Source organism: Phyllobates terribilis, unplaced genomic scaffold (genome assembly GCF_046119375.1).
Source record: "Phyllobates terribilis strain yellow unplaced genomic scaffold, ASM4611937v1 Scaffold_4__5_contigs__length_816908805, whole genome shotgun sequence".
Lineage (NCBI taxonomy): Eukaryota > Metazoa > Chordata > Amphibia > Anura > Dendrobatidae > Phyllobates > Phyllobates terribilis.
In genome coordinates, this window is record NW_027362764.1 from 80,682,873 (window position 1) to 80,743,820 (window position 60,948).

The 60,948-nt window shown below is 45.6% G+C and overlaps 1 protein-coding gene across 3 annotated transcripts; it reads left to right on the forward strand.

Moving 5' to 3' along the window:
- The first annotated feature begins 14,281 nt into the window (after window positions 1-14,281).
- Window positions 14,282-60,462, forward strand: ACBD5 (acyl-CoA binding domain containing 5). Of its 3 annotated transcripts, none has more exons than XM_073677556.1 (14): window positions 14,282-14,419; window positions 18,552-18,674; window positions 19,931-20,051; window positions 22,624-22,696; window positions 28,178-28,292; window positions 28,402-28,434; window positions 42,642-42,791; window positions 43,910-44,119; window positions 52,194-52,294; window positions 54,803-54,977; window positions 56,379-56,578; window positions 56,775-56,822; window positions 58,154-58,263; window positions 60,047-60,462. In XM_073677556.1, the coding sequence occupies exons 2-14, from the start codon at window positions 18,599-18,601 to the stop codon at window positions 60,057-60,059; spliced, it is 1,425 nt and encodes a 474-aa protein (XP_073533657.1). In that variant the 5' UTR covers window positions 14,282-14,419; window positions 18,552-18,598; the 3' UTR covers window positions 60,060-60,462. The 3 variants fall into 3 exon arrangements, with proteins under 3 accessions (XP_073533657.1, XP_073533658.1, XP_073533659.1); XM_073677557.1 differs by having other exon boundaries at window positions 52,197-52,294; XM_073677558.1 differs by lacking the exon at window positions 28,402-28,434.
- The last annotated feature ends 486 nt before the right edge of the window (window positions 60,463-60,948 follow it).

A 60,948-nucleotide genomic window follows, 5' to 3' on the forward strand; every position in this document is an offset into this window, starting at 1 on the left:
ATCCTCAGCGGAAACCGGAGCAGGGGGAGTACCTGGATTGTTGGAAAAAGAATTAAACACAACTGGTTTGAGGAGAGATACGTGGAAGGAATTGGGAATACGCAAGGTGGCCAGGAGTTTTAACTTGTAGGCCACTGGGTTGATTTGTTTGAGGACTTCAAATGGACCGATGAACCGAGGACCCAACTTATAGGAGGGTATTTTGAACCGAACATGTTTGGAGGAGAGCCAAACTTTGTCTCCCGGACGGAATTGAGGTGGATCCAGACATCTCTTGTCAGCACGTCTCTTCATCCGCTCGGAGGACTGAAGAAGTGCGGACCTAGTATTTTCCCAAATGGTGGAAAATTCGCTGACCAGAGACTCCGCGGCAGGGTTGTCCACAGAAGCGGAGACGGGAAACGGAATCCGGGGATGTTGACCATAGACTACAAAGAACGGGGACTTGGAAGTCGATTCGCTCTCATGGTTGTTGTAGGAGAACTCGGCCCATGGTAGGAGCTCCACCCAATCGGTATGGTGAGCGTTAACAAAGTGCCGGAGGGAGCTGGTAAGGATCTGGTTGATATGCTCCACTTGGCCATTGGACTGTGGATGGTAAGCGGAGGAGAAATCCAGGGTGACATTCAGCAGCTTACACGTAGCTCTCCAGATGCGTGAGGTGAACTGAACTCCTCGATCTGACACAATGTGGAGGGGTTGGCCATGGAGCCGGTAGATGTGAAGGAAGAAGTCCTTAGCCAGCTCTGTTGCAGACCAGGCAGGGGGATGAAGTGGGCCATTTTAGAAAAGCGGTCGGTGATCACCCAAATGACTGTACAACCGGCAGAAACCGGGAGATCTGTAATAAAGTCCATAGCAATGTGCTGCCATGGGGCAGCAGGTACGGGAAGGGGCAAGAGGTGACCTGCTGGAAGATGTCTGGGAACTTTGTTGCGGGCACAAGACTAACAGGCCGAGACGAAGTCTGCCACATCCTTGCGCAGTGTAGTAATGCCGGGTAATGAGCAGGAAGGTCTTCTTCTGACCGGCGTGGCCGGATAGTTTAGATGAATGACCCCAGTGAAGAATCATCTCCCGATCTGGAACCGCTACAAACGTTTTACCGGTGTGTACAACAGGAGAAACAGAGTCTGGATGGCATAAAACAGATTTCTTTATTTAATACATAGTAAAATCTAGTCTACAAAAATAGTATTATAGTATAAGTTATTAGTCACAATACATGGTGTAATATAATATACATATAGGTGGTAGTACCCCAAAGGGCTAACACAAAGTGTAAACCCTGATAGAGATATGGCATGTCCAGCGGACCACTAATATATATTGTCCACAACTGTGTGTGATTATAGTAACATAGCATTCAAACAGCGGTTCCGCTTACCAGCCAATTTCACAGGGGAGCCAGAAGAGGGGAGGAAAAAACAAGCAGGAGGAATACAGGATCAGATCGCCATCTGGCCAGGAAGGAGCCCCAACGTGTGGGAGACGAGTCAGAGCCAAGGGGGCCATAATCATCACTTTGGAGGGGTCGATGATGTGCATAGGCTCCTCCTCAAGATCAGAGGACAGGAAGGATCGGGACAAGGTGTCAGCTTTAACATTCTTGTCCGCCGGGCGGTAATGTAGGATAAAGTCGAAGCGAGCGAAGAACAAAGACCACCGGGCCTGACGCGGATTGAGTCTTTGGGCATTCTGGAGATATGCTAGGTTTTTGTGATCAGTATAGATGATCACCGGGTATAGAGCCTCTTCAAGCAGGTAACGTCACTCCTCCAGCGCCAATTTGATGGCTAGTAGTTCTCGGTCTCCTATGGAGTAGTTGCGCTCAGACGAGGAGAAGAGTTTGGAGAAGAAGCCACAGGTTACCATTCTCCTGGATGAAGAATTTTGGGTGAGCACCGCTCCGGCTCCGGAGGAGGAAGCATCCACCTCCAGGAAGAACTGTTTGCTGCAGTCCGGACGGTGCAGCACTGGGGCAGAGGAGAAAGGAAGGCCTCCTCGGCTTCGGGTGGCCATTCCTTGGGATTTGCTTCCTTACTGGTGAGCGCAGAGATGGGAGCAGTCCGGGAAGAGAAGTGCGGGATGAAGAGACGGTAGTAGTTGGCGAAGCCCAGGAATCGCTGAATCGCCTTCAACCCCTCCGGACGGGGCCACTTTAGGACAGCAGAGAGCTTCTCGGGGTACATTTGTAGACCAGTCTGGGAGATAATATAGCCCAGGAACGGAAGGGAGGTCTGCTCGAAGAGGCACTTCTCAAATTTGGCATAGAGGTGATTCTGCCAAAGCCTAAGCAGGACCTGACGAACATCCCTCCGGTTTGTGGGAAGGTCCGGAGAGAAGACCAAGATGTTGTCCAGGTACACCACCACGCAGGAATATAGAAGGTCACGGAAGATGTTATTGACTAATTCTTGGAAGACGGCGGGAGCATTGCAGAGACCGAAGGGCATCACACGGTATTCATAGTGACCGTTCCGAGTATTGAATGCCGTCTTCCACTCGTCTCCTTGACGGATCCGGACCAGGTTATACGCCCCACATAGATCCAGCTTGGAAAAGATCCTAGCGCCCTTAAAGCGGTCAAACAAATTGGAGATGAGCGGCAGGGGGTATTTGTTTTTGACTGTGATTTGGTTGAGTCCTCTATAGTCTATACAGGGGCGTAGTGAACCATCCTTCTTCTTGCTGAAGAAGAATCCGGCTCCAGCCGGGGAGGTAGATTTCTGGATGAATCCCCTAACCAGATTCTCCTTAATGTATTCCGACATGGCCCGGGTTTCGGCCGACGACAACGGGTAAATACGCCCACGGGGTGGAGTGGCACCAGGTACCAGGTCGATCAGGCAATCATATGGCCTATGAGGTGGCAGTGTCTCTGCTTCCTATTTGTCTAAGACATCTGCATAGGCCAAGTAAGGTGCCGGTAAACCGGGTAGATTAGCCGGGGTGGGTGGCGGACAAACCGGGCGGACAGGGACCAGGCAGGTCTTATGGCAATCCTGCCCCCAAAGGAGAACTTCACCGGATTGCCAGTTCAGCACGGGTTCATGTCTCTGAAGTCAGGGTAGACCTAGCAATAGGGAGTGAGAGAGACTGGAAAGCACATGGAAGGAGATCCTCTCAGAGTGCAGCATTCCCACCTGAAGGGTTATAGGTTCTGTGACGAGCAGGATGGTCACCGGAAGGAGTCTTCCATCCACGGAGGCGACTGCCAATGGTTCAGCCAGAGGTCTGGTTGGAATATGATATTTCTCTACCAGGGACTGGGAAATGGGGTTCCCAGCAGCTCCGGAATCCAGGTGTGCAATTTCAAAGTAGTGGTTCTCTCCCCAGGAGATAGAGACGGATAAAGTCAAGGACGGAGAGGATTTACTTTTGCCTAGGACGACCTCTCCGAGCAGTCCTAGACTCTGGAGTTTCCCGGCTTCACCGGGCAGGAACGGATCAGGTGCTCCTTACTACCACAGTAGAAACAGCTCCCCTCGGTTCGGCGAATTTCTAGGCGAGACTTGACCATCTTGGTCTGGTCAATCTGCATAGGTTCGGGCGAGCGTGCCCGGGGAATTGCTGGTTGAGAATCCGGTTTCTGAAAAACAGGAGCAAGACGAGGAAATCTTCTTTCCCGGGCTACATCTTGGTGCGTTCTTGGAAACGGATGTCAATCCGGGTAGGCTAGTGACACCAGGTCATCCAGTGTGGTAGGAATGTCCCGACCGGCTAACTCGTCCTTAATCCGACCGGAAAGACCCTCCCAGAAGACGGACACCAGAGCCTCGTTGTCCCAGGCAAGCTCAGAAGCGAGGGTACGGAACCGTATGGCATATTGGCCCGCGGTGAGACTCCCTTGGCGGAGACGTAGCAGAGAGGAGGCAGAAGAGGATTTTCATCCTGGTTCATCGAAGACTCTCCGGAAAGCAGCGAGGAAAGACGATAGATCGGACTCCAGGGGATCCCGTCTCTCCCACAGGGGATTTAGCCATGCCAGTGCTTCTCCGGTGAGGTGAGACATGATGAACGCCACCTTGGCCCGGTCGGAGGGAAACTGTTGTGCCAAAAGTTCAAAGTGCAGTGTGCACTGGTTCAGAAAGCCCCGACATGAGACGGGGTCACCTCCAAAACGAGGAGGTGCAGAAAGCTGGGGATCTGGATTGGATGCCGTGGTATTGGTGGGCAGCGGCGCTGCCGGAGCGGGAGTTGCACGACTCGGGGCGGACACAGATGGGACAGACAGCATGTCCAGGCAGGAGTTGACATTCCGCAGGAAGTTCAGGATGGTTTCCTGTTGGGATCTCTGACGGGAAACCTCCTGATACAGGTCAGAGAGCGAAGGAGCTTGGGGGCCACCGGGTTCCATGGCCCGAGCAAACTGTTACGGATCCGGATGGTGGAAACTCTGTGCTGTGGTGCAAGGAGGGACCCAGAGGCGCGTAACTAGGTATCAATTCGGAGCGACCTAGGTCGTACGGCGGCTCAATCGACTCCGTGACCACGGAGGCTGCGAGCAGAGGGACCAGGTGCTACTCTGGGGGCGACCTTGTAAGGGAGCAGGTGACTCCCACGGTACAGATGGCAGGGACTGACCAGTATAGCAGATGGGCACAGCAGGCAGGCTGACGAGTACACTGTGCATCAACTATTGCTCGGGCACCTCCATTTTGGAGGAGGTGCCTTATATATGGGAGGACCTCCGGCAATTGGCCGGGGACTCCTTAGGGCGGCGCGCGCGGCCTCTTTAAGAGGGAGGGAGCTCGCGCGCGCCCTAAGCACAGTGCCCGGGAAGCTGCACGCGCCGGCAGCAGCAGGAAGAGGAGCGCTGGAGAACGCACGGCGGGGAGCACGGCGGGGAGCGCGGCGGTGGGAGGGATGGTGTCTCTGCCTGGCAGGGGTCACATAAAGGATTTAATGGGCTTTCAGGGTTGAGTGGTATTTTCCAACTACGCCACCTACGGTTTCCGGTGATAGACACCAGCGCTGCTTCAGTCCACTGAGGCCGGTGTTAAAGGCAGCTTAGATGGGACGGCTCCCCGCAGGCGGAGCAGGCCTCAGGGCAGTGTGATGAGGAATGGTAGGTGCAGTGCCGCGCAGGAAATAACAGGTTGAAGCGGGGTGTGAAGTCATCCAGGGTTTTTACTCACATTCAGATGAACTTTAGCCGCAAATCTTCCCTCTGCTCCTCGCGGCGTACTGCGGCCACCGGGAAGGGGGTCCAGCACTTTCCAGGTAGATCAGGAGCACCTGTGGAGACCCCTCTGGTGTGTGTTCCTCTCCTTGGTGAGTTCTCCCACTAAGTCTTCTCCTGACTGTATGTGTGGTTACAACTAAGTGTAGGGCCGGGTCCCACTGGATAAACGCAGGTAGAGAGGTACAGGTGGCGTATGCCGCTCCGTCCTTATCCCTCCTGGGATCCACTAAGCCTCTGGGCTCCCCGTGGTGGCGGGTGTAGGACACCAAGTCGCCCGGGTAGAGGTTCCGGTCAGGGTGGCCTTGCTCCAGCCGCGGCTCGACGTCCCGCCGGTTCACAAAGACATCTCGGTGGAACTGTTGACTGCGAATGAAGCCCCATCCGGCCTCCTGGTGGAACTGCACAATTAGGCCTTCCTCCCGGGGGCTTGGACGGGTGGCCTCTGCCTGACGGGCCCGCGACTTTGCGGCCTTGGTACGCACGTCCAGGCGCTCGCAGCGGACCTCCTTCTGGCGTCGCTCCTTGTCAAATTGGAGGAGTTGCTCACGGCACGTCCCCTCCCTCCTCCGCGCTTCAGCCCGGGTCTCCTGGGGGAAGCCCATCAGGTCGCCCCCCTGGTTGTACCAGACATACTCATCTGACGGCGGGCAGGTGACTAGAGGTGCAGGGAGCGGCAAAAGCGGAAGCTGCTGCGGACCCCCTACTAATGCGGACCAGTCCGGGTTGGGGCAGGTGGATTCCCCATGAAACGCAGGACTTTCTGGGCCAGGAGCCGGGAGGCATAACAGGTCTCCTGTGACAGCGGTGGCTTGGGCCTCGGCCTCCAGAGCCGATAGCTGCTCCCATATGATGGCGCCCGTGACAGGGGTGCCGGCAGGATACTTAGGAGCGGTACAGTGAGTCCCGCGACCGGGATAAGGGTTTCTGCCTTACCCGCTCCTGGGTTGTGCACGGCCTCCTGGGCTTCCTCCGCCTGGGCTGCGGCCTCCATGGACCGACATGACGAGCTCTGGCGGCGGGCCTGGATCCTCTGCAGCACCGCCTCTCTCCACTCCGCAGCGACCAATCGCTGGGCCTCTTCGACCCTCCGAGTCAGGTCCTGGGTTTCTCCTCGGAGGAACTCGGCCTCCTCCGGGGTCAGGTGTATTCCCTTCATGCCTAGGAAGGTGGCAGCTCGTGGAACAGTGTTGGAGGCCTCAGAGGACTTCTCTTCTGCTGCGTCCATCTTGGCTGCAAGGTGTGTTCTCTTTCTCCTCCTTCTTTTAGGGCGGCTCCAGGGCGGCGGGCTGACGGGCACTCCCAGGGACGTCCCATGCGTTTTGATGGACACCACTACGCGGACTGTCTCTGCTAGAGGGGGCGGTCTGCACTTTTGGCGCCATTGGGGAGCCAGGCCCACGATGGGAGGACTTTGGTCGCTGTTGTTTTGGCACATAATGGTGTCCGTTCTTCTTGGGCGGCGCCACACTAAGTGTAAAACGACAGTCTTTTAGTGGAAAGGAGCATAGTACCCGGCACCAATGGGGATTTTCTTTTCCGTTGCTGCGGGCACGCAATCCTGCCAACTACGCCAAGTTTTTTGACGCTCACAGCCCTCCCTGGGAAATGGGGTTACTCGGAGCCGGGTCAGTGTAGGTGTCTCGGGGTTGCAGTCGTGGCCCGGACCCGGTCCGTGCCCAGGGCGGTCACATAAAAGATTTAATGGGCTTTCAGGGTTGAGTGGTATTTTCCGACTATGCCACCTACGGTTTCCGGTGATAGACACCAGCGCTGCTTCAGTGCACTGAGGCTGGTGATAAAGGCAGCTTAGATGGGACGGCTCCCCGCAGGCGGAGCAGGCCTCAGGGCAGTGTGATGAGGAATGGTGGGTGCAGTGCCACGCAGGAAATAACAGGCTGAAGCGGGGTGTGAAGTCATCCAGGGTTTTTACTCACATTCAGATGAACTTTAGCCGCAAATCTTCCCTCTGCTCCTCGCGGCGTACTGCGGCCACCGGGAAGGGGGTCCAGCACTTTCCAGGTAGATCAGGAGCACCTGTCGAGACCCCTCTGGTGTGTGTTCCTCTCCTTGGTGAGTTCTCCCACTAAGTATTCTCCTGACTGTATGTGTGGTTAGAACTAGGTGTAAGGCCGGGTCCCACTGGATAAACGCAGGTAGAGAGGTACAGGTGGCGTAGGCCGCTCCATCCGTATCCCTCCTGGGATCCACTAAGCCTCCGGGCTTTTCTGACTGACACGTGAAGTAACAGAGTCAGATATCGGGGGCCGGTCACCCCTCTTGCAGCAGGAGTCCCTCTGACTAGGCCAGAGTAAGAAATACAGGTGGCGAATGCCGCTCCATCCGTATCCCCCTGGGATCCTTTTGCCTGAGGAGCTTGTCTCCTCTGCTCCCCTCCAGGCCTTCTTAGGTAGGGACCTTGACCTGGTAGAGGCAGTGGTTAACTCTGACCCGCTCCTCGCCTCAAGGCCAGAGAACGAGGATCATGTATCTTCAGTCGGATGAGGCCTATTACTGAACTCTGGTGGGGTGACCACAATCAGAGACGGAGACCACAATCACTGAAGAAGAAAACAATCAAAGACTTTGAACCTAAGATGGCCGTAGATTAAATATGAATTAGTAAGTGTACCCTAAAAGTGTGTCCTCCACCCTCACCCACTACATGGTTCCCCCTATGTTTGTTTCCCCCCATCTCCTATATCCCAGAACGGGGCAGCACCCTGGTGCATTTAGGACACCTGCAGGACAGGAGTGGTGTAGTGTTGAGTGATGAAGTAGGGTCCTGAGAGATGCTCCATCCTTACCTGGAAGAGGAGATACCACACCTCAGGCTGAGTTGCAGTACCCCTGTGGCGACTGAACCCTCAGGGGCGCCACACCAACACTGCTCCCAGACCATGCAAACTTCTGTCAGTGTACAATACGAAGGGCTGTGAAAAATCGGTGTAGGCCAGAATTGGAGCATCCGTTAGTGCCATCTTTAATGCTCGGAAGGCTTCCTCTTGTCGTGGGCCCCATTTAATAGGGTGTCGCTTGGCTCCCCCTGCTGTTACTCTCAGCAGCTCATTGAGCAGTATCGCAATCTTAGTGAAGTCTTTGACGAATCGGTGGTAGTATCCGTCGAGCCCCAGAAATGCCCCCAGTTCCCTCAGGTTGGTGTGTGTGGGCCACCTCTGTACTGCAGCTACTTTCTCTGTGGTGGAGTGCACTCCTGTACTGGACACAGTGTGTTCCAGATATTCAATCTCCCGCTTGAAAAAATTACACTTGCGAGGCTTGATCTTCAATCCATGTCTCTGAAGTTGCTCTAACACTTGTTCCAGTCGGCGGAGATGGTCTTCAAACGTTGCAGAATAATTATGTCATCTAAGTATATAAAAGTGGCTTCAAAGTTAAGATCCCCCAGGCATCTTTCCATCAGTCTTTGGAAGGTCCCTGGCACATTTGTCAACCCAAACGGCATCCGGTTAAACTCAAACAAGCCCATACGGAGAACAAAAGCTGTTTTCGGGCGGTCCTTTTCAGCTACCGGGACTTGCCAATAGCCACTAGCCAGGTCAAGGGAAGAGTAGAATTTGGCGCTTCCCAGTGCTGATAGAGATTCTTCGATCCTGGGTAAGGGATAAGAGTCCCGCACAATGCATGCATTAAGTTTCCGGTGGTCTACACAAAATCTTAATGTGAGTCCTTCTTCTGGACCAACACGATAGGGGCTGCCCAGGGGCTCTGACTCTCACGTATCACGCCATTTCGCAACATGTGAGCCAACAGTTCTTTCACCTCCTGATACATCGGAGGTGGAATCTGTTGATACCTCTCTCGAATGGGAGCAGAAGTCCCTGTAGGTATTTCGTGCTGAATGTCCTGGGTACACCCAAAGTCTTCATGCTGCGCAAACACTCCCTGACCCCGCTCTGACCTCCGTCCACGTGGGGCTGTGTGGTCTGTCAAGGAGAGGGCAGTGACAGTCCCCTTAATATCGTGCAGCTCACCTCGGATATCCCGGATCTCTTGACGTATCTCCCGTACCCAGTCGGGCTCTTTGTGGGTTAATTCAGGAGTAGTTACTTCAGAGCTCCAGACTGCGGCCTCGAGAACAGGAACCTCTTTCTCCAGGACCCTGGCTTGGGCCCCGACCTCCAGGAAACCCAGATCAGGACTCAGACGCAGTCGCTCCTTTAGAAGTAATCTCAGGGAGGGGTCCTTCAGGCCAGAAATCAGTTGGTCCTGTAACACTTCGTCTAATGGCCCTAGTCCTCTCATCTCGAGCCTTCTTGACGAAATGGGCCATAACTTCCTGCAATGCATTAACATATTGGTTTATGGTCTCATTTTCCCCTTGGACCCGCTGAAACAGCCGCAGACGTAAGTGTCCCAGGTCTGTGGTGTCACCGTGCATGTCCTCTAATATTTTTATCACTTTTTCCACGGCATTGCGGTCCCCAGGTGGGCGGTACATCACAATTTGCCGGGCCTCTCCATCAAGGGTTAGGAGAGCCATCTCAGCCTGTGCGAGAGGGGTCAGGGGATACATGCGTAGAATACTTCTCAGTCTTTCTACCCAGTCCCACAGTGACACGCTGCTCCCTGTAAACTTATGTAGGTGGCTGAGCATCGCCCCCAAGGGTATATGTCCCCTGCTGGACTCGGTCGCCATCTCTGTATCTGAATGTTGCATCCTGCCGACTACGCCAAATGTAATGCAGGTGCCAGGATGCAACGCACAGAGACACAAGGTGGGAACAGTCAGGGCTTGCTAAAACCACTTTATCTGTATATAACAAGTATTATGCAAGGGGGTTAGTAACAGGGATAATAAACAACAACTTGGAATAACAATGAGAAACAGTTTCAGTAAATAAGGGTAAAGCTCTCTGCAAAAATGTGATGCACCCAGTCATGGGAGTCACCACGTGAGTTCTCTTTGTATGGCCTTAGCGGTGGTCAACGTTTATTCCTGCTTGGCCACAAGTGTCTTCCGGATAAAGTCTATCAGCTCCCGTTTAGCCTCCCAACCACCAAACGGCCCTCTCCCAAACTGAAATCCTAATCCCAGCTGTCCTCGGCACCGTGAGTGGAAATTGGAAGTGACGACCCTGTTCACTTGCGTGATTCCTCTGCTATTGCTGACGCATCTCTCCTGTCGCAGTCCTCTCTCAGCTCTTCTCAGCTTGACCGTCGACGGTAGTCTCTCACGCTTGGGGTAAGGAGATCCAGCCCTAGGCTCGTGACAGGCGGTGTCGGGTCCCAGGAACTTACTCTGTGTGGGGCACAGGTAATGACTCTGGGCCACACGTGCAGGGCTCAGGGCGCTTCTGTGAGGAGTCTAGAACTTCTCAGGCGGCGTCTGACTCTGATGCAACGCAGGCCTCTGGCTGGGCCCTGCAGTGCTGGGATCTGCAGTCCCTCTGGAACACGTCCATCTGCTCCACTCTGCAGCCTGGCACCAAATTTCTCTGTGTCTTGGCGCACTGGGATCTGCGGTCCCTCTGGAGCACGTCTGCTCCACTCTGCAGTCTGGCACCAAATTTCTCTGTATCTTGGCGCACTGGGCTTTTATATCCAGGAAATCCTTCCTGGAGGTCACCTGATCAGGTGCAGCATCTGAATCTCTTCCCCCTCCAGCTCTTCTGGCATAACTTGGTTCTGCTTTATTTCGTCTGGCCAACCTTTCCTCATCTCTGGCACATCCTGCAAGAATCCTCCTTTATTGCACTCTACTACACTTGCACAGGTGCCCTTTTCTCTCTTTGTCCGCCAGTGCCCCAACCTATCAGTAAGTTATCACCTATCCTGCAGAAAGGCGATAACCTGATTTCAACGGACAACCCCTTTAAGTAAAAAAGTGCCTGTATTCATAAATGGAGTTGTCTCTCCAACATAGCACCTTACAAAAGTGAAGCTACATCTGATCCTACATGCTGGAGGTGTGGTGAGGAAGTACGGTCATTCATTCACATCTTCTGGACTTGTAAAATTCTTCTCTCCTTTTGATCAGGAGTTAAGGATATCATGCAAAAAGTCACAGGATTTGCCGGAGAGTTGGATCAGGCCCTGATCTTACTTCATCACTGCGAGATTCCTGTTGCTTCGTAGGAACGTTCTTCATTAAAACTCCTTATCATGGCTGTACGTGTCTGCATTCCATTACTGTGGGAAAAACAAAGCACTCGTCCTCCTGTATCACTCTGGCTGGCGAAGGTCAACGATATTATGTATATGGGAGATTTAACCTCTTCCATCCATGATACGTTCACAAACTTTAGAAACATCTGGTTTTCCTGGATGGAATTTGCACAGACTACTAAGTACCTTGACATGTTGTGAATAAATCTTCCTATAATATATTACATGTATCCTCTTCCTCTGAGCCTTTGACTTTATCGTTTTATTCCATCTCCCTCCATTTTTTCCCTCTACCTCCTCCTTTCCCTTCCCTCCTTCTTCTTCCCTCTCTTCCTGACTTTCCATCTTTCTGCTCCCTTAACTCCCCTCCCTTCCTCTACCTCCCCTCGAAAAATTTAAAAAAAACTTAGGCTGGACATCCAGTTACATAGTTGATAATGAGTATGTTACATGTATTCTGCCTAAGTTCAGATAGGGGCGAGACGGGTTACATGAATTTGTTGGAATCCTGAGGGAACCATTACTCAGGGCGACCATAGGCTGCAGCTTCTCTCAGGCACAGGATAGATTCAATTGCTGACCAGACACATTTGACAAGAGTCCTCAGCAACAATAGAACAGTAACATTTCATGAGGCACGGCCAGTGCAATTTAAGTGTCTCTTTGAGCAACAGGCTCCAGTAACAACAGTACAATCTCCTTCGCAGCACAGTAGTACAGTCTATCCAGTAGCACAGTACAGCACAGTTTTAATGCATACATAACCACAATCTTTTCCTTCACAAGGACTCAATAGTACACAGCATTCTTTATGCTGCATGGAGATGGAGGGGGTAGGGTTTGATGAGGAAGATGATCCCTATGACAGTATTCCTTCCAGTCCTTATCTTCCTGCCTGATAATACTCCACACTGTTAACTCAGGAAGTCTATCTGACCGGTGTTTAGCTTCCCTCCTGACCTGAATTCTGTTCCCTTGCCTTCTGTGAGATGCAGATCATACACCACCTTTCTCTTGGGCTTTAGCCAGACAGTAAACAACTTCCCCCCACTCCCCCTGGGGCTCTGCTAAGACACTCCCTGTCTCCTGTGACTGTATTAACACTTCTAGTTGCTGGATGCTTCTGTAGCACAACACTTCCTGTCTCCTGTGCTTGTGTTACTTCTAATAGTTGCTGGATTATTTTGAAACAACAGCACTACTTCAGCATTTCACAAATACCTTTTTCTTTTGTTTTATTTCTTTTTTTTCACAATTACAATTTTGTATTCTGTTTCTCTGTATTATATTGTATTGCCATATTTGGATGTTTCATTTCTGATGTCGATGTATCGCTCCCATGCCTTTTACTTTTAAAGAATTATAAAAACAAAAACAAAGCCATTGGAGCCATAAATGAGGAATACGGTGGCTCAGAGTCCGCGCTGCCCAAAGTTCAAAGATACGATCACCCACGAAGGTGAGCCATGAATGTGGTTTATGTCAATGCGTTTCAAGGTTTTCAAACCTGTTCATCAGGACCAACCCACAACAAGCATCGTGGCAATCATCTGAAGACCATGAGTACAGCTTGATGATCAGTTGTTATCATTGGAACGATACTTCCACCCAAAAATATAGGTAAGGAAAAGAAAACATTTTTGGGCAGCCCTATAGAAAATGAATGGAGCAGCAGTTAGGCATGTGCAAAGTCGCTTCATTAGTGTTCGGACCCCAACATATCAGTAAGTTATCACCTATCCTGCAGAGAGGAGATAACCTGTTTTCAACGGACAACCCCTTTATGTAGAGAATTGCCTGTATTCATAAATGGAGTTGTTTCTTCGACATAGCGCCTTAGAAAAACAAAGTCAATGTGGCAATCATTGATCACCATGGGAGCAGCTTGATAATCAGTTGTTATTGCTGGAAGGGCACCTCCACCGAAGAAACTAGGTAAGAGATGAACCCTATGTAAAAACCTCAAACACATCATGCTATGAGCATATTTATCAGTTCTCCGTAAGGCTCTCGGAGAAGGGGCAGATTTTCCTGATTCTTGGAAGAGCTGGAAAACTTCTTGGCACCGTCAAAACTCCACAAAAAGAACCATTTCTGGGTTTCTTGTGGTACATGTGATGCCAAAATTCTCCTTAGGCCATATTCCCATTATTCCCATGTTCAGTTTAGTCGGTATTTTACATCAGTATTTGTAAGTCAAATCCAGGAGAGGAACAATCAGAGGAAAAGTATAATAGAAACACGTCACCACTTCTGTATTTATCACCCACTCCTGGTTTTGGCTTACAAATACTGATGTAAAATACTGGCCATATACTGAAGGTGTGAACGTGGCCTTAGGGCCGGCATTCAAATGAATCCAGGGAGATGGGAAACCTAATGTGGGTCATAGTTACCAACTCTGATGTTGGCAAATTAGGGACACTTTAGTACTGCCCTCCAGGTAGGTCGCCTCAAGCACACCCGTAAATTTATGGGCAAGCTTTGAGTAAACCTCGCCGTTTTTTATCCGGGGTCACACCGCAAATTTGCCTGAACGGTTTCCAATTCCGAATAGTGGGGACAGTCCTGAAAAATTTGGGATAATTCCATATATGATGGTTATAGGGAATAAATGCATCACGCTCATCTTTCTCTCGGCCTGACATTACCAAAAGATGGCAAGCATGGCTAGGATAAAATAACAAAAAACATTTTGGATTTTTTTCTTTAATCCATGACCACCACGCTGGAACAGGTTTACGTAAACAGTTGTAGATTATACAGTCACTATATAAAAAATAATAAACTACAACTGAGCAGCAACCAAGTCATGAAGTAACCAGTACAGTAAAAAAAATAACAATAGGCCGAAAATTGTGTTTTATTTTCTATTCTCTTCCTCAAACCTCACTACAACAAAATGGCAGACCTAATGTTTACTATTTTTTTGTCCTTTGTCATGTCGATCTTAATAAAGTTGATTGAAAAAAAAACGTCCTTAGTGATCACGCGTTGCTGTGTTCGGGAATGTCCCGCAGGACTACAGTTCCCGAGACGCTTTGCGGCTGGTTATGACAGATGGGGACAGTATGACGGCTCCGGGCTCTGCAGGTGTCTTCACAGGTGATGGCTTCTTTCTTGTGTGCCGTAGTCCGGCTTCAGCTGTCGCAGCAGTGTAGTGTTATTAGTCTGTGCTTTGTTTGCTGCGCCCGGCCGCACGTCTCCCCGACCTTTGTATCCAGGGATGAAGCTACGGGGTCCTACTGCTCTCTGCTTTATAATCGCTCACTTTGCTGCTCTGTCTGTCCTGTATCTGAACTGAGAGTGCTGTTGTATTAACTACACAGCCAGGGTATATGGGGGAGCAAGGGGCATAAGATGCAGGAGGGATGCATAGGAGGCTGTGGGTGCATAGGAGGCTGTGATTGCCCAGAAAGCAGGGAATGCATAGGAGGAAGAGGTGCATAAGATTTTGGGAGGAGCATAAGAGGAAGGGGTGCATAGGACGCTGGGGGGCATGGGAGGTTAGGGGTGCATAAGATGCTGGGAGGAGCATAGGAGACAGGGCATGGGAAGTGGGGGGCATAGTATGCTGAGGCTGCATAGGAGGCTGGGGGTGCATAATATGCTGGGAAGAGCATAGGAGGCAGGGTGAGGGGGTTCATAAAATGCTGGAGGGTGCATAAGATGCTGGGAGGACCATAGAAGACACGACATTGGAAGTGGAGGGCATAGTATGCTGATGATGCATAGGAGGCTGGGGTTGCCCTGTAAGCAGGGGGTGCATAAGATGCTGGAATGAGCATAGGAGGCAGGGGATGCATAAGAGGCTTGGGGTAGATAAGAGATTGGGGTTGCGTGGCGACTTTGGTTGCGGGACATGGTGATTGCAAAAATCGCATTGTGTCTTTTATAATGCTTACCAGCATGGTCAATGCGACTGTGACGATCTCAAAAAATCTAGATCTGTTGGATTTTTGTTTCCAAAACGCAATCATAAACCATAATGTAGGCTACGTGCGGTGCGATATTACAATAGTTGCCACACGGCAGGCTGCAGTGGTCTCGTGACCTGACCTCTGAAGGATCAGTGCAGCCCCAGCCAGGAGGTGAGAGCCGCTGCTGACGCCAGGTATTGACAGGTACCCTGCACACATCCTGGCAAGCCGCGGACATATGCCATGCCTGTTGGCCCACTGATGTGAAAGTGAGAAATGCAGGATAAACCCTTTAAATCCGATTTCCAGGATATTTAAGAACTGGCCAAGAAGCAGGTTCACCACCATTCTGGTCTGCAAAAAATCACTGACCAAGCGTGTCCATGGGGTAACATTAGCTCAAAGGAGGCCACTGAAATGTGCCTTTTTGGCCTTCACCTGGCCTCTATACTTCAGAGCAGTGGAGCCCTATGGGTGTCAGATGCCTCTGTTCCCGGATGTGATAAACAGAGGTCACAAGCATGATATGCGCACAGTCAGAGACGTGCATGATCATGTTAGAGTAACATGAGTCTAATAGGGAATTCATAACATGTAATGACGGCCACAAGCAGATCCCAAGATATTCATCCTCCCGGCACCGGCTCTGTGTGTATATATTCATGAGGAATTCTTATTATTCACAAGGTCTTCTGAGGACAGGACCTCCACAATGAGCAGTGGTGAGGAACCTAGGTGTTACATTTTCCAGGATAAGCTGCCTATACATCTGCAGTGGACTGCCCCTTAGAGAAAACCAGCACTTACTGTGCTTTTAAAGGGTTATTCTTGTGTTTTTTTAATGCTTAAAATTGCAAAGTGCTTGTAAAAACGAGTAACTTTGCAATATACTTGTTATTAAAAATCCGCGCCGTTCTCAGATTTCAGTCTGGCAGTGGTGGCTGAACGTGCACAGAGCTCGCAAGACATTTCCAGTAGAGCTTATAAGCGCTGCTCTGACGCTGGCCAGGATCTGCTTCTTATCCTGACCACTTTCAGTGCCTTTATGCTCCTTGATATTGGTGCATATAGCGGCATCGGAAAGCACACAGTTTGGACTAGGAGTGCGATGATGATGATGGTCCAAACTGTGCACTTTCTCATGTTGCTGTATGTGGCAGCTTTGCCTCTGCAGCGTCTGAGGTGCGTGGGGGCAGTAAAGTAAGCTCCTACCCCATGCTTAGGAAACTGGCTACTTCCGATACACTGATGAGGTGGCAGGTAACCTAGGCAACAAGTCTTGTTATCCAAGTGGGTGTGGTCTTCAGTTCTTCAATATGGGAGTCTTCATGAGGACCACACATAGTTGACTTAAAAGACTATCTCATATTTTTAGTCTGTGTGTGGTCCTCATGAAGATTCCCATAGTGAAGAACTGAGGACTACACCCACTAACAAGACTAGGTTTATATATCATGAAGATGGGGCCATATCTCAGGATTGGGGAAGCACAGGAACAAAAGAACAACAGATCCAGATACAGAAGAACAGCGACATATTATGCCTGACAAAATAAAATACCTATTATTAACAAATGACAGGTCCTTTTAAAGTAAATCTGTCAGTAGGATTTCACCCCCCAAACTATTTATATGCACATGAAGCTTTCTCTAAAACAGGTGCAGCCATACCTTTACATGGTCAGTCCGTTCCTCCTTTACTGAGAAATCAGCATTTGAATTGATATGTAAACGAGGTTGAAGAGCTATGGTAGATCTGAAGCCTGTGTCACTCCAGCTCTATTCCCGCCCAGCACCGCCTCCTCCTGCTTGACTTGACAGCCTCCTCTATGTTATGTGACTTCACCTTCAGGCAAAGGAGCCATTAGTCAAGTAGTAGGAGGAGTCGGTGCTGGCTGGGGAATAGAGCTGGAGTGACAGAGGCTTCGGATCTACCATAGCTCTTCAGCCTCATTTGCATATCAATTCAAATAATGATTACTCAATAAGGGAGGAACGGACTGCTCATGCAAAGGTATTGCTGGACTTATCTATGAAAGAGCTACATGCGCATATAAATAGTTTGGGGGGGTGAAATCAGGCTGACAGATTCCCTTTAAATATAGGCCATTGTAGCCATCTACATTGTAGTCCGGAAAACACTTCTCAATTCACCATAGTTGAAAAATAAAACAAAAGTTTTGGTGTCCTTCATCAACACCCCAGAAATCACACCCTCCAGACATTCCTTGTAGTCCAGCACTCAGACAGCCTTGAGGATAGGATCTGCTTCAAAATCTATGCAAAAAACCTGTGTGTGAACATAGCCTTAGAGTATGTTACCCCAGGTCCAGAATGAGAGTTGTAGTGTTTCATCATCTGGAGAGTCACTGGTAGACATCACTGACATAACGGCAGTAAGACCTACAGAAACTTCTGTCCTGAACTGTTTGCTTTAGAGACCTCCATAAATGACTATACCCCTATAAATGGAGATTATTCCTGCCCCTGTGGAATATTCAGCCGGTCTACAAGTATTAGTGTAACACCTCCAAGACGCGATAATGGGTTCTTAGATCGCACCTAATAATTACTTGATATTATTAGTAATGGAAAGTCTCCAATGGTTCTCCTAGTGTTATAGGTTTACTTGTGAGCTATGACTACTGGATGCAATTCTACGACGTGCACACAACGGAAATGTATAAATTACATAGAGGCATTCCCATAATGGAGCGCTATGGCAGCTATCTCTCCTGACCCCTGCACACATGCACGCTCAGCTTGGTCATGCACTCATCTGCTGTCAAGTCACTGCTAGATTTCCTGAAAGCAGTAGGATTGGGCATATTGAAATCCAACTGCCTGATCCTTATTTCCAGGGGGAGAGTCGAGTGGTCCTCTTGAGATGGGCCGGTCTGGACGATATAATGATTAAAGAAGCACTCCTCCTCCTTCCATCAATGTTTTTATACTCCTAATATATTGCAGCCATCATATTAAGCACTGTGTACTTACAATTGCTAATTTTGTCTTTCTACCCAGATAATTCTTCTCTTTTCCATTAGGTCTATGACATTACGTGATTAGAAACCTTCTGTGTAGAAACAGGAGGTCAATTTTCCCTGCATTAGTCAGGAGTCACTGCAAAAGTCTCTGAGAGGAGGGAGGAGGGAGCAGCTGGATCAGGAGGTGAAGAGGGGAATGATACATGTAGGGACAAGAGACTTCCTGTTTCTACATAGAGCAGAGAAAATATAATGTATTAATATAATGTAATATAATATGCCCCTATAATAATGGCTGTATAATTACAACTTCTTCCTTTTCTTCTTTCAGCATTTTGATCTCTCAGGATCTGTGTCTCCAATCTCATCATCCACAATATGGCGGACACAAAACCTCTTCACCAAACTCGATTTGAAGCGGCTGTGAATGTGATCCAGAGTTTGCCCAAGAATGGTGAGAACTGATCCCACAAGTTACTGGGCTGTTTGCACAGATGAGCGATGATGTGAAGATATCGATTGCTAATACGATTGTCTCCAGCGTAGCAGCGTTTTGTAACATGAGTCTGAGACACGAAACCTGTCTCCTTTTATCAGTCAAACAGACTGCTTTTTTGTTTCTCCATCATGCTTTACACTGCAGGACTTTAGTTGCCTGCTGTAAGCTCATCTTAAGATCATTACTCATTTACATAATTATCATTATAGAAAATTAGCTCTTCTCCAGGAGGGACATGCCTATGTAATACCTGCCAAACCAGAGACTCCTCCAGAAGGAAGACAACTGTGCCTGGGTTCTTACCCCTCATCAGTGCAGAGCAAGATGCTGGTTGGCTACAGCTAAAGACCCTCACCCTGGACTACTATCTTCCCCTTTTTCCCCCATACACTGAAACAATCAGCTCCTATGTCCTCCATGAGAGAGCTGCAAGACTGCTCTGCCAGCAGCTTATCTCCCAGAGGATAAAAGGATCAGCCTCTGGAAATCCAACTTGCCAGATCCTACTCTTCCCAATATTATCTGTCAGGGGAGAGCCGGGGTGCCCCCCGTACACATTAGACGGTCTGCTGAATGTAGTCTAATATATATGAGGGCTTTAAGTTATTTCAATCAACACCTTGATCTGCACTGATGAAGGGCAAGAGGCACAAACTGCTGTCCGTAAAGGGGTATTTCCATCTCCAAGATCCTATTCCAATATGTAGTAGGTGTAATAATAATAATATTAGCAAAAACCTACAATTAGACATGTAGTATAGTTCTTCAGATTCGCTGTGTTTCTTTCCCCATGTGCAGGGCATTGCAGTAGGTTAGGTATCTATGAAAAACTAACTGTCACTATATGAGTGGTCGTAACTAAGGATACCTAATCTACCGCAATGCCCTGCACATGAGAGAAATGACATGAGTTATCAGGAGAACTATACTACATCTCTAAATGGAGATATTTGGTAATATTATTATTATGACACCTACTACATATTGGGATAGGATCTTAGAAATGGGAATACCCCTTTAATATCTGCTTCCATATGCATCTATGTCTGACCTTCCACCCTGAACATTATAGCTTAGATAGAATAAGTAGTAATGGCTTTCTCTCCTGAATGTCTTACCACTTGGGAATCTGATCAGGTCCAGGTCGGTGGATTATTTTCACATGTAGATTTCATAAAAAACTGAATTGTGACTTTTTTTTTTCTTTGCAGGCTCTTTCCAGCCATCCAATGAAATGATGCTGAAATTCTACAGTTTTTACAAGCAAGCCACACAAGGACCATGCAACATCCAGAGACCGGGATTCTGGGATCCTGTGGGCCGATACAAATGGTGACTTCTTATAACCGCGCGGCGCACATATAAGCTATAGATTATATAGTACGAGTTGTATGTTGCTTAAAGCAGATACCAGTACCCTGCATGTGAAGGTCTGCGTCTGGGCTGTACGTCCTCATCGTCGTAGCCTTCAACCTTTGCACTACTTCTTATCTGCAGATATGACTTACAGATAGGTTTCATATTTCTGCATAGTTTATTACGTGTATGCTACGAAGAAACAAAACAGTGATCAGCGAGAGCGAGCACTTACAATATTCTGTGTATGATGAAACCTTTTTGCATAATATATAATCCTGATCTACTCTGCATTTTATAATCTTTACCGGCTGTTAGTGAATGCCCAAATTCTCATTTAATAGTTAAAAAGGTTGTCGCCCCACTGCCAACCCGTGTGATATGAGAGCTGACTCCGCTCTGGAGAAAGCCGAACTTGGCGGGGGAAGATGTGGCCAAACTGCTGCTTTACCTCTTTAGATGGTCACACTTACTTTAACTAACAAAGTTGCACTCTGTAACGCTATAGCATGTCAACGTGAAATATATGAAATTTGAATTGCATTACTGCTCTAGAAAATGGGAAAAAATGAAGATATTTAGCACATTAATTGGCCAATTCATGCATGCCTAGCAGCCACGGCAAGGCGATCTTCTTTGCTGGGAACCATCTCCATTTGAATTGGCCAAATTATGCACCAAGTATCTTCGTTTTTCCTATTTTCTAGAGCAGTAATGCAATACAAATTACATATATTTCATGTTTACATACTATAGCGCTACAGAGTGCTACTTTATTTGTTAGTTATATATGGAGATCGCTACTCTTAGTTTGCACCTTTTCACACCAGTTTTCTGATTTGGAAGTGACAGTCTTTTTGCTATTTAAATATCAAAAGACTGATAATCACTTCCAAACAGAAAACTGCTGTGTACAGGTGCGAACTAAGAGTAACTATCTCTATACATAACAAACAAGTAAAGTTGCACTCTGTAGTGCTATAGCATGTAAACATGAAATATATGAAATTTTAATTGCATTACTGCTCTAGATAATAAGAAAAAATGGAGATACTTAGTGCATAATTTGGCCAATCCATGCATGCCCAGCAGCCACAGCAAGGCGATCTTCTTGGCTGGGAACCTAACCTAATGAGATTCCTCTCCTGGGCTGATAGCCTACAATTATGGGTAGATAGGATTCTGCTGTGATTAAAACTGCCACAGGGTGATTGATGGAGTGCTAGGTCAGAGAGCCTATGTATAAATAAAAAGACCGACTGTCACTTTCAAACAGAAAACTGGTGTGAACAGGTGCATACTAAGAGTAGCCATCTTCATTTGAATTGGTCAAATTATACACTGAGTATCTTTGTTTTTTCCTTTTTTCTAGAGCAGTAATGCAATTCAAATTTCATATATTCCATGTTTGCCTGCTATAGCGCTACAGAGTGCTACTTTATTCCTTAGTTATGTATGGAGATGGCTACTCTTAGCTTGCACTTGTTCACACCAGTGTTCTGTTTGGAAGTGACGGTCAGTCTTTTGATATTTGTCACACTTCTTTTATACTACCGACCTGAGTTAAAGGAGAATTGACTTCCTAGCAATTATAGAGGGTATCCACCGGTCAACTTGCTGCATTTAAGGACCGGTGATTGGTTACATATTTGCTAATAATGTAATAGCCTTATACAGGCTGACCGCATCTCCCATGTGCACAGAACAATCGGTAACAGATCGCTCAGTGCACTTAGGCTGACATTGTTCTCGGCAGCACATGTCCTGTTTTCACAGTGCAATGTGCTGCCGAGAACGATTTTTTTAAGCAAGCCAAAATATCATTTAAATCAGCAGACTATTTTCCACTGCACGACTCCCAGGAGGCGAGCGTTCCTAGGATTGCTCTTTCCTGATAATCGTGCAGTGTGAATGCTCCCTTACCATGGCAATAAAATAAGTTAGGGAATTGATTACAACGCTATTCCTTAATATTGTTTTCTTTCTTAAGGAGAAAATTGATAGTTTGGACTGTTGGCATGGCTGCTGGCCTGAAGTGTGCGCTTTCGGTTGCAGCTTTTTTTTTTTTGCCTCTGTAGCGTCAGACAAACACCAGGACTCTGAACAATTTATACTGCTTCAGAGCAGTGCATACAAGCTCTATAACAAAGAATTTGCAAGCGTGCACTTCTTGCCTAGGAGACCGGCCACCGCTGATAGACTGCAGAGGTGCCCGGTAATCTGAGCAACAAGCAGTAAGCTATAACATTGAAAATCCCTCTATTGTTGCGAATGGAAAGGATTTTTTTTTTAAAGAAGGTGAATTGCAAAGTTGCCTGTTTGCAGTTTCATTTTACCCATTTATGATGACCATACAACCCCTTTAAGGATAAGGACGTACAATAAACAGTTGTCTCTCGCCAAGCGGGAGAGAGGAGCTGCTTGGTCAGTGACGTTTCTCTAGAGGAGCTAGTAGACTTGGATGAGGTTAGGACCCCAGACTTTGTTTTCCATTGTATTCCGATAATTCTACTGTTCCATATTGTATTTTTATTATTTTTTTCTCCAGGGATGCCTGGAATTCATTGGGCGACATGTCTAAGGAAGAGGCCATGATTGCTTACGTTGATGAAATGAAAAAGGTGAGCCACCATAGAGGGTTTGTCTGCTCTGCTTCATCACAAGGTGTGGACTATTCTCCTGGACTATAGGAAAGGAAAGGCTCATCGTATTTTAAAGTGTGTGATGGTTGGGATGTACAGCACTAAGTCCTCACTGGAAGCAATAATGCAGCCTAAAGCCCTATGTAGAAAACCCGATAATCGGGAATGAGCATTCATTAGAGCGCTCATTCACCTATTATCTTCTTGTATAAACCTGCTGGCAATCAGCCTGTGTATGAGCAAAATCCTTCCTATCCCAATATGTAGTAGGTGTAATAATAATAATATTAGGAAAAACCTCCAATTAGAAATGTAGTATAGTTCTTCTGATTCGCTATGTCTCTTACCTCATGTGCAGGGCATTGCAGTAGATTAGGTATCCATGGTTACGACCACTGATATAGTGACAGTTGGTTAGTTAGACAGCTCTATGTGGATAAGTAAGTTACTGCAGTGCCCTGCACAGGAGGTAAGTGATGTAGTATAGTTGTTCAGATTCCCTCTATCACTTATCTCATGTAGGGCATGGCATTAGCTTAGGTATCCATGGTTACGACCACAAAGAGCTGTTTAACTAACCAACTGTCACTATATGAGTGGTCGTAACTATGGATAGCTAATCTACTGCAATGCCCTACACATGAGGTAAGAGACATAGCGAATCAGAAGAACTATACCCCTTTAAGTTCCACCTTACATTTAAGGACCGGAGTTATTATCATATGCTCAGAATGTAATAAATTATTAAATCAGCCATACATATGTGATACCTGATAAGCAAATGATCCCAAGCCCCCCAATATCAGGGCTGGAGATAAGCGTCCACCAGACTTTATCACTAGTTAAATAACGGTATGTTACCATTCACATAAGCATTTCATTGTACTTAGATACTATTGGGTAGTTTTTGGCTGTACACATCAGACTTCTCCCATGATCATGCACACTAATGCCCTGCATACCGTTTTGTAGCCGTCGGTGAACGAGCGTTCAATCGCCAGCTCTCTCACCCGACTCTCCCATACACAGGAGCGCTCGCTGTATTCTCTGTGAGAGAGCCGCTTCCAGAGATCTATGGCGGTGTGTTATCTCTAGAGCGCAAAAAGGATTGGCACTCTGATATCAGACATGACACTTTACTGTCCCCATCATCATCATCTGTCAGGGGCCCCCATACACGTTAGACTGTCGGTCGAACCTGTCGATATCTGCGGGTTCGGCTGAAGTTTATCTAGTGTGCCTGGGGGACCTTAAAGGGGTATTCCCATCTCCAAGATCCTATCCCAATATGTAGTAGGTGTAATAATAATAATAATATTAGCAAATACCTTCAAATTAGAAATGTAGTATAGTTCTTGTGATTTGCTATGTCGTTTACCCCATGTGCAGAGCATTTCAGTAGCTTAGGTATTCATGGGTACGACAACTCATATAATGACAGTTAGTTAGCTGTTGGTGGTCGTAACCATGAATATGTAAGCTACTGTTGTAGGTGTATAATAATAATAATATTAGCAAGTACCTTCAAATTAGTAATGTAGTATAGTTCTTCTGATTTGCTATGTTTCTTACCCCATGTGCAGAGCATTGCAGTAGCTTGGGTATCCGTGGTTATGACCACTAACAGCTAATTAACCAATTAACTGTCACTATATCAGTGGTCGTATCCGTGGATACCTAAGCTACTGCAATGCCTGTACATGGGGTAAGTGACATAGCTAATCAGAAGAACTAAACTACATTTTTAATTGGAGGTATTTGCTAATGTTATTATTATTACACCTACTACATATTGGGATAGGATCTTGGAGATGGGAATACCCTTTAAGCTTCACTGAGCATGCATGTGTTAGGAATGGGAGGAGGTAAGTAAGCCGCCAGTCACCTCGGACAGCAGCACAAACAGATCAGGCATTCTAAAAATCCAACCGACCATCGGGGGAAGAGTCGGGAGGCACCATACTCTAGTCCCACTGGATTTGGCCAAAATTCTGTCCAGTTTTAGGCTAGATCCACCATTGTACTGCTGGTGATTCATCATTGTGGAGCAAAAAAAAAGCAGAAAAGTAAAGTAAACTATCATGACGTCTGCTGGAAACTCTACTGGATACTGCCAATCCACTTTAAAAGCCTACTGTAGTAATGTGAAGTTTCAGGAATATCCTGGCTCAGTGCAGACTAATGATCTGGGCCATTAGATTTCTACAGGAAAATAATAAGCCCTCTGCTGGGATTTGATTACAGCTAAGTAGATTGTCGGTGGTAATTTCATCCAGAGACTGCTCACACCTCACTTCCCCGCACCTCGCTTATCTTCTAGGATGTGCAATCTCCTCTAGAATTTCACAGGTGGATATAACGCAGGAGCGATTGCAATCGTACAAGTACCTGGGCACAGCTCAAAAACTAGAATTAGAGCAGAAGTCAATGGGTTAAATGACTAGTGCAGTTTATAGCCGGCTGGCGCTCTTTGGCTTTTATAACTCGGGGACATGTCCTGTTTTCATGCTGGCGGTTGATATCAGGTGACCTGAAATTAATTATAATATCTGGGTCACCGAGGGTGTGGTACCCTGGTCGCATGTGTTACGGGGACTAAATGTATTCATTGGGGGGAAACTGATGCCGGAAGCTTTATAATAATAGATATAGCTGGACTGAAAGAGATGCATAGAAGATCTAGATTTAGGCTGCACTTTTTTTTTTCTATGATTTTGCTAGGATGCCAAGAGCTTAAAGAGGTTGTCCGGCCTTAGGGTACAAGTCTGCAGTCACTCTTTATGACTGCAGACTTGTGAATCCTCACAGCTCAGTCACTGTACGTTGTGAGGATTCTCGAGTGGCGGGCGCGTGACCGCAAGTATGTGATTTACATACATCCGGTCACATGCCAACTAGATGTGCTTTGCCTCGCTCAATGCAAGTGTATTGAGCGAGACCGGACACGTCTAGTCGGAATGTGGCTGGGAGTATGCATATGACAGGCTCGCTCCCGGTGCTGGCTCCGGAGAATCCTCAACTCACATTGAGGACTGCAGACTTGTACCCTGATGTCAGACAATACTATATTTTATTTTACAAATGGGCCCATTGTGATATTAAAATATTGGGCCTTTGCTCCGTTGCCGGTGTCCTAAGCCAGGCTTCTATGGTTCTTTATAGGCGAGGAAGTCATGACCGCTGCAGTCTTGACGTAGTGTTCTAGCTGAAAGTGCTAGGAGACTGTCTAGTGTTATTTGGCTGCAGCGGTCATGTGAGGGTCATTTTCCCCCGCTGGCCTCTTCTTGTACTGGGTCAAAATCAGTAGTGGTGCAGAGGTACGGCGGGCTGGACTAGAAGAAGCGGTCTCCCATTTGTCTTTCTTGGCTCTGACACCATACCAAAACGGCAGCCAATCAGCATGGGGAAGTGATGATCAATTGCTGTTGATTGGCTGCAGGGGTCACAGGAATAGCCAGTGGGGGAAATGGGCAATAGTGCAGAGGTCCAGTAGGTGAGTATGTATTTTTTTTTTTTTTTTTACTACCATGGGGCCAGTAAAATAAAATATAGCAGTGTACAAACTTATTAAAATGATATAATGACATCATGTCTAGCTTAAATAGCACAACCTATGTCTGTATATGTGACAACATCAATGTACAACTAACCTTTTTTGATAATTATTAATCAGTGTTTACAAAGTTCAAAGTTGTGAATCTTCATACTCAATTTCCTTATTATGTTTCCTTATCTCGAAAACCCAACCTGAAAGAGCTGTTTTAAACTGCCTAGTTCTTACTCTTTTAGAAGATGCTTTGATCTGCAGCTCTAGCAAGAATCTGTACACAAACACCATCCTGTCCGAGCATGGTGGGAGCAGACAGGAAGACTGTTGTTTGGGTACGGATTTTTGCTAGAGCTGCAGTTCAAAGCAGCTTCTAAAAGAGCAATAACTACACAGTAAAAACAGCTCTTTCAGTATGGTGTTTGAGAGAGAAAGGAAACAAAATAAGGAAATGTAGTATGTGACAAACGTTTATAACTTTACAAAGTTAATCAATAATTAAATCAATTAAGAAAAAAAAAATACTCTTTAAGAATTTGGATCTACACACTCCATCCTAAGGGGACATGAGGTGCAGCCTCAGTCTTGGAGCCTATAACTCCAATTGATCACGTAGATAGGTACAAAAAAATGTCAAGTTGTCAAGTTTTTAATATGCATTTTTATTTTCATCTGTTAGTTTTCCAAAAATACACTCCTCAACATTGAAATGGTACCACTCAGAAGGAAAAGGTCATGGAATGATGGAAATCACAGGATGGATAGACATGTTAATGATCTGCAAATGATGAAAAAAATGCAAACTAAATTTTCAGTTTGATTTATTCAGTATCTAGTATGAGCGCCATGTGTAGAAATCCACGCACTTACACTTAGCTGCTATCAGTAAGGTTATTAATGGTTGTCTGAGGAATGTCCTGCCTTGCTGAATGCACTTGGACAAATCATCAAAATCCGCTGCTGGCAGCTCTTGTGTAATCGCCGACCAATGATGTGCTCAATGGGAGACAAGTCCGGAGATGCAAGAGGTCATGGTAGCAGATTTGGGCCACGCAGGATGCTCACAATCGTATGAGTGATGCGTGGCCTGATGTTGTCTTGTGGAAAAATGGCTCCTGGGACACTTGAAAGAAATGGTCGATGTAATCAATGTAACGCTGAGCTGTTAGTGTGCCTGGATTGAAGAGGGGGTCCGGCTTCCATACCCCACAACGTAATTGCGTGAGTAGGACCAGTGTGACTTCTCCTCATGAAGGCCTCTTCATTACGTTGGTCTCCAGACCAATCTGCAGCTATCATTGTGTCCAACACAAAAGAGGCACTCAATGTTGAAGAGGATAGACCTAAAATCCAGCCTCCATTACCGTCTTGCTCTGCACCATGATAGTTTTTGAGATTGGTGGTGTGAGGTCAATGGAACTGGAGCTGGACGTCTGGCTTGTAGCCCAATGTCTTGCTACTGTGAGCAAACTGCTTGGCCTAAACGGCCTACCATGGCTGCAGCTTGTCTCGCATCGAGCTCATCTGGGACGTCATTGGTCTGCAATTGCAAAGGGAGCTGCCAGCAGCGGATCTTGATGAGTTACCCAAATGCATTCAATGCAGCAGAACATTCCTCAGACAACCATTAATAACCTCATTGATAGCAGCCAAGGCTGTAAGTGCAGGGATTTCTATGTGTGGTTCTCATACTTGATATTGAACAAATCGAGATGTTTTTGAAAACTGTATTTCAAATTTTTTTTTAGCATTTTCAAATCATTACCATGTCTATCTGTCCTGTGATTTCTGTAATTCCATAACTTTTCCTTCTTGATGTTGCAATTTCAATGTTGAAGAGTGTAAAAGCAAAGTAAAAAATAAAATCTTGAATCTTTATGTTGTTATGTGACATCTTGCCTTTTGGACACTAGATCCTTGAGTCAATGCCGATGACGGAAAAAGTGGAAGAATTACTCCACGTCATAGGTCCATTTTATGAAATAGTGGAAGACAAAAAACTTGGGCGAGGATCTGGTATCACTTCAGGTTGGCCAAACTCTTGTGTGTTTTTATAGAAAACTTTTAGTATATGATTCTCCTTCTTATCTATTTCCTCCAATCAAAACTTTCTGCTCTTTTCCTTTTCGCACGCCAGTACGACTGGACAAAGTTACTAAGTCTTTAGAAGGTATGAAGGAAAATTCCCTTTCTTTTTTTTTTTTTTTTTTTGCTACACCTAAAAAAAAGTCTTAAAATGTTAGAGCATGCAGCAACTATTCTGTCTGTACCTTTTTAGAGAGGGAAACCCAGTATATGGTTACTGTGGGATAGAGAAGATTTTTACTAGTTCTTCTGTATTAAAATGCATGTTCAGCATTATGGTAGTTTTATAGTGAGAAGTTGCATTCAAAGTTTTGCACGCTTCAGACCTGAAATTTTCTAGCCTTCCATGCTGTCACGGGTGTGTCAGGTGTGACAGACAGTCGTGCTGGATCCGGCTATAGAAGGTCTCTGCGCTTGGCATTGCAGACACCTTCTTGATCCTCTCATCTCTGTAGTATGGTTATATCCTTCCTTTAGGACCCAGCAGCGACCTCCACCTTCTGCTGCTGATTGACACACCTTTGCTGGGTAGTTAAAAACTCTCAGTTTCTCCAAAGAGTCGCCGGTGATAGTTCTATGTACCTCTGTGCAGGCGTGGCGCACTAGCAGTCAGTTTCTTCTTTGGTGCCCTTGGAGGACAGTTGACGTTATCTCTCTGGTGTCTGCTCAAGCTAAGTTAATCCCCTTTGCTTGTTTACCTTGTTGTCTTTAGTTTGTAGTGGGGTCTGACCAGTGCTCACCCTGTCCCCTTCCTATCTAGGGCCAAACTCTAGGGACATTCAGGGATTAGGTTCCTGCTCGGCAATAGATGTGGAACCTAAATAAGGACGATAGAGTAGTCAGGGTGATATTAGATCTGCCTAGGGGTCTCCACTTCCACTTTCCCTAGTTGGTGGGCTCCCTTCCCCTCTTCCCGTCGTTGTGCACTTGGTCTTTCCCTCACCTTGCGTGACACATGCTGGCTGAATGTCTGTATGGAGCTTTTTTTTGTAAATTTCATGCTGGAAAGTTAAAGGGGTGTTCCAGTTTATAAATATCTATTCACGCATAGGTTGTGGGTCTCCTATCCCATAAGCATATAAAACTGTTGAATTTGGATCAGTACACACCTGGCTTATCCGCACTCCAAACTGTGAAAATCAGATGTCTAAAACTGGCCCCAGCTGTCAGTTTCACACTGATCTAACAACACCTATGCCTTGGATAAGTGATAATTTGTCTAAACTGGAATACCCCTTTAAATTTCCGTCATGCAAATAAACAGAGGTGCCTCTGTAAAGACGTTAAGCCAGCTGGGAGATTTCAGCTCTGAAGCCTATGGAACTACTAGTAGTGGGTTAGGTGATCATAGCACTATGTCTTCATATTGGTGAATGTCCAGCAACTTGTAGGTAAAAATGCTTGTCCAAAACTGCATTATAGAAGCTCAGTTAGACTATGTGCCCACGATGCAGAAATGCTCCAGATTTTTTCCTGAGCGTTTCTGCATCTCCCTGGCAGAAAAAACACATGCGGATTGTACATGCGGATTGTACATGCGGATTGTACATGCGTTTTCCTGCCAGGGACATGTGGAAGTGAAGCGTTCTTCACTTGCATTTCCGCATGCGGGTTGACAAGCGCTTTCCAAGCGATTTTAGCATCACTTTGACAGTGCTTGTCAACTTGGTCACACTGTATAAATCCATGCAAATGGCATGGATCTATATAGTGTGACCAAGTTAATAGTTGAAAAAGAGATTAAAAATGGTAAACAAAAAAACCCCATTATACTCACCTTCTGATGGCCCCCGGTCTTTTCTCCGCTGCGTCCGGTCTTCCCGGTGTCTCGCGATGGTCTGAAAGGACCTGCCATGACGTCATTTAGTCATGTGACAGGTCACATGACCGCCGACATCAGCGGTCGCGTGACCCGTCATATGACGAAATGACGTCATGGCAGGTCCTTTTAGACCATTGCGAGCCGTAGAAGAGATCGGATGCTGCAGAGAAAAGACCGGGGGCCATCAGAAGGTGAGTATAATGTATTTTTTTTATTTTAATTCTTTTTTTTTTTACAGGTACTATGGTACCCGGGTCTGGATGAGAGTCTCCTCTTCTCCAGACCCGGGTACCATCCGCACATTGAATCGCTTAATATCCGGATGTGCACATGTAGTCATGCGGATATTAAGCGATTCAATGCAAGTCAATGGCGGCGAAAACGCCGCGTTTACGCAAAATAATTGGTAGTGCTTTATTTTTTTCCGCAGTGATAATCCGCAGCGGAAATTTCCGCAGCATGTGCAAAGCACATGCGGATTATCATTGGGGACCATGGCAGACCTTCTACCATGCGTTTTTTAAGCGTTTCTGCAGCGGAAATGCCGCTGCGGAAATGCTTAAACGCATAGTGGGCACACAGCCTTAAGCTGTTAGCGGTGTGTCTGACAACAAGCTTGCTGACTGTTTCCAGTAACAACCAGCGGAATTATGAAAGGAGCTCTGGACAGTGAAAAAGGCTGTAACTCATGACTAATGCATATGTGTTGTTTCCCTACACACTTTACTGTTGGACATTGCACATTGTAAGGGCGCAGTCAGACGTCCATATAAATTGGATCGAGATCGGATCGCAATGTACGAACTGGCCAGTGGCTCTACCAACCCGAGCGTGACAGCTACATTTATTTTTATGCAGCTGTCATGCTCTGGTCGGGAGAGCCACTGGTCAGTCCGTACATTGCGGTCCGATCTATGCAGCTGTCATGCTCGGGTCGGGAGAGCCGCTGGCCAGTCCGTACATTGCTATCTGATCTCTGCAGCTGTCATGCTCGGGTCGGGAGAGCCGCCGGCCAGTCCGTACGTTGCGGTCTGATCTCTGCAGCTGTCATGCTCTGGTCGGGAGGGCCGCCGGCCAGTCCGTACATTGCGGTCCGATCTGTGCAGCTGTCATGCTCGGGTCAGGAGAGCCGCTGGCCAGTCCGTGCATTGCTGTCTGATCTCTGCAGCTGTCATGCTCGGGTCGGGAGAGCCGCTGGCCAGTCCGTACATTGCTGTCCGATCTCTGCAGCTGTCATGCTCGGGTCGGGAGAGCCGCTGGCCAGTCCGTACGTTGCGATCTGATTTCTGCAGCTGTCATGCTCTGGTCGGGAGAGCCGCCGGCCAGTCCGTACGTTGCGGTCTGATCTCTGCAGCTGTCATGCTCGGGTCGGGAGAGCCGCCGGCCAGTCCGTACATTGCGGTCCGATCTGTGCAGCTGTCATGCTCTGGTCGGGAGAGCCGCCGGCCAGTCCGTACATTGCGATCCGATCTCTGTCCAATTTATACGGCCGTCTGACTGCGCCCTTACAATGTCCAATCCAATAGTATTGCTAAAAGCGGCAGACTGTTTAGGGACACCCTGGAATGAATTGTAATGCCCATTTGTAGATTGGCTAATTTCCAGGAGGAATAACAGAGGGACAGCACAATGCAAAATTCTTTAAAAAAAAAAAAAAAAAAAAAAAAGAGCCAGGATTGAAATTAGAAAAAAATCTAGGTCATCTTTAACAATAGCTTGGAAAAACTTCCAGGGTGTGGAATATATATAGATCTATACTATTATGGAGTGATATAGAGAGCAGCATTTTATTACACTTGTACATTTTATGCCCTGTCATGAGGTTGCATGTATCTGTTACTACTATTATGGTCTTTTTTTTATTCTTTTGTGTCTTTTGTGCAGTTTCTCCCCTTTCTTTGCTCTTCCTATTGTACATGGAGCTGTGGTGTAGTCTGGAGCTCGGGGTACATTTCCACGCTCGCTGGCTGAGCCGTTCTTGGCGGTGACACACAATACTCTATTTAGTTAATCCACCAAATCAGTGCAAAATGTTTTCTGTTTTGCAACTTGGGATATCAAAGGTCACTGTGTCGCAGGTTTAATAACCCCACGTGCCCTGCAGTTGGAGGGAAATGTTTTTTTTTGTCACTTACAGGGAGCGGATGGTGATTTATCCTTTAGAGAATCTGCCCGTAGCACCTATTACTCCAGCAGATCTTTCATTCTGGACATGGGCGCTTTAGAGGCCATTATATAGGAGGACGGATAACACACGAGCTCTAATGTTGGTAATTTATCAGCGCATTGATTTGTCTGAATACCGGAGAACTGTCTGCACTGTGGTCGGCAAAAAAGAGCACTTCAAGATCCAACTTCTGCCGATGCCGCACATTTATGCATTATGGTGGTGCTTTATAACCCTGCGTCCTTCCTCTACATTATCCTAATTGTTAGCCGGGATGTATATCTGCTCACAAATTACCTATAAGAGCCTGGAAGGAAAAGTCCACTCATTGTTTGCGGCATTCATAAACTCGTAAACCTTTAAAGAGGTAGTGCAGTTTAATAAAGTTAGCCTTAAAGGGGGGTATCCAGGACTAAGGTGTCAGATCAGTAGGGGTCCAACACAAAGGCACCACCACCACTGATTATCCGTTATCTGCTCCGGCGGCGGTTGGACGTAAATGATATATGGAGTTGGAATGGCGCTGCTTAGTGGCCGCTCCTGGGAAGCTGCAGCTCTTTTCCTAGTCAAGTGATTGGGAGCTGATTTGCAGGACCCAGCCGCGGCAACTACACAATGTATGGAGCTTGCCATGCTGCTGCTTCCAATGTATTTATGTGGGACCCCTACCGATCTGACATTGATAACCTATCTCACAGAAAGGTCATGAATATATTTTGCTCAGACAACCCATTAAGGCTTTTTTTCCAGTTGGACAACCCCTTTTAATAATAATAATAATAATAATAATAATAATAATAATAGTAATAATAATAATGGAAAAAATGATTATTGAAGGAATATTGAGAGTAAATTTTGGGTTTTATGGACATATATATATATATATATATATATATATATATATATATATATATATATATATATATATATATGTGTGTGTGTCAGAAGGGAGGTATGTGTCACTGAGGCTCAGTCATGTGAAAACATGCGAGTTCTCCTGCACAAGTAGGTGCAGAGAGGGTTAATAGAACCACATTTATACAAGGGAATGTTTTTAGTGGATAACGAAAGTGCAGGGCGGGACGTTATCCACCATCTCTCCCAGTTAGGGAGTGTCTGGGCTTTAAATAGCCTGCCCTGACACTCAGGTGTGTTCAGTACCTGGGGAAACTTTGCTCCAGGAAGGAGCTAGCACGTGCTGTGCTGAACCTGTGTGTGGCTAATTGTGAGTGGCCAGACCTTGGCCGAGATACGGACTGTGCTGCAAGTTTTGTATTTTGTTTTGTCTCTTTAGCCGAATGGGCTGTGTTTTCTTTTTGGACTCCAGGGTAGTTTATGACTGCTAAATAAACTACCCCCAAAATTTAAAGAGACAGTATCCCGTGTTTTATCTCCGCATACAGCCGAGCTTGTCACTATACCTCAATATATATTAGTACAAAGATAGGGAAACCTATATCAAGGCAGTGCCAATGTGTTGTGTAAGGCAATAATGTGATACTACGCTATATGTAGAAAAGTATTGGGACACAATCCACACTTCTTAATTGTTGAATTCAGGTTTCCCTTCCGGCCCCTCGCCTTCCCCCCGGTGTATAACAACCAGCTCCCCCCACAACCCCCCGGAGTACAACATCCGGCCCCCGGAGTACATCATCCGGCACCACCCTCCCTCGGTTGGATCATGACTTTTCTTCCCTCCTAAATCTTCCCCCATCATTTGTGAGTGAGATTATTAAGATGTGGGAGGAACCAAAGCAACTCAGCCATGAAGTTGAGGCCACATAATGTTACAGAGCAGGGGACCGAGTGCTGATGAGCAGAGGGCAGAATAGTCACCAACGCTCTTCTGACTCCATAACTGCAGAGTCTAGACCTCCTCTGGTATTAACATCAGCACAAACACTTCGCCCCCGGTGGGAGCTTCATGGCTGAGCAGTTGCATGCAGCCTTACATCACCAAGCACAATGCCAAGCGTCTGATGTAGTGGTGTAAAGCCGCCACCTCTGGACTCTGGAGCAGTGGAAACGTATTCTGTGGTGTGACAGTTCACGCTTATAGAAGTCTGATGGATGAGTTTGCCTCCACATTGTGGTAACAGTTTGGGGGAAGTACTTTTCTATTTCCCATGACTGTTCCCAGTGCACAAAGCAAGGTCCATAAAGGCATGGTGGGGGGGGAGTTTGGTCTGGAAGAACAGGACCGGCCGCACAGAGTCCTGACCTCAGGCCCATCAAATGCCTTTGCGATTAACTGGATTGTGAGCGCGGCTTCTCTTCCAACATCAGTATATGACCCCACAAATGCTCTTCTCAACTAGTGGGAAAAAATTCCCACAGACACCTCCAAAATCTCATAGAAATCCTTCCCAGAAGAGTGGAAACTATTATAGTGGCAAAGAGCCCAACTCCATATTAATGTCTATGGACTCATAATGGGAGGTTATAAAATCTCCTGCAGGTGTAATGTGTAGGTGTCCCCATTCTTTTGTCCATACAGTCTATGTTGCCACATTGCTTACACAAGAAAAGTCACATTATAGGCTATATGCTACGACAGTTGTAGCAGATATAATCAGGTAGCTTCTTAGTCACTTTTAAAAGGGCATCTGTCAACAAGTTTTTGCTACCCCAGCATCATGATCTAGGGGCAGTGACACTGATTCCAGCGATGAGCAAAAAAGGGAAATCTCCAGCGTAGGATAAGGTTAAAACATAGTCATTTATTAAATCCAAGAAATACAAGCAGCATCACATATATCGGCTCCAGTGAGGAATTACATCAGTCAAATTGACGCGTTTCAACTCAGACGAGTCTTATTCATGATCATGAATAAGACTTGTCTGAGTTGAAATGCGTCGATTTGGATTTAATAAATGACTATGTTTTAACCTTATCCTACACTGGAGATTTCCCCTTTTTTCTCTTCATTGCACCAACCCGAGCCAGGGCGACTCCCTGCGAGGATCTCTGGATAGAGGATTTGCGGACTGCATACCGGTGAGTTGACTCTCCCCCTCTTTCCTTCCCTGTTTTCATGATTCCAGCAATGTGTCACTTACTAGGCTTCTTTCTGCAGTTTTGATTAAAATCTGTTTATCTGCTGCAGATCTCTAAATGCTGAGCTCTGTATAGCCCCTCCCACACCACTGATTGGCTGCTTTCTGTGTACACTGCTGCCAGTCAGTGGTGGGGGCGGGGTTAGATCATCATTCAGCTAGGCCAAGTAGTCCTCCTACTAATAAAAGAATGATTTTTATCAAAACTACAGCAAGCAGTCCAGTAAGTGACACATCATTGGAATCTGTGTCTCTTCCCCTACATATCGTTTGGTTCAGATTGGGCTGCAGAAACCTGGTTAAAATGCCCTCTAAGGACCTAACTACTAGGGTGTCAGTTATTACAGATCAGGGGGGTGGCCTCCTCTCTTACATGGTAAACCAGCTGGCCACCATAGTGGCTTTGTATTAGTGTACAGGCTTTCTGGGTCTAAAACACCATGGACCTTTTCACATGAGCACTAGTGATGATCGAGCATGCTCGTTGCTCGAGATTTACGAGCATGCTCCGGCAAGTACCTATTATCTTCAGCATGCTCGGGGGTTAAGTTTTCAGCGTGCTCGGGTGTTAAGTTTTAGTCGCTCCCTGAACATGATTTGCGACTGTTTGACAGCTTTAATACATGTGAGGAATGCCTGTTTTTCCAGCATTCCTCACATATATTAAAGCTGTCAAACAAATCATGTTCAAGGAGCGACGAAAACGTAACCCCTGAGCACGCTGAAGATAATAGGTACTCGCAGGAGCATGCTCGTAAATCTCGAGCAACGATCATGCTCGATCATCACTAATAAGCACGTTAATGTGGGCCTTCACTGTCTGTACTTGCATCTGATCCTGCAACCCAGTGCACTAACATAGGGCTGAGATGCAGTTCTCAGGCCCGGCCAAACATACGGACTAGATGTTTCACCTGGTTACACCATTAGAGGGGATCTATCATCAGAGAATGGGCTATTAAATCAGGTTCTTTAAGGGTATATTCACACATTGCGTTTTTGCTTGCTTAGTTTTTTATGCAAATTTATGTAAATTAAAAGCTGCTTTTACAGTACCAGCATGCACACACAATGTTTTTTTCTTGACTGAATTGGAAAACTGTTGCGTTTTTCAAAACTGCAGCATGTCACTTCTTTCAGCATTTTTGTAGCGTTTTTCATAGAAAGCAATGAGTAAGTGCAAAACCCCACAGAAATGCAGGTATCAGGTTTTGCTGTGTTTTTAGTGAAAAAAAAAAAGCAGGTGCAGCAGAATGTGAAACCCATTTATTTTTTTGTGATTTTTCCCATGTTTAAACCATAATGTTTTGGTATTGACACCTGAGAGGACAGTTAGGATTAAGTTTAATTAAATTAGTGATGGCTTGCAGAGTAAATATTGGCCGACCAAGGTGTGAGATTGAACAATGCCTGAGCAACTCAATGGCCGACCAAAGTGAGAAAGTAAACAGTGTCCTACAAACTCAATGCTCTGCCAATGTCTTAGGTAAACTATTCCCGAAACTATTCACCTCCCTCCACTGTTACATTTGTAATATATATATATTTTTTCATGAACATACAGGTGCTTCTCACAAAATTAGAAAATCATCAAAAAGTTAATGTATTTCAGTTCTTCAATGCAAAAAGTGAAACTCATATATTGTATAGAGTCATCACAAACAGAGTGATCTATTTCAAGTGTTTATTTGTGTTAATGTTGATGATTATGGCTTACAGCCAATGAAAACACAAAAATCATTACAGTGGGTACGGAAAGTATTCTGACCCCTTTAAATTTTTCACTCTTTGTTTCATTGCAGCCATTTGGTAAATTCTAAAAGGTTCATTTTTTTCTCATTAAAGTACACTCTGCACCTCCTCTTGACTGAAAAAAACAGAAATGTAGAAATTTTTGCAAAGTTATTAAAAAAGAAAAACTGAAGTATCACATGGTCATAAGTATTCAGACCCTTTGCTCAGTATTGAGTAGAAGCCCCCTTTTGAGCTAGTAGAGCAATGAGTCTTCTTGGGAATGATGCAACAAGTTTTTCACACCTGGATTTGGGGATCCTCTGCCATTCTTCCTTGCTGATCCTCTCCAGTTCCATCAGGTTGGATGGTGAACGTTGGTGGACAGCCATTTTCAGGTCACTCCAGAGATGTTCAATTGGGTTTAGGTCAGGGCTCTGGCTGGGCCAGTCAAGAATGGTCACAGAGTTGTTCTGAAGCCACTTCTTTGTTATTTTAGCTGTGTGCTTAGGGTCATTGTCTTGTTGGAAGGTGAACCTTTGGCCAAGTCTGAGGTCCAGAGCACTCTGGAAGAGGTTTTCATCCAGGATATCTCTGTACTTGGCCGCATTCATATTTCCTTCAATTGCAACCAGTCGTCCTGTCCCTGCAGCTGAAAAACACGCCCATAGCATGATGCTGCCACCACCATGTTTCACTGTTGGGATTGTATTGAGCAGGTGATGAGCAGTGCATGGTTTTCTCCACACATACCACTTAGAATTATCACCAAAAAGTTCTATCTTCATCTCATCAGACCAGAGAATCTTATTTCTCATAGTCTGGGAGTCCTTCATGTGTTTTTGAGCAAACTCTATGCAGGCTTTCATATGTCTTGCACTGAAGAGAGGCTTTCATTGGGCCACTCTGCCATAAAGGCCCGACTGGTGGAGGGCTGCAGTGATAGTTGACTTTGTGGAACTTTCTCCCATCTCCCTACTGCATCTCTGAAGCTCAGCCACATTGATCTTGGGGTTCTTCTTTACCTCTCTCACCAAGGCTCTTCTCCCACGATTGCTTATGTTTGGCTGGATGGCCAGGTCTAGAAAGACTTCGGTGGTCCCAAACTTCTTCCATTTAAGGATTATGGAGGCCACTGTGCTCTTAGGAACCTTGAGTAATGCAGAAATTCTTTTGTAACCTTGGCATGATCTGTGCCTTGCCACAATTCTGTCTCTGAGCTCCTTGGGCAGTTCCTTTGAGCTCATGATTCTCATTTGGTCTGACATGCACTGTGAGCTGTGAGGTCTTATATAGACAGATGTGTGCCTTTCCAAATCAAGTCCTATAAGTTTAATTAAACACAACTGGACTCCAATGAAGGAGTAGAACCATCTCAAGGGGGATCACAAGGAAATGGACAGCATGTGACTTAAATATGAGTGTCTGAGCAAAGGGTCTGAATACTTATGACCATGTGATATTTCAGTTTTTCTTTTTTAATAAATTTGCAAAAATTTCTACGTTTGTTTTTTTCAGTCAAGATGGGGTGCAGAGTGTACTTTAATGAGGAAAAAATGAACTTTTTAGATTTTACCAAATGGCTGCAATGAGACAAAGAGTGAAATATAAAGGGGTCTGAATACTTTCTGTACTCACTGTATCTCAGTAAATTAGAATACTTTATAATCACAACTTGAAAAATGTTTTTACAACCCGAAATGTTGGCCTACTGAAATGTACGTTCAGTAAATGCCCTCAATACTTGGTCGGGGCTCCTTTTGCATCAATGTGGCGTGGCATGGAGGCGATCAGCCTGTGGCACTGCTGAGGTGTTATGGAAGCCCAGGTTGCTTTGATAGCAGCCTTCAGCTCGTCTGCATTGTTGGGTCTGGTGTCTCTCATCTTCCTCTTGACAATACCTCGTAGATCCTCTATGGGGTTAAGGTCAGGCGAGTTTGCTGGCCAATCAAGCACAGTGATACTGTTGTGTAAACCAGGTATTTGTACTTTTGGGAGTGAGGACAGGGGCCAAGTCCTGCTGGAGAATGACATTTCCATCTCCAAAAAAGCTTGTCGGCAGAGGGAAGCATGAAGTGCTCTAAAATGTCCTGGTAGACGGCTGCGCTGACTTTGGTCTTGATAAATCATAGTGGACCTACACCAGCAGATGACATGGCTCCCCAAACCATCACTGACTGTGGAAACTTCACACTAGACCTCAAGCAGCTTGGATTGTGGCCTCTCCACTCTTCCTCCAGACTCTGGGACCTTGATTTCCAAATGAAAATTGGAACTCTGGGACCTTCTGGAGTGTCAATGACTGCCTTCTGGACATCTGTCAAATCAGCAGTCTTCCCCATGATTGTGGAGCCTACTGAAACAGACTAAGGGACCTTTTTAAACTCTTAGGAAGCCTTTGCAGGTGTTTTTTGTTAATTATTCTAATTTACTGAGATAATGACTTTTGTGCTTTCATTGGCTGTAAGCCATAATCATCAACATTAACAGAAATAAACACTTGAAATAGATCACTGTTTGTAATGACTCTATATAATATATGAGTTTCACTTCTTGGATTGAAGAACTGAAATAAATTAACTTTTTGGTGATATTCTAATTTAGTGAGCAGCACCTGTATGTCTTGCATTGGTGACCTGTGTTCATGCTCCTTTGATGGAAGCAAAGCTGAACTTTGGGATTCAGACAAACGCAGCAAAAAAATGGAGCAGAACCTGCTTTTAGTAAGCCACTTCTTTACTGCCAAGAGAGCAGGTTTTGCCTGCAGAAAAAAAATGCAGCACAAACGTAACGTGTGAACATAGCCTAAGAGAACTTGTCATCTGGATTTTATACCCCACTCTTGTTTCAGTGACTGGTCAGTCAGATACAGGAGGCGGGCAGCGAATAAGGAGAGCAGCAGGAGAGCTGTAAGTGCACTGCCCCGCCCACTGCACTTGCCCCTCATTAGCATACAACTTCATATATGGATTTCTCTAAAACAGCAAATCGGATTTTTACAAGAAAGGTGAGGTTTTAATTGGCATGAAAGCACCTTTCGAGTCATGCAGTTAGTTCGGGGTATAAAATCCTGATGGCAGGTTCTTTTTAATTTAAAAGATATCTTTTAAAAGAAAAATATCTGAAATTTTGCAATTTTCACACTTGCCATTAGGCCTAATATTAGTCTCACGCTTCCTGTTCAGTACAGAAGACTTTCCAGCAGTATCGCTATCATCACAGGTAGGAGTATAGTGAAAGGTGAGCTGTTCATGTTTAGTAGATACGTAGCACGAGCTGTGGGGAAAGCGCACACGATAGGGGAACCCTATTTAAGGAAGAGGAAAAATGAAAAAATATAATTGCTCACCTAGGGGATGTGTTGTGACATTCCACCTGCTGCTGTCTCGTGGCTGATAAGAAACCCCAGGTAAAAATGTCTAAAAAAAACACTTGAAAGACTGCGCTGATGGAAAAACAATCATATGCTGGAAGGAGGGACGATGAAGGCTCCTTTTATTATGACAACGCGTTTCAACTCCAAACCTGTAGATCGGTCGCCTGGTAAAGACGCCCGTTTGGAGTTGAAACGCGTTGTCACAATAAAAGGAGCCTTCATCGTCCCTCCTTGAAGAATATGATTCTTTTTAGACCAGTGCAGCCTTTCAAGTGTTTCTTTTTCCTTTTTTTGTTAGTATGTTTAGTAAATAACCCAGGATCCACCGTTCAAACCGGTGATGTCACAGCTCACCTCCACCCCCCTCCATGCACAATGACCTTTGCTCAGATCAGAGCGTGCACAGATAACGCTTATACACAAACAAATAGAGTCTGGCTGGAGTCAGTCTGTTGCTGCTAATGACCACGTGAAGGACAGGAAGTAAAAGTGTTATATTACACCTAGTGGCCAGTTTGAAAATTGCAGTTTTTTTTTTGTCCTATAAAGATGGTGATGTGGAAGATTAAAAAAAATAATTCATTTAACATAAAAAAACTAAACGATTTAATTAAAACAGATTGTATTCTTATGATACCTTTGCTTCAGAAGAGCAGTGGTGGTCCGTGTCCTGGAATGGCATTTAAAGGACCCGAAGCTAAGGGCTGGAAATGGGGAAGATTTGGCTTTCTTTGTGAATGGGGCTGTATTCTTAGTTTTTCTATGGTTTCTCACCGCTGGTCACTTATCTTCACTGCTGACCTTATTTTCTTGGCAAGCAAAGTTCAGTTTTTCCGTATTTGCATCCATGTCTCCAGCCGGCCTTAGACATTAGATAGGTGCCCTGCAAAAGTTTTCTGGCCTCAGTTCTAACAGCTGATCCTGCCATCCCTATGCAGATTTAGCTTGGGCACCTCTGGTGCCACTGACCCGGGGAAAGCATTAAAAGATCTGCCAAATAAATCAATATTTTTCTTGAGAGTGGACGTCCAGCTGGCACTTGTCCACAGCAGCCTCTCTGCAGACCCCAGGACGAGGCTTTCAGATGACTTTCGGCTAGCACAGAATAGACCCATGTATCGGAGAACATATGCTTAACATGCCCGGAAAAATAGTATTCAGGTTAATGCAAATATACTCATTCATTGATGATGGATAATTATGCTATTTTACATACTTTAGGTGAACTTATCTTTTGTTTTTCTTCTTGCAATCAGTAAATGAAGAGCTGGAGTGACGCAGGTTGCTGACCTCTTTTCTTAGACCATTGATGTTTCACTTCTGAAAAACTTGACTCAAAAATTTGCAACTATACTTTGTATGGCAGCTTTTCTTCTCTCTCAGGATCTCTGCTTGCAGTCGGTGAATGGGGAACTTTATTCTTTTAGCACGGTGGCTCAGTGGTTAGCACTGTTGCTTTGCAGCGCGGGGGCCCTGGGTTCCAAATCCCACCAAGGACAACATCTGCAAGGAGTTTGTATGTTCTCACCGTGTTTGCGTGGGTTTCATCCTTGTTCTTCAGTTTCCTCCCACACTCCAAAGACAAGAGGGGAGCAACACTAGGCAAAAGGTCAGCAACCTGCGTCACTCCAGCTTTTTTGTAACTACAACTCCCAATGTGTCCTGAAAAGCTGTTTAGGCTGTAAAACTCTCTTCATGTATTATGTTTGTGATCGTTACATGCACTCAGGTTATAGCGAAAGTGTCTTTTTGGCATATAATGGGCCGTTATGGCCATTACTATATAATAAAGTACTTTTCTGTTGCATACAGTAGTGGTCTGTAGGTGACATGAGCGATTATATGCCTATAAGGTGGCAAATAGTGCAGCTTTTCATCAGAAGTACACATTGGGGCATATTTACATTAATTTACAGGGTAACTTACCCCTGGGTGGTGCTAGAGAGACAGTTTTCTTCCTTTTCGCGGAGTGCTATTTTGCATTTTTTCCCAGAATGCATTGCCTTTCCAGCTGGATCTCCATAAGTAGTGTTAGTACCCTCTGAAAGTTTATATTAAGGATTGCTTGTCTTCTCTGCCGCAGCGGAAATGTGACTTGTGATGGGTTTATATTGTTGTGACTTTACCCTCCTGTAGATCTCAGCTCTGCTCTGACTTCCACCCCTAACTGTAAGGCTGTGAACGGGAAAGCGGAGAGCAGTGATAGTGGAGCGGAGTCCGAAGGAGAGGAGAACGGTGGACAAGAGGAGGAAGATGAGGAAGACGAGGCCGAATTAAGCGAGAAAGGTATTCTGGTGTATGGTGTTTTATAAACACATTCACTATAATAATAACTTGATTTGGACCATATGAGGGAAACTTGAAAACTGTTTTAAACATCTTTCCCTTCTTACACAGGACTAAGGGGTCCGGTTAACCTTGTATACGGGACATTTATTAAGTTTAAGAGGTTCACGACTTGATAAAGGGCTTTTTTTTTTCCCTAAAACAGTGCCACTGCTGACTACTGGATGCATCTGGTATTGCAACTCATGTTGTTGAATAGGTAAAAGCTGCAATACAATTGCATGAACAACGATGGCACTACAGACATCCCTATTTATATTTACATCTGTGTAATGTCATCATTCACAGGTTGGGGGGAATGGGCAGCGCTCAGGTCTCAATGTTTGAGCATTTAATGAATTTGCGTAGTTTGTCCTCCTGTTTTGTGAGTCAACAAGCCACAGGGTCCACTCAGTGATTAATCAACATAATTAGCAAACATTCATTGTTTCATAGACCAATAGAAGTAAACATTCAGGGTTATACAAATACTGGTCTGTCCTTCCCCAGTCACAGAAATACACATACATTTACAAGTCACACAAATACAATAGTGTATTTCTCTTGGCCTAACAAATCTAATTGTCTGGCTGATTAAGGTTATAAGCTGTATCGTCACAGTGGCTATCCTCCAAATAAATAAATGTATGATCGTGGGAGGGTCTGACCACCAGGGCCCTCAAGAAACATGATAACACGATTTTCACGTCTCCCATGTGAATGGAGCAGTAGTGTGCGAATGTGGGACCACTGCTTCATTCACTGGCTACAGGAGCAATTGTGGTGCATGCTCTCCATCACACGAAGGACACGGGATCTCTGTTCTCATGATTGGGGGTCTCATTGGACCCCCAGCGATTTATACATTGGTCACATGCTGTGGAGAGGTGAATAGAGATGAGAGAACCCGAACTGTAAAGTTCGGGGTTCGTACCGTACACCCGGTGTCCGGTGCTGAATTCTGAACGCGGACTTCTTCTAGAATCCGTTTTAGTGTTCAGCGTTCTCAAGAGAGCGCACATTTTCATGTTATTCAGCGCTCATTGCAATTACTCCCATGGACAACTTTTCTTTTGTAGAGGAAAAAGCCGTGCAGGACGATGCCCATCCTGGGCCCCGGCCGGACACTACTATTCCTAACGGTTTGCACATAAATCACAATGACGACATTCCAGACATTCCCAATCATGTACCCAGCAAGTCGGATCTCAATGACTCCGCAAAGGAGATAAATGGAAATCCAGAGACCGCACAGGATGATGCCGGGAAACACGTGGAAGCCAGTAAAGGTTAGTGCTCTGTCCTTTTATTATTTATTCATTATAAGCACTGACATGAAATCAGGCAGAGCAAAGGCTTGTCAAACCGTATTCACTTCATGCTTAACATGAAGGACCCGTGCTCATTTCCCGATAACCTTACAGTGTAAACAAGCTGCCCATCACGCATGTTTGCCAGCGGGAAATGGTCTTTAGTTTGCACAGATCATCGTTCTCAGCAGCACACCGACCTGTGTCAACAGAACAGAACAAATGCAGCCTATGCTGCTATTACACATTATTCAGGGCGCATCTGAAGTTCGATCTGCCAGTGTGAACAGGCCAGTAAACAAAACTGACCGGTAAACCTGTTGCCGGTCAGCGACCATTTAATGCTGCACATCGCTAAGGACTGCAAGCAACTGTCATGCTAAAATGCTATCTGTTACTAGGAACATTATTTTACAATCTAAAATCCTTTTTGTAGACCAGATTTGTAGGTCACTGTGTTTTTAGGAGATTTTTTTTATTTTACTCCACATCCTTTATTGATCCGTAAATAATTGCAGTGTGTCTGAGCAGGAGCAGCTTGGTTTTCCTAATCCACAATTGCTGGAACTTTGCTCAATAAGGACAAAAATTGTAAAATAAAGTTGAACTAAACCCTTTACCAGTTGACTTCTAAGACTTGTGTATATACATATATATATGTGTTATATATAAGATATATACACACACGGACATGTACTAGACCAAACTAGATAGATAGATAGATAGATAGATAGATATAAAAACCTTTTTTTACCTAAAAACTGTACCTTTGGTCTAATTGAAAGACTCTTATCTGGCTACAAAGAGCGTTTACAAGCTATGTTACTTGCAAAGGGGGCTACTAACCATGCAGGGTGCCCAAACTTTTGCATCGACCCATTTTACTTTTAGTAATTTTTACAATTTAAAATGTGACTATATATTTTTTTGCCTAAAATACAAAGGAAATGTGTCATCTTTAACTGTAGGCTTAACTATTCACATTAACAGTAATTTTGACCAGGGGTGTCCAAACTTTTACACATCTATATATATATTTATATATATATCTTTTATTATATATATATTTATAATGTCTAGTTGTAATTTAAAGCGTTTCGTTACCATTTGTCTATGAATATATGCACACGCTCATATTATATATATTTCTGAGCACATAATAGCACTCATCTTGTACTGATCTTGCGTCCCAGCCTGTATGAATCTTCAGAGCTGCATTCACAGTTCAGCATTTTGTTGTTACATACAATCGTCAAATTTTTGGCATCAATGCATTTTTATTTGTGATTCTGTAACGCAGCAGGGAAGTTAGATTACTGTACATTTTCTGATATAAGGAGAACGTTTCCCAGGATGCAGATTGCCACACCTAGCTGTGTAAAAAAAAAACAAACATTTAATCAGTGAGGACTGCTGGGGGATTTCAGCTGTGAAGTTCCCAGAATTGTGAATGCAGCTTTTAACTATAAACGCAATCAGTATAGAAATGCAATGTATTCCCTTTTTTTTTCAAGCCCTGACACACAATAATTGCATAGGTAACTGTAATGTTCTGTACAGAGGTGAACATAAGGGGCTAATATTGGGCTGAATGAACGCTGGAGAATGGCAGATTTTGCCCACAATGAGCTGCAATGAGCAATGTAAAAGGACGTCTAGTTCTAGAAATACGGATAAAAAGAGGATGAATAGCATATTATTATACGTGAGTTCCTTCTCACATGACCGGCAGTCATCGGGGCCGGAGCACAGACTAATACTTTAATCTTCTGCGCCTTACTGTAATTAGTATTGTAGGAAAACCAGACAAAGCGAACTGCGCCATGTGTATTATACCAGCTGGTTGTGCAGGGGTCGTCCCATCAGTACAGACACTGCCCGTGTGTATTATACCAGCTGGTTGTGCAGGGGTCGTCCCATCAGTATAGACACTGCCCGTGTGTATTATACCAGCTGGTTGTGCAGGGGTCGTCCCATCAGTATAGACACTGCCCGTGTGTATTATACCAGCTGGTTGTGCAGGGGTCGTCCCATCAGTACAGACACTGCCCGTGTGTATTATACCAGCTGGTTGTGCAGGGGTCGTCCCATCAGTGCAGACACTGCCCGTGTGTATTATACCAGCTGGTTGTGCAGGGGTCGTCCCATCAGTACAGACACTGCCCGTGTGTATTATACCAGCTGGTTGTGCAGGGGTCGTCCCATCAGTACAGACACTGCCCGTGTGTATTATACCAGCTGGTTGTGCAGGGGTCGTCCCATCAGTACAGACACTGCCCGTGTGTATTATACCAGCTGGTTATGCAGGGGTCGTCCCATCAGTACAGACACTGCCCGTGTGTATTATACCAGCTGGTTATGCAGGGGTCGTCCCATCAGTACAGACACTGCCCGTGTGTATTATACCAGCTGGTTGTGCAGGGGTCGTCCCATCAGTACAGACACTGCCCGTGTGTATTATACCCGCTGGTTGTGCAGGGGTCGTCCCATCAGTACAGACACTGCCCATGTGTATTATACCCGCTGGTTGTACAGGGTCGTCCCATCAGTACAGACACTGCCCGTGTGTATTATACCCGCTGGTTGTACAGGGTCGTCCCATCAGTATAGACACTGCCCATGTGTATTATACCAGCTGGTTGTATCCATTATCTGCTGTGTATCCACTGATCCCTGCTAATTTCATTCTATCTGTCCTTGGCATGTTCGGTCCAATCTGCATGTTCATCACCTCAATCCTTTGATCCCAATACACACTGGTCCCTATCTGTCAGTTTCCTGAATTCATTTAGCCTCTGTGTTCTAATTACTCCCCCCCCCCCCCCTCTACTCATGCTTTTGTGAGCAGCTTCCCTGCAACTCCTCCCCTCCTGCACACCTGACCCACCTAATGTGCTGGCCAGAGCTCCATAAATCAAGCGAGCCAGGTCTGGCACAGACAGGTCTGACTTTTAAAGGGTCGCTTTTTAAGGGGATAAAAATGAAATATGCCAGAAGTGACCAGAAGGTATGGATAACTATCTACCATTATTAATTAGATTCTCTTTCTGATTCACACCTAACATTCACTATGCTTACATATGCCATTACTGTTTTTGCCCCACTAATCCTCACTCTCCTTCGCTATCCCCAAACCCCAGCACCCTCTAACCAAATCATCATCTCTCCTTCCCTCCTACTTCCCCACCTAGCCTCATCTACAGACCTGCTCCTCAACCTCAGATCGATCCTACCAAAACATAAAACAAGCCGGACACTCTCCTTCTCCCACCTGCTCTACCTCTCTCTGCTTCTCCTCACTGCTGGAGACATATCTCCCAATCCTGGACCCCCACAGCTTGCACCTTCCACCAATTCCCCCACCTATCGCATCAAACCAACTGCAAACTACAGTAACCTCTCTTACGCAAAACCTGTCCCCCTGACGCCCACCCCGCTGCTCCCCCTCTCTGGAGCACTCTGGAACGTCCGCCCTGTCTGCAACAAGCTCCATTTTGTCCACGACCTCTTTACCTCTCGTCATCTCTCCTTCCTGGGCATCACGGAGACATGGCTGACACCCTCTGACACTGCCTCCCCTGCTGCGCTGTGTTACGGCGGCCTCCACTTCACCCACACTCCTCTCCCTGGTAACAGACATGGTGGAGGAGTGGGTCTTCTCCTCTCTAACAACTGCACCTTTAGCCCTACTCCTCCTCTTCCCTGCCTTATTCTCCCTTCTTTTGAAGTCCACTCTGTCCGCATTTACTCTCCCTCCAACCTCCAAGTGGCTGTCATATACCGACCTCCGGGCCCCATCACTGCCTTTATTGACTAATTCTCCTCCTAGCTTCTTTACTTTCTCTCTGCTGACATTCCCACAATCATCATGGGCGATTTCAACATCCCCACTGACACTCGCCAGTCAACAGCATCCAAACTCCTGTCGCTTACTTCATCCTTTGGACTTACTCAGTGGTCCTCCTCAGCCACTCACACAGCCGGACACGCACTAGACCTTATCTTCACACGACTCTGCTCCCTATCTAACCTCATAACCTCCCCCCTACCCCTATCTGACCACCATCTACTCAAATTCTCATCCCTGTCCTCCTCACCTGTCACCCATGTTCGGCAACTAGCACACCCCTGCAGAAACCTTGCACATCTAGACACTCACACACTCTCTGACTCTGTTCTACCACTGACATCCATATCCTCACTCCATGAAACAGACAGCGCCACTGCTTTATACAATGCCACTCTCGCATCAGCCATTGCCTCTTGTGCATGGCAGAGCGTGACGAGTCAACAGGCAACCCTGGCACAACAACCTCACTAAACAGTTTCGACAGGCGTCCAGGGTTGCGGAGCGGCGTTGGAAGAAAACACATACTCAAGAAGACTTCACTGCATTCAAACAAGCAACGCTCGCATTCAAATCAGCACTTACCTCTGCTAAACAGGCCTACTTCACAACCCTCATATCTTCGCTATCCTATAAACCCAAACAGCTATTCAACACTTTTAAATTAACTCTCTCCTCCGCCCTCCACTGCCCCTCCGACCTCCGTCATCTCTGCTGAGGAGTTTGCCATACACTTCAAAAACAAGAATGACCAAACACGGCAAGTCTTTACTGTCCAACCACCACAACCCCTTTGTTTTCCACACCATTTCCCTACCCCGATAACCTCCCTTCCCAACATCACGGAAAGAGACCTTACTCGTCTCCTCTCCAAATCACACCTCACAACATGTGCACTCGACCCCATCCCATCCCACCTCCTCCCCAGCCTCACCCCCACACTCATCCCATCCCTAACCCATCTCTTCAACCTATCACTATCTTCTGGTACTTTCCCCGCTGCCTTCAAACATGACACAATCACGCCCATCCTCAAAAAGCCATCCCTCGACCCAACCGCCTTGTTCAGCTACCGCCCCATGTCGCTGCTCCCATTTGCCTCCAAACTCCTTGAGCAACACGTTCACGCTGAACTTTCCTCCCACTTTTCAATCTAACTCTCTTTGACAATCGTCAATCCGGCTTCCGCCCCCACCATTCCACCGAAACTGCCCTTACCATAATCACCAATGACCTGCTCACAGCCAAAGCTAACAGACAATTCTCTGTACTCCTTCTTCTTCTTGACCTGTCCTCTGCTTTCGATACAGTTGACCACTGCCTCCTACTACATATCCTCTCTTCCTTTGGTGTCAAAGACCTTGCCCTATCTTGGATCTCCTCATACCTTTCTAACCACACATTTAGAGTCTCCCACTCCCACACTACCTCCTCACCCCGCCCCCTCTCTGTTGGAGTCCCTCAAGGCTCTGTCCTTGGACTCCTACTCTTCTCAATCTATACCCTTGGCCTGGGACAGCTCATAAAGTACCATGGCTTCCAGTACCATCTGTACGCTGATGACACCCAGATCTACCTCTCTGGCCCAGATGTCACCTCTCTGCTGTCCAGAATCCCAGCATGTCTATCAGCCATATCCTCCTTCTTCTCCTCCCGCTACCTCAAGCTCAATGTGGACAAAACTGAAGTCATTATCTTTCCCCCATCTCGCATATCTTTCCCACCTGATCTTTCTATCACAATAAATGACATCACTCTTTCCGCTGTACCCACAATCCGCTGCCTTGGAGTAACCCTTGACTCTGTCCTGTCCTTCAAACCCCACATCCAAGCTCTCGCCACCTCTTGTCGCCTCCAGCTCAAAAATATTTCCAGAATCCGTCCTTTCCTCCACCCTCAATCTACTAAACTGCTTGCCATGCCCTCATCATCTTCCGCCTCGACTACTGCAACATCCTCCTCTGTGGCCTACCTGCTAACACTCTCACACCCCTCCAGTCCATCCTCAACTCTGCTGCATGACTTGTTCATCTCTCACCTCGCTACTCCTCTGCTACCCCCCCCCTTTGCAAATCCCTTCACTGGCTCCCATTTCCCCAGCTTATCCAGTTCAAACTACTAACTGACCTACAAAGCCATCCATAACCTCTCTCCTCCGTACATCTCTGAACTAATCTCCCGATATATTCCCTCACGTAACCTCCGGTCCTCCCAAGACCTCCTTCTCTCCTCCACACTTATTCGTTCCTCACGCAATCGCCTCCAAGATTTCTCCCGAATATCCCCCGTCCTATGGAATTCTGTGCCTCAACACGTCCGATTATCCACCACACCTGGATTCTTCAGACGAAACCCATCTCTTCAAAAAAGCTTACAGCCTGCCATGACCTTGCTTTCTGCCACCCCCAACACCGGAGCTACTGCAACCCCTCAAACTACTGTCTCCTCCCCCATTCCTGTAGAATGTAAGCCCGCAAGGGCAGGGTCCTCCTCCCTCTGTACCGTTCTATCATTGTTAGTTTGTTTACTGTAAGTGATATCTGTATTTGGTATGTAACCCCTTATGTAGAGCGCCATGGAATCAATGGCGCTATATAAATTAATAATAATAATAATACAGACACTGCCCGTGTGTATTACACCAGCTGGTTGTGCCGGGGTCGTCCCATCAGTACAGACACTGCCCGTGTGTATTATACCAGCTGGTTGTACAGGGGTCGTCCCATCAGTGCAGACACTGCCCGTGTGTATTATACCAGCTGGTTGTGCAGGGGTCGTCCCATCAGTACAGACACTGCCCGTGTGTATTATACCAGCTGGTTGTGCAGGGGTCGTCCCATCAGTACAGACACTGCCCGTGTGTATTATACCCGCTGGTTGTGCAGGGGTCGTCCCATCAGTACAGACACGGCCCGTGTGTATTATACCAGCTGGTTGTGCAGGGGTCGTCCCATCAGTATAGACACTGCCCGTGTGTATTATACCAGCTGGTTGTACAGGGGTCGTCCCATCAGTGCAGACACTGCCCGTGTGTATTATACCAGCTGGTTGTGCAGGGGTCGTCCCATCAGTACAGACACTGCCTGTGTGTATTATACCCGCTGGTTGTGCAGGGGTCGTCCCATCAGTACAGACACTGCCCGTGTGTATTATACCCGCTGGTTGTGCAGGGGTCGTCCCATCAGTACAGACACGGCCCGTGTGTATTATACCAGCTGGTTGTGCAGGGGTCGTCCCATCAGTATAGACACTGCCCGTGTGTATTATACCAGCTGGTTGTACAGGGGTCGTCCCATCAGTGCAGACACTGCCCGTGTGTATTATACCAGCTGGTTGTGCAGGGGTCGTCCCATCAGTACAGACACGGCCCGTGTGTATTATACCAGCTGGTTGTGCAGGGGTCGTCCCATCAGTACAGACACTGCCCGTGTGTATTATACCCGCTGGTTGTACAGGGGTCGTCCCATCAGTACAGACACTGCCCGTGTGTATTATACCAGCTGGTTGTGCAGGGGTCGTCCCATCAGTACAGACACGGCCCGTGTGTATTATACCAGCTGGTTGTGCAGGGGTCGTCCCATCAGTATAGACACTGCCCATGTGCCTTGTTACGACATACGGACATCCTAATGGAGGGGGAGCTCCTCTCGGACCCGCAAACAAGCTCTCTCGTATTATTTGGACAGTCAGACTGTGTGAACTGAAATGATTCCACGTAATACTACAGGGAGATGAGCAGCTCATCCTGGCATCATCAACTGTTTGCCAGGGGTTTTGGGAGCAGACATGTTAGAGGGATGATCCAGCGGGAGAAAACCCTTCTGAAAAAGGACCTGTTATCAATCCATACAGGTAAGGCCTCATTCACACATCTGATATTCTTGTATGACTGCTTTTCCCGGATAGTGAGTACATGGACTCCTGACTGCTATGATCCATTGATGGACCTGCCATGATCCATTCAGCTTGCCCTTCTCCTCCACCATGGGCCAATATTAGGGAGACTATTGCCAACAATTTAGCACTGGGTGATCAATGGGCATGATGAATGAAACCAATGCTGACGAGAACTGGCGGTGTCAGCCATTATAACCTCAATCAGTCCGAACTCTAATCCAGATAATGTCCTCCCTCTCTGTCTTATTGTGTTACACCGTAAAATTGTCTCCAAAAGTCACAATTAACCAGTAAAATCCTGTCTTTCAGAAGATGATTGCACAGAGGACGTTGCTGCAATGCAGCACTTGACGAGTGACTCCGACTCCGAAATTTTCTGTGATTCCATGGAGCAGTTTGGACACGACGATGTAAGTGGGATTCTCTTCCATGATAATTGAATCTGGCATTGATGCAACAGATTATAATGGCTTCAGTGTTTTATTAACTATCTGGCACTAGGAGACATCTACATACCATTTCGAAACCAAGAGAGCAAATAACGAGACCTTTCTCCTACATGCTCCCTTATTTGTCCTGTTTCCAATGCCAATATGCCAGAAGTAAAAAGTGTTCTTTATCTTATTCTGTTGGCAAACACATCATTCTCATTCTTTCCCATTATTCCTTTTTTTTTTCTTTTAAAGGTCAACTCCACCCATAAAGGAAAATAATTGATTGTCATCTGTAAAATACATGTATCTGGGATCATCAATGGTTCTATGAAGAAAAAGCAAAAATTAAAGCACAGGAATGAGCATGTAGCCCTACCCTTAGGGTACGCTCACACTGGCGTGTAACACGGCCGAGTGCTATACAATGTTTTATCAGATAGCACTCGGCCCAGTGTTATACTAAATCGGCATGAGAAAACAATCGCAGCATGGTGTGAGTGCATCCAATTTTCAGATCATGCGCACCCATACAAGTCTATGGGTGCGTGTGAAACTTTGGACAGCACTAGGATGTCATTTGAGTGCAGTCTGATGTTCGCTCACAGAGACAATGGAGAACTTAATTTCTCCATACAATGGAGAAGATGGAGAACTTACTTTCTCCATCTTCTCAATTGTCTCTAAGTTCTCCATACCTGTGCTGCGATTCTCTTAAGCGAGAGAATCGGATCACACACCGATGACACTCTGATCAAACTCTGATAGAGTTTCAGCGGAGTGTCATTAGCATAATTGGCCCAATTCTCTGTCAAAAATCAACGCCAGTGTGAGCGTACCCTTATTGTAAAATTGGCATGGCAGGGGCAGACATGCCGTATAGGCAGCCTGTGCAGTTGCACAGGGGTCGAGCAGGCACCCTGCTACAATAAAAGACTAAAGTATAGTCAATAGTATAGTAGTAGAGTATAGTCAATAGTATAGAATAGTCAATAGTATTGGCAAACATTGAATGTGTACTCTTCCTCAAAGGCAGATGTCAGGGCATGAAGGTAGGATCTAGCATTTTGGAGGTTTTCTACAATATTCAAAGAAACTTGCATACTGTGGTGATGTTGCATTAGATTGCATGAAAGAATCAAAGTACTGATTTTGATCCATTGTTCACAATGACCAGTAGATCGTAGACCATTGAGGGATTTTCTGAAAAGTCACAAAGGAGACCACCTATAATTTCCACCCACTCTCATAAAATTACTCTTTCTTAGTCCAACCCTGCAGTCTGGGCACTCTTGGCTTTACTACTATCACTGCTTCTGGATCTTTTAATTTTTAGCAAGGATGGAAATGACCTTTAATGACGTCTCAGGATAAAAAAATATTTTTTAAAAAAAGCACCATCATCTCCTGCCCTCACATATCTAGTACTAAGGATTCAGGCTAAGTGCCCACGATGCAGAAATGCTGCAGATTTTTTCCGCATCTCCCTGGCAGGAAAAACGCGTGCGGATTTTACATGTGTTTTTCCCGCCAGGTAGAAGCGTTTGTCAAGCGTCTATGCATGCATTTCTGCATGAGGGTTATCAAGCACTTTTCCATGCGATTTTAGCATCACTTGGAAAGTGCTTGACAACTTGATCACACTATATAAATCCATGCAACCGGCATATATAGTGTGACCCAGTTAACAGTTGAAAAAAAGAATAAAAATGGTAAAAAATAAACATTATACTTACCTTCTGATGGCCCCGGTCTTTTCTCTGGTGCGTCTGCCGACGTCAGCGGTCGTGTGACCTGTCACATGACTAAATGACGTCATGGAAAGTCCTTTTAGACCATCGCGAGATGCCGGGGAGCCAGGACGTATCATACAGGAGACCGGGGGACATCGGAAGGTAAGTATAATGTTTATTTTTTATTTTAAATTCTTTTTTTTTTACAGGTACTATGGTACCCGGGTCCGGAGGAGAGTCTCCTCTTCTCCAGACCCGGGTACCATCCGCACATTGAATCTCTTAATATCCGCATGTGCACATGTATTCATGTGGATATTAAGCGATTCAGTGAAAGTCAATGGCGGCAATTACGTTGCGTGTCCGCAAAATTAATGGACATGCTGCGTATTTTTTCCAAAATGATAATCCGCAGCGGAAATTTCCGCAGCATGTGCACAGCAAATGCGGATTATCATTGGGGACCATGGGGCACGTATTACCAAGCGTTTTTTAAGCGTTTTCGCTGCAGAAATTTCGCAGCAAAAACACTTGAAAAACGCATAGTGGGCACGCAGCCTCAAGGACAAGTTGCTGGGAAATTGCCAGTGGTAATTCTAAGGAAGTCACTCAAATCTGAGGTGTCACTTTGTAGAGTAGTCAATTAGCTAAACTGACGACAAAGGGGCCAGAAAACTTTTACATTGGAGGCTGCCTATTAAAGTCACAGAGATCCAGTGTCGTGTCATTCACTTTAACCATTCATGATTTGCAGGTGGATCACAGTCATCTTGTCGAACGCGCTCTAATTACCAAGACATCATCAGATGTGAGATTTGGCGGAGAGGCGAAAGAAGGTGGAGAAGACGGGAAGCCTTCTGGACGAGCTCCTCAAAAAGACAAATCTGGCAATGAGAAGGCTGAATACTTTGCATCTAGAAGAGGAAGAGGTGCGTAGGGTTACGCCAGTCATCGGGCAAGTTTGAATAGGTAATGGTTAATTCACAGTCCCCAGCCAAACTGCAGGTACTGACAGCAGAAGAGGCCTATATGCTGCTGTTGCTTCGGATCATGAGACACCACAGATGGGCCAGGACCTATGGACGTTATACAGTCACGTGAAGTAGCCTTAAAGGGAATCTGTCACCAGATTTTTGACACCTAATTTGAGAGCAGCATAATGTAGAGACAGAGACCCAGATTCCAGCGATGTGTCACTTACAGGACTGCTTACTTTAGTATTGATTAAATCACAGTTTTATCAGCAGATTATCCGTCGAGGACTAGTATACCAAGTAGTCCAACCCTGCCCCCACCACTGATTGGCTGCTTTCTGCCTATGCACAGTGTACACAGAAAGCTGCCAATCAGTGGTGTGGGCGGGGTTATACAGCTTCCAGTAAACTAAGTAATACATCACTGGAATCAAGGTCTCTGCCCCTACATCATTCTGCTCTCACGTGAGGTAGCTAAAGCCTGCTGACCTTTTAAAGGGAATCTTTATCTTCTGATATGTCACTGTCCCCTGTAACCTCTACTAATTACTAGAACTGAGTAGCCCAAGTGTAATTCCTCCTTAACTGCAATGGTACCGCTTGCCTTTTTAATAAAGTGTGTCCGACTAAGAATGCAAGGTCTTGAAATTTAGGTTTTATCCACAATCTGTGATTACGTTATAGACCATGCAATTATCTAAAACTCTCTAAAAACAGCACAAGTCACAATACAAATCTACATCCTCTATCTCATAGAGGTGAGTATCCAGCAACATGTCCGGAGAGCGTGATTAAAAACTATTTTTTTTTAATTATGAATTCATTAAATGGCAAAAAAGAAAAAAAAAATTTGGTACTGTTTCCAGTTACTGTATCCAGTCACTCCAGTAGCTCTGACGCGTTTCGAACTAGGTTGTTCTTATTCATAGTCTGGCATACTATGAATAAGAACAACCTAGTTCGAAATGCGCCAGATCTACTGGAGTAACTGGGTACAGTCCCAAAAATGTGTTTTCTTTTTTGCCTTTTAATGAATTCATAGTAACAAATATATATATTTTTAAATCATGCTCTCCCGGACCTTTTGTTGGATACTCGCCTCTATTGCTTCGTCCTGCTGCCGACACCGCTGAATCCTTGCGCTGCCGGAGGGCTCCTTTCACATTGGTGAGCCGGAAAAACTTTTTTCATCCTCTATCTCATGTATGCCGTCAGGGTTGTTGGTGTCCTGTCCCAAATACCTAGTGTTCACCCTCACATAGATCGCCTCCATGGCTGTGGTTTCCTTGAACCTGTGTATAGAAACTTAGAGCGAAGTCTATTATTTTGCATCACTTTTTTTTTTCTTCTGTGCAGCTAATCGAATGCATCCTGTGGGTGACAGAGGCCGCGGGGGTCAGATGGGAAGCGGCGGAGATGGTGATCGATGGGGGTCAGAGAGAGCACCGGAGGGCAGCATTAATGAGCAGATAGCGGTGGTACTAATGCGGCTGCAGGAAGACATGCAGAACGTGCTGCAGAGGCTGCAGACATTGGAGGCCCTCACCGCTTCCCAGGTATCTGACCAGTGTGCAGGAGTCGTAGAGAGACACTTCTGCTCTAGGTTCCCTAACCATTCATTTAAGGACATAAGTGGTTTATTAAAAAAATTGTTAAACCTCTGCTGGATAGTTCTCCAAAATAATGCCTCCTATTTCCCATTTTACTTAAAAATTTCACACCATGTGTTGCTTTTCTTTCCTTTTTCTTTAGGCGAGATCATTACTTCTGGAATCTAATCTTCATCAGTCCGCTAACAAGGTAAAATAAGACGTTTGTTTATAGAGGTTGTTCCATAGGCAACAAATTTATCACCTGTCCACAGGATAAGTCATTATATGATTGTTATTGTAAGGCCACGTTCACACGTTCAGTATTTTGCATCAGTATTTGTAAGCCAAAACCAGTAGTGGGTGAAAAATGCATAAGTGGTGACGTGTTTCTATTATTCTTTTCCTCTAATTGTTCCACTCCTGGTTTGGCTTACAAATACTGAAATACTGACCAAATACTGAACATGTGAACATGGTCTTAGAGTGAGAGTCCCGTATCCCTTGTGCAGCGGCAGTAGGATGTGCACCAGTTTCATTTACTTATTGTAGGATTGGTGGCTGCACATGCTCTCTACCTCTCCATTCACACACAAAACTGTTTATTCTGGAATTGTGGGGGTCTCAGCAGCCGGACACAACATATATCCTATGAATAGGTGATAGATTTTGCCTCTGAGATAACCCCTTTAAAGTTTTGAGGTCTATGATCCATTAATTTCAGAAGATAATCGTGAGTGCCGTCACGTCATCTGTAACCGTACACAGTAATTATCTAGCTTGGTGGAATCGGTGCCTTTTCTAATGTGAGGTCAACAGGATTCAGTTGTCGGCCATGTTTCAGCGAGCTATAATTGACCTGTAGTATGAAACATTAATTTAGTTGGATTCAGGGCGGCATGGTGGCTCAGTGGTTAGCACTGCAGCCTTGCAGCACTGGGGTCCTGGGTTCAAATCCCACCAAGGACAACATCTGCAAGGAGTTTGTATGTTCTCCCTGTGTTTGTGTGGGTTTCCTCCGGGTTCTCCGGTTTCCTCCCACACTCCAAAGACATACTGATAGGAAATCTACATTGTGAGCCCCTATGGGGACAGCGACAATAATGTATGTAAAGCGCTGCAGAATATGTTAGCGCTATATAAAAATAAAGATTATTATTAATAAAAAAAAATAAAGATTCATTGGTCATTTGGGGCTAGGTTATGCAATGGGAAAGAGCTTAAAAAAATAAAAACCACAAAGAATGAACATATGCACAGTAATGTCAAAAAGGCTTGCTGTGCATATGTTCCATTTTATTTAACAGCTTCAGGCTTCAAAAGTCGTGAAGTGGCTATCATGAACTGACCTGACCATTCTTCAGGCATCTTCTGCTTGGAAGCTGCCACCATTATTTATGGAATTAAAAAAAATGTGAAGCACAGGCGTGAGTCTAAAGACTGATAAAACATGCGGCTTCTCTGTGGCCAATAGTGGACGTTATATACTGAATAAAAATACCGTACAGCACAGTTGGTAATTATTATTGTTGTCTTCTTCAGAAACCATCTTGGTGGCCCTTCGAGATCTCGTCCGGCACACTGGTGTTTGCAATCATCTGGCCGTTTATTGCTCACTGGTTAATACATCTATACCTACAAAGGAAACGGAGGTATGTGTTGCTGTAGGGCACTTTTCACTGGACCCCAATTTAAAGGCACAGTCTATAATGGAGCCCCATTTATAAGGCAGAACATTGTGGGGAAAAAGCAGGATCCACTCTGTAGGAACTGGAGCCACAACCACAAGGTTCGACTCTTCACTTTATTGGATGCCAAGCAACACCCAATTTCTCATGTACCACTATCAGCCGATCAGCAGCAGGACCACCACCCCCTTACCCAGGAAGAACCAATTACTCTCTTGATGGGATAATTAGGAAGCCCTCATGCGCCAGACATCTCGACTTGTAGAGTCTTTAATCAGATCTTACAGAGCCCTGGGCATTCTGTGTGCCACCATATGGTGCCACCGCCTTGTACAGTGCTGTATTAGGGGTTTGTCTGCCACAATATGGCAACCAACACCGCATTTCCTTTGCAAAATTTTTGTTTATATTGAGGCTGATAGGGCACTACTGTACCCGTAACAATTTTCTAAGGAAGAGCAGAAGTATGACAAGTCAGTTGCTGCAAATACAGACTGCACTGAGCATGAGGTCTCAGGGTAGACATACTGGGGTTTCCTGGACTGAAAACCCACTGTGCATTAGTGTTTTTTCCAAAACCTCATTTACTTACTATAACCTGTCACTGTATCCTGAGAAATTCACCCTTCACCCCCACACGATTTTGTTTTTGGTTTTTTTCCTCCCCTTCTTCCAAGAGCCATAACTTTTTTACTTTTCTGTCAGTATTGCCATATGAGGCTTATTTTTTGGCAGAAGAGTTGTACTTTTGAATTACACCATTGAATTTACTATATAGTCTACTGGCAAACAGAAAAATTCCCAGTGCTGTGAAATTGCTGAAAAAAAAAAATGCAATTCCACAATTGTTTTTATTATTTACCATGTTCACTATATGGTAAAACTGATCTGCCAATATGACTTCCCAGGTCAGTATGAGTACGCAGATACCAAACATATATAGGTTAATTTTTTAAGTAGTGGAAAAAAATTGCATTTTCTATGAAAAAAAGTTTTTTGCGTTTGTCTCCATTTTCCTGAGACCTGTAACGTTCTTATTTTTTTTGTGCCCTGAGCTGTAGTTTTTAATGATACCATTTTGGGGTACTTAGGATGTTTAGATCGCCTAATATTGCAGTGTTGTGGCAAAAAAAAAAGAAGTAGTAATTCTGGTGTTTGGATTTTTTTTTCTCTCGTTATGCAGTTTACCAATCTGATTAATTTACTTTATATTTAGTTTTTTTTTATTTGATTAAGTTTTTTAAAAAACTTTTTTTTTTCACTTTAATAGTCCCTTTGGGAGACCGTATAGGAAAGGTCACAATTTCCTATGAGCGCCGGCCATGGGCCGACATTCACAGAAGTATTGTCATGACAACCCATCAGGCGTGACGTGGGCGCCAATGGGCGGGATCAATGACACGCTTCCTGTCTGCACGTGTTAAATGCCGCTGTCAGGATTGACAGCGGCATTTAATTGGTTAAGAGCCGCAGGTGGATCTCTGATCCACCCGCAGCTGTTAGAGGCACTTGATGGCTGATTTAACTAGCCATCAGATGCCGGGGAAAGATGCGGGCTCAGCATGCGAGCCCACATCAAAGCAGGTACATGGCTGACGATGTAATGTGCACCATAGCCACAGCATTTCCGCAATTAAAATTGCTGAGGTTTTTGGCGCCATGGATAAATTTTGCGGGGATATACTGTGTGCGGCTCTCACATTTTGGCATTTTTATAGTTTTTCATATGTTCCTCTTTTGTCTCTAGGAAGCCGACCTGAACATTTAGTCAGATGCCACTGATCCAGACAAGCTACTGGGGACGCCCACTAATTGACCCCCCGAGGACGGCAGCGGTCGGGAGCGCTCCCTCTCTTTGCTCTAGTAAATTCCTTGCACTATGTGAATGATAAAATAAGGACTAATTTTACTAAAGCTTGAATACAAGACATATATACTAAGCTGGCAGTAGTATTAACGCGTTTTATCACAATTTAATTAAGGTAAATTATTTTTAAACTTCTGGAAAGCATGTAATAGGAGAGACTATTGTGAGGGCTGGGGGCAGGTACGCGAATGGCAGGGTCGTGATTCACAAGAAAACGGATGGTGCTGAATAATGTGAAACTAGAATTTATCTCCTGTACTATTTACTTTAGTAATAAAATCTATGCATAAAATGAAGTGGCGAAACAGTTTTTCTTAAAGGTACAGTAAATGGAGGGGGTGGGGAAGGGGAGTGGTCACCAAGAAAATGTTCAACTGCAAACGTTTCCCTTTTAGGTGTAAAAAATTGAAATATACCTCCAGTGAAAAATAAGCTTCAGTTCCCATGTACAGTGCTGTTATGGCGCCTTTACTGAGCTGCTTGTTCTGCATATCTCTTCTATTTAAAGGCGCTGTCCCGTGCCACTTACTGCTATGTCAGGAGGTGAGCGGTGCCAATGATAATGCATCTACATATACAGTGGGGAAAAGACGGATTTTGGTAAGACCTTACCTGTAAAATCCTTTTCAGCGAAGGAAGGAAAGGAGACACAGATTCATTACTAGTGGGTAAGCGGAGCCCCACAGGATAGTTCACCTCAGATTAGAAAAAGTGACGACCGGCCCCTCCAGCTTAGGCTCCTCCTACTCCCATGTCCTTCAGTCTGTACACAAGCTACGGAA

Excerpts from the sequence above, each read along its gene's own strand:
- ACBD5 (XM_073677556.1), top strand. The coding sequence starts at position 18,599 with ATGGCGGACACAAAACCTCTTCACCAAACTCGATTTGAAGCGGCTGTG. Across the intron at positions 28,435-42,641 it reads AGTTACTAAGTCTTTAGAAG|ATCTCAGCTCTGCTCTGACT; the intron begins GTATGAAGGAAA and ends ACCCTCCTGTAG. Across the intron at positions 56,579-56,774 it reads AGGCCCTCACCGCTTCCCAG|GCGAGATCATTACTTCTGGA; the intron begins GTATCTGACCAG and ends CTTTTTCTTTAG.